Source organism: Perca fluviatilis, chromosome 4 (assembly GCF_010015445.1).
Source record: "Perca fluviatilis chromosome 4, GENO_Pfluv_1.0, whole genome shotgun sequence".
In the NCBI taxonomy this organism is placed as follows: domain Eukaryota; kingdom Metazoa; phylum Chordata; class Actinopteri; order Perciformes; family Percidae; genus Perca; species Perca fluviatilis.
This window is the reverse complement of record NC_053115.1, coordinates 43,114,786-43,186,874: the sequence shown is the minus strand read 5'-3', so window position 1 is coordinate 43,186,874 and position 72,089 is coordinate 43,114,786. Positions and strand designations below refer to the sequence as shown.

Genomic DNA, 72,089 nt, shown 5'->3' with positions numbered 1-72,089 from the left:
AGGGCTGTGGGACCATATTGCTGTGTGACCATTGGGCTGTGGGACCATTGGGTTGTGGGAACATAGGGCTGTGGGACCATATTGCTGTGTGACCATTGGGCTGTGGGACCATTGGGTTGTGGGAACATAGGGCTGTTTTAGTCCAGTTTTTAACAAGCTGCCACTATAAGTATCAAAAGCCGCCGCAGACTGTGTGTGTACTGGGTCCGTACACCACAGGACACCCCGACCCGTCTCAAATGAAAGCTATTTTGCTTCATCGACTTATCAACACCCGCCGAAGTCGTCCTATCAGAGCAGCAGTTTATCCGTCTTGTAGATTGATTGAGTACAGTGCCGAGTTTTCCTATCACATGCTCATCAGACTATCTGACACACTCTGAATACCTGCCATTCAATAATCAATTTACTTGCTATCTTTCAAATTACACTGTCAAACTCTCCCTTCTTTCTCTCCCTAAACCCCTGCCGTTCAGTAACTACTTACTGCCTACACTTTTTCAAATTATTACACATTTAAAAACCCATCTTCCCTCCCTCTCCCCATCTCTCCCTTTCCCTGAGAGACAATTACAATATTTAAAATATAATAAGGCTTTATTGGCAACACATTTTCCCAGAAAGAAGTGGGGAACTCTCATTAGAAAAGTGAGTGGAAGATGAGAGGAGAGAGACGGAGAGTGGTGGTGATGGTGTGCAGAGAGCAAATAGGATTTGAAGCCTAGCAAAACAGGAAGGCTCTCCGGGAGAAGGGAGTTGTCACTTTTCATTAGATACAGTCGCACGGATGGCCCCAGCTCGTCTGACGCCTCCCCTCATTCACAGTCGGAGAGAAGGGCTGTACCGCTGCACAGATTTACCGTCGTTCTCCCTCAACGTGTGCAGCATGTGTATGTCTCTCCATCTGTCACGTCCTACCTCTGTCCCCGGGGTTTGTGTGTCTTCAGTTTCTCTTGGGAGCGTGCCTATGTTCCCGCATTTCTAAGAATTTTTTTTTTCACTGAAAATTAGGCCCTATGTTCCCACATTTCCTTTTTCATGAATTTGAATCTGATTTTATCCCCCTTTCTCCCAATTTGGTAGCCAATTACACCCAACCTATTATCCCCTAACCCTAACTCCCTAACCCTAATCCTGTGGGACCATAGGGCTGTGGGACCATTGGGCTGTGGGACCATAGGGCTGACTGCCTTCTCTTTGTACTTTAATGTACAACCTGCATCTTTCTGTACAGTAGGGTTGCACAATATATAATTTTTTTTTTTATTGTCATAACGATATCTACCGGCGCAGTAAACACATCGCTCAAGGCAGCAACACATTGCCAAAGACAGTCAGAGACTTTCTTTTTTTTAGTGTTGTTTTAATATTTTTTTATATTTTCCGTAACGTAAGACACCCTGCTTCCTGTTTACAGAGTGGTCATGTGATATATGTTGTCAGACGTGTTAATATGGACGCAGATTAGTTATGCTACTGGAGATAAAACTGTTGTGTGGACGAAGATCGCTTCAGTCTCAAAATGCTGTTTAAAAATGAAACCGTTTGGATGTAGCCTGAGTCTCTTTGTGTTGTATCATCGTCGACGGCAAAAGCCCCTCTGGACGGACATTGGTTCTGCTACATAATTATCGCGTTCATTTCAACAGATCTAATAGTGCAGCGTATTCTTGTCTTCTCTCTCTCTCTCGCTCTCTATTAATATTTTTTTTAGCAGGTCATACAGTGTAAGTATCATATCTTCTTCCTCAGACTCTCCATTTTCTAGCTTGCACACTTTCTCGGTCTTTGTCAGACTCAATATCACTTCCACCTCTTCCCTCCCCCTGTCCCTCCCTCTGTGGCTCTCCTGTCTCCCTCCCACGGTGTTTGGTTTACGCTTCTGTCATGTACCGCCATGAATATTGAAACACTGCCCTCCTCGGTAAAGCCCGGCCTGTCTAAAGATGTTAGAGCGATGAATCCCTCCTCTAGCAGCTCGTCTTCGCTTTGCGCTACGATGTTTGATGCCGCTCTGAACACAAATATTCTGCTCGTCCTTTATGTCAGGTACAGTCCTAGTTCACCTTCAGTGTCATCTCCTGTGATGCCTGTGAGCAGCAGTGAGAAGTCAGAAAAATATGTTTGATCTTCAGACTTTATTACAGAATATTGATTCATTTCATCCGCTTTTTTTGCATTTGGCAACTCATGTATCAACATTTTGAAGGCAGGCACAATGTTGTCTGCCCAGTTTATAAAACCAATCCCTTAAAGCCGCCCTCCCCTTGTCCTACAAAAAACCTGCTTCTGGGCTTTTGTTTTCTTCTCCAAAAATTGGGGATGAGGTGTTTCGATTGTCCAATTTTGTCTTTTATCCGGTTGTGACATTTAACAATACATTTTCAATTATCTGACTCACCCCGGGAGTCATGGAACATTTTTTTTTCTTTCTACACAATAGGGACAATGTCTGCTGTCAGTTACAATAACACTCTCAAAGATGGCCTAGTTTTGGGACAAAACACCAACCATTTTCAAGATATGTTTCACCCCTCTTTGCCTCTCAATCCCTCTCTCAACCATCACTCCACGTCTGTTCAACGGACGCTTTAATGGCACGACAGAGATTCTTCACACTGTGAAAGCTAACTACATTTCTTCCTTCTCTACTTGTTTCCAAAAAGATCCGCTCTACATGTGTCTCACTACTTGGCTCTTTCATTTATTTCCGTTTCTGTAACACCCAGAAGTAGCTATTAATTAGCCTCCCGGTACAGTAAATAGAGAAAGCGAAATACTCCATATGGACCAGTCTCTCAGAAGATCTAGGTCGCTCAGGAGAAATGGGTATCGGGCAGCAAAAGTGAAACAAGCCACAGACTCAAGGGGTTTGTTCAGTTCTCCAGGGACGCTGTCAAGGAAAAACTCAGGAGCAGCACAACTCATTGCACATACATGAAGAAGGTTCGGGAGACTTATGACTTACACAGAAGCATTTAATGAACACTCAATCGAGGAGACAATTAAGCAGGTAGTACAGTTTAACCACGATGTGTTATAGTGCAGTGCCATCCCAACTTCTGAAGTTCAAGTCGTCCTGAAGGTGTATTTAAACTCATGATGGAGGCGTTACGTTTAGCTGAACCTTTAAGGTAAACAAAGCTATTGCAGTCGCCCTAAAACACAGATGCTAAATCCTAGTTCAGCCTCTCTCTCTCTGGGAAGTATCAGATGCTAAAGCCTAGTTTATTGCATTTCAGTCTTTCATGTTGTCTCTGTTCATACTACTCTCTACTGTTGTCTCTCTACATAATACTCTCTACTGTTGTCTCTCTTCATACTACTCTCTACTGTTGTATCTCTACATACTACTCTCTACCGTTGTATCTCTACATACTACTCTCTACCGTTGTATCTCTACATACTACTCTCTACCGTTGTCTCTACACACTCACTACTGTTCTCTACATACTTACTATTCTCTACTGTTGTCTCTACTACATCTACTCTACTGTTGTCTCTCTACAGACTACTCTCTACTGTTGTCTCTCTACTGAAGACTACTCTCTACTGTTGTCTCTCTACATACTACTCTCTACTGTTGTCTCTCTACATACTACTCTCTACCGTTGTCTCTCTACAGACTACTCTCTACTGTTGTCTCTCTACATACTACTCTCTACTGTTGTCTCTCTACATACTACTCTCTACCGTTGTCTCTCTACATACTATTCTCTACTGTTGTCTCTCTACATACTACTCTCTACCATTGTCTCTCTACGTACTACTCTCTACGTACTACTCTCTACCGTTGTCCTCTACGTACTACTCTCTACCGTTGTCTCTCTACTGTTGTCTCTACATACTACTTCAATCTTACAGTGCTGTGGTCAAGCTGCTACTCTGCCCGCTGCTTTCACTACAGACACTAAAGGGTGATTGTTTGCGTCGTATCTGACGCTGAGAGCCACTGCCCAAGCGTCCGTATTTGAGGAGTTGGTAGTGAGATCGGATTTTGATCTTTCAATGTTCCCAACATGCGGTTTGGGTTGAACCTTTCGCCAGGATTGTGCCTGTGTCTCTCTACTTGGCTCTTTCATTACTGATGATTCACAGAAACACATTCAGCTCTCATCCTTACACTTCTGTTTGTTTGATCTAAGAAGACTTAACTGTCAATCAAACGAATGAAACAAATGTAATGAGTTTCACATTTTACTCATTCCAAATTGAGACATATAATACATAAAGGTGACACCTACCCTCGTCTCGTACAAACGATTTGATGACAGAAGAAAGCTGAATCAAAGACTGTCTGCCACTTAACGTCTATGGCTGCCACAGGACATCTCTGCTGAAGAAAAAGAAAATCATTTTTTAAAGTGGTGATAGAATGATTATATAGGGTATTTCACACTGTTCCTTATGGTGTCCTAATGGGGTATGTAACATTGGTTGGGCTGAAAATGGCCTGGTTGATATTTTATTGGCCCTTATGCATCCCTGTGTTTTGGCCCTATTTGTAACAAGAGCTTTTCTTCCAAATATGGTATGCTCATGAATATTTAGATGAGCTGCGCGCTGATTGGTTGAGCGAATTGCCATACACACACATTAGAGACGCGCGCTGATTGGTTGAGCGAATCCCCAATACATACACACATTAGAGACCCGACAGAATCTCATATTTCAGACACTGCAATGTTTCGTTACCAAATTCCCTTCTGAGACTTTTTTATGCGAGAAATCAACCATATAAAGCTCAAATATGGGCCGTTTTACGAAAATGGATGGCTAATTGCAAATTTGGTAAGACTGTGTGTCGGAGTTCAGCGGCCGGTGCTGCTTGTGTTGCTGCCACCCCGGCCTGCTGTGAGCTCAATTGAGCTCCGTTACGGCTGGCAGCCCACAGCACCTCATACCCGCGCAAAGTCACCGTTTTTTGGCTAATGGACTGACACAGCTCCAGGGCCTGCAACTCCCCTCTTCCTACTAGCTAAATGGCCCGTGTGTGAGAGTGAGAGCGCGGTCAGCAAGCTTGTTACACCAGCAATCTCTTCCCACATGTTACACACATGTCACACCGCTTATACAACATCTACCTAAATGTCTTATAAAGCTAACAACCATGTCCGATTTCAAGTTAATGAATATTTGTGAAGATTAGCTAGGGGTTTCATCAGCTGCAACTGTCCCTTCAATCCTAGCTATGTGTAGCTACAAATCAGGGATAGTTAGCTTCATTTTCGGCGTAATTCGAGTATATTTACAGTTTGAATTTCGCCACACCACTTATACAACATCTACCTAAATGTCTTATAAAGCTAACAACGGTGTCCGATTTCAAGTTAATGAATATTTGTGAAGATTAGCTAGGGGTTTCGTCAGCTGCAACTGTCCCTTCAATCCTAACTGTGTAGCTACAAATCATAGATAGTTAGCTTCTTTTTCGGCGTAATTCGAGTATATTTATAGTTTGAATTTTGCCACGCCACTTATACAACATCTAGCTAAAGGTCTTATACAGCTAACAACGGTGTCCTATTTCAAGTTAATGAATTTTTGTGAATTTCAGAGGAATTCTAAGAGGAGGCCAGCTAGCTCTCATTGATAGAGCTACGTCCAGCCGCAGGCTCTATCAATGAGACTCGCGGACAACAGGCGTGTATTTCACCGATCGTTTGTTTAAATAACTCAACACATTATAATTACACACATTATAAGATTAACTGGAACCTGTGGTAAGAGATTGCTGGTGTAACAAGCTCGCTGACCGCGCTCTCACTCACACACACCTGGCATTAGGAAGAGGGGAACTGCAGGCCCTGGAGCTCTGTCAGGGCAGCAGCGTTTAGTAGTCCATTAGCCCACAAAGCGGTGACTTTGCGTGGATATGGAGTGCTGTGGGCTGCCAGCCGTAATGGAGATCAATCGAGCTCACAGCATGCCGGGGTCTGTGAAGGAAGGCAGGCCGGGCGGCGAGACAGTAACCCAGGCAGCACCGGCCGCTGAAGTCCGACACAGTCGGACAAAATTTGCAATTAGACATACATTTTTGTAAAACATCGTTGATTTCTCACATAAAAAAGTTTCAGAAGTGAATTTTAGTAATGGAGTGGCAGAGATCTGCATGACCTAGATTCAGAAGACTACCTGATCTCAGGTCAGTTGTGTAGCCTATGTAAATGTTGGGGCGTGACCGTTCTCTTAATACACCCATGGGCGTGACAAAGGTATAGGTCTTGAGATGCTTACGTAAGCTTTCAGCTTTGTTGAGATTCGGCCGTTTTCAGCGGCAGTTTCAAAATATGAGATTTTCATAGTAAAGGGGTGTCAATGGGGTTTTGAGCTTACCCACCAAACTGTCGTTATTCAACTATGAAAGGGTAAAATCGGTTTTGCATTCTATCACCCAGACAGACAGAGAGATGTTTTCTATTCCAGAGCTTGGTTTGATTCCCAGCTTCTTTTGAAGGGTTACTTCCGGGGGGCGGGGGTTTCAACCCGGACCCTATTTTCCCATGTTTTTGTGTCTAAGCGACTGATGGGAACAACAATCTTTGAAATTGGTTCAGTTGTAAGCAAGAAACAAGCTGCAATGTAACGTTAAAGGTGCAGTAAGAGGAACAACAGAATCCCTATGGCTGTGCTCTGTTCCAACACACCAACTGGTAGGCTGATCGGGGCATTGGGTCTAGAGACCTTCTGCGAGGATTTGTCAACTAAACAATGCTTTCCAGTCCCTTAACGTGTTCCAAAGAGCTCGTACCCTGGCGGGAAGGATGTGAAGGATTGTCTGATGAAATGGTTTGTGGAGGAAAAGGTGGTATTCTTCCCTGCCATCAGTTCAAGGACTTGAGGGGCAGCAACAAGGTGTGGTGGAATTTCAGGGACTTCGTCCAGCTGCACCCTGCGGACCAACTCCCATCCCAGCTGTCAAGGGTTGCTGCCCTGACCTTAAGTGTTTGCACAGAGACGGTCTCTTGCATATTCAAGGACCATGGAAAAGTACCGCGACCATGGGATGCAATGGATGCGAGCCAACCTTTCTCGCCTGCCACCTGCAATCAAGGGGATGCTGAGAGTCAAGGTGGTGACTTTTGTCAGCTCAATAGGAATGATCATCAACGGTGATTTCATTCAGTACAATCACCTGCTCACATTCCTGAAAGAGATTAGCCCTGTAGCCAGCCAGGCTACCTGCCGAAGCTGAACATCCTGTTGAAGTTCACTCTGCCCAAGGTATACAATATGGTGCTCTTTAAGCTATACGCCAACATCCCCTTTCGCATCCTTCAGACACCAAGTGTTGGGAAAGCTTCCAAAAAAGCAGACCCTTCTGTGGATGACCAGGATGGAATCCAGCCAATGGTTCTTTCGTCTGCAATGTGCCTGCCAGCAAACACGCGTAAAGCCTGGTCCGAGTTGGATTTGTCATTCGTGGGCAAGAATGTCAACCTCCAAAAGGCTTACAGCATGTATATCAAGAAGTGTCAGGAGGCGAAGATTCCCACAAGAACTATGGGAGCTTACAAACAAAAGTCTTCAGAAGTAGAGGGTTAGGGTTAGGGTTTTGTAATTGTTGTTATCAAGGTTAGGTTAAGGTTAGGCTAATGTTAAGGTTAGGTTAAGGTTAGGTTCAGGTAATGTTAAGGTTAAGGTTAGGTAAAGAGCTTAACAAACACCAGAGGGTTTCTGGGACTTGCACCCTATAGTAGTGCAAGCTGTGGTGAAGGTCCTCCCCCACTACATCACTAGACTCACAACGAGCTCCAGAGGGACTGGATAGAGCGCCTTTTACCTCTATGGTCAACCGCCAGTCACAGGGGTAGCACTGATTAGAGTGCTACTAGGGGACATCATGGCGATTTTTGGCAGCCAGCCTTCCAAAAGAAAGCACAATGAAATGAAATGTTAACCGATCATTAACCATTGACCGACAAGCAGGAAACGCAGTCTCAGTTCACCGTGTCCGTGGACAGCTGTAGGCTTGTACCGGTGTTAATGTTCTGTGCATTGTCGGACACATGCAGCCACTTCCCTGAAACCGCTTGCGGGACCGACACAAGTCTGCAGCGGCCCGTGGCGTGTATGACTGAGCCCGTCTCCAGCACCTCCACGTGCAGGTTGTCAGCTGTGTGTCTGCCTGACAGAAAATTACTTTTGATACTTAAAGGTCCTATGACATGCTGCTTTTTGGATGCTATTATATAGACTTTAGTGGTCCCCTAATACTGTATCTGAAGTCTCTTTTATATAGGCCTTAGTGGTCCCCTAATATTGTATCAGAAGTCTCTTTTATATAGGCCTTAGTGGTCCCCTAATACTGTATCTGAAGTCTCTTTTATATAGACCTTAGTGGTCCCCTAATACTGTATCTGAAGTCTCTTTTATATAGACCTTAGTGGTCCCCTAATACTGTATCTGAAGTCTCTTTTATATAGACCTTAGTGGTCCCCTAATACTGTATCTGAAGTCTCTTTCCCAAAATTCAGCCTTGGTGCAGAATTACAGCCACTATGAGCCAGTGCCACAATGAGCTTTCCTTAGGATGTGCCATTTCTGTGTCTGTAGCGTTAAATGCTATTGAAGAGGAGAGAGGGGGGGCAAGGTGGAGGGTGGGGGTGTGGCATTGACCAACTGCCATGCTTCACTCGTTGATGTCTCTCTCTCTCTCATGGGCGAGCCAAATTATCTGGACGGACAAAGCAGAGAAAGGGGAGGTAACCTTTCCCCTTATGACCTCATAAGGAGAAGATTCCAGATCGGCCCATCTGAGTTTTCATTTTCTCAAAGGCAGAGCAGGATACCCAGGGCTCGGTTTACACTTATCACCATTTCTAGCCACTGGGGGACCATAGGCAGGCTGGGGGAACGCATATAAAGTGAAATTTTCATGCCATGGGACCTTTAATTACAGTAAATATCAGATACTTTAAGACTTTTACTCAAGTAGTATTCTAAAAGGAAACGTTTACTTCTACCAAAGTCATTTTCTGGGAAGATACTTGTACTTTTACTCAAGTATTACTTTCAAGTACTTTATACAAGACTGGAAATTATCACATCACATTTCAAAAAACCAATCATGGCTTCAAAACAGCAATCCGCAAACCAATGGGTGACATCATTGATGCTACATCGGTTTGTTTTTTTAAAGTCTCAGCTGAGATTTGGACCCGTGACGGTCCAGTCAAAGCTCTGCTTTTTTAATAGTGCCTTCAGCAGGGCTGGGGCTCACAATTCTTGGCAAAACGTACAAAATCAAAATGTGTTTTCTAGTGCTTGTGGCAACCAGAATTAAGTGTCAAGTACTGTACTTAAGTACCAAATGTTGAGGTACTTGTACTTTACTTGAGTCTTTTCTTTTCATGCCACTTTCTACTTCTACTCTGCTATATTTCAGAGAGAAATATTGTACTTTGGTGTACCTGGGACATGTATGCAATTATTTAAAAAAGCGACAAAAACATAAAAAAAAATGTATCAGAAAAAACTTGAAAAAAGCGACAAAAACATCAAAAGAATTGATCATAAAAAACTTGAAAAAGGTGACAAAAACCTTATAAAGGAAGAAAAACTTGATGATACTCACAGGGCCCTATTTTAACGATCTGAAATGCAAGTATCAAACGTGAAACACAAGTACCTTTGTGGGCGGATCTCGGCCGCTGTTGCTATGATACCGGCGGGATAAATGAGTCTTGCGCCCGACGCAAATCTAAAATGGGTTGGTCTGAAGTAGCTAGGTGTGGTTTGGGCGTAACGTGAAAATAACCAATCAGAGCGTCATCTCACATTCCCTTTAAGAGCAGCCGCTTGTTCCATGGCGGATTGCTATTATGACGGCGGATTTGCCTGGCGCACGCCAGTGGGAGCTGTCCGGGATGCGGCAAAGTAATATATGCCCGTCTTGACTGGGTGGCGATGTTGCTACGGCCTCTCGGGCGCATCTCCTCAAGTCTGGAGAGGATTGCTGCAGCCATGGAGCGTTGGCCTCCAAACGCACCACCTGCACCTGTTGTGCCCCTTCCTCCTCCCCCCACTCCATCTCCGTCCACCCGCTCCACCAGGAGCGCATCGAGTGTCCAATCCCGCCGTAGTTCAACATCACATCTCCTTAAGTCCTCTAATATTTCCTCATTTATGTCATCAACACATCCATGATTCATGGAAATGTTGTGTAAAACATAACAAGCCACAAAGAATGCTGCGACTTTTTGAGGACTGTACTGTAAAGTGCCTCCTGATCTATCCAAAGACCTGAAGCGCATTTTCAGTCATATTTTTCTTTTTCACGCTACATTATGGCCAAGCATGCACCCCTAAAATAGCATCTGAATAACGCGCTACTGACTTTAGACTAGCACCACTGACTTTAGACCAGGTTTTTCCTGGTCAGTGGTGGAATTGTTTTCTGAAACTGCAAAATAGCACCAGGGAACTTTTGCGCCGGAACACGCCTCTTTTCGCTGAACCGCCTCTTTTTGCTGAACGGCCCCCGGGAGCGCAAATACATTCCCTAATTTACCGACGTGCGTCTGTGGAGAGAAAAATCCGCTGTGCGTCGGGTGCAAAATAGGAATGATACATGCGTCGGTGTACAAAGGCAATTGCGCTGAGTGAAAGATAGGGCCCACAGACTTTTACTGAAGTAACATTTTTACTGCAGGACTTTTACTTGTAACAGAGTATTTTTACAGTGTGGTATTAGTACTTTTACTGCAGGAAAGGATCTGAATACTTCTTTCAGCGCCGCACTTCAGTGTTTCGGGGTCAACGTGATCCCTGTCTCACACAGAAAGCCATTACGAGAGAAAAAACACAAGGCTTTTACCGCGGACGGAGAATGATTTTATGAATTCATAGAACACTTAGTTGAGCTTTTATATCCAATCAAGCCTCATTTTCGCGTAGCGCTAAAATGCACGAGCACATCTAAAACCACTCCAGGTGCTGCCGCAGTGTCCATAAAGTCATATGAGCAAAGACACGCTCCGATAAATCCAGCTTCTACTTCACAGAGACACACATTGGAGGGCTTGTTTTCTTTCTGTAACACAAAAAGCAACTTGGTTACAGAGGTATTCATATTTGAGAAAAAGTTGGCAAAAATATGAGCTCAATCACTATGATAATCAAATTTGGGATCAGTTCAATACTTTCTTTGAATTGTGGGTGTTTTATTAAATTTTTATAGCACTTGAAAAAACTATGAAATCTCTCGCTTTCTAAACAGTACCCTGACTAAACTGTGACTGTCTGTGATCATCCACTAAATTGTAACTATTTGTATAAATAGTTCATAATTTCAGATTTTTTGAACTAAAAAATGAGTTATAATTTCATATAAATGAGGTTTATTGAAAATTAATTCCAAAAAAAAGTGTAAAACTAGAGGTAATAAGTTGATGTTAGTGGTGAAAAAAGCGTAAAATCTTGAAAAAAAACATTGCCAGACATAAAAAAAAACATCTAAAAAGGGTTCATTTTCATTTTCTTATGTTTGTTTACCTCCCTGTTGTCCTTGGGTCAAATCTGACCTGTTTACCAAAACTTTTTTATAAACGCTGAAAAAAGTGACCAAACAAATTTGAAAAAATGAAGAAGAAAAACCCCCATCAAAACATCGCTAAAGGTGACAAAACATTTTTTTTTTAAATTGACAAAAACATCATTAAAAAACACCCACAATGTGAGAAAAAAATTTGAATAAAATTGACAAAAATGTCGAGAAAAGTGTAGAAAAAGTCGAAATTTCGACCCAGAAAAACACAAAGTTGCAGGCTCAAAGGGAAGACAACACAAGGGAAAAATCCCAAATGTTACGGTATTCACGATGAGGGCATGCAGCGGTGCGAATCAATCTAACTTGAGCTTGTTTAGTTGTTGCACCAAAAGACATTTCTGAGTTCTCTTGCCATGAAAGGAGAGGAGAGCCCACACCTCTTCACTGCAATGCCCAGATATTGATATAGACAAAAAGCTGCATGATGATCATCATTCACAGGCTGGATCAATGGCATCATCATAACTCCATCGGTGGAGGTGTTTAGGAGACATATTGATTTATTTGCTCATGATTAGGGTGCATGCTTTTAGAGACACAATGAGTCTGAAGATGCTGCAGAAAGAGAGGAGTTGTGATGGGTGGGGTGGCGTGAAGAGAGAAAGAGACAGAGGGAATGATGATCATAACAGAATGGTTTCAAATTCTAAAGGACGAGAACAAAAACACCTAAAAATAAACCAAGGCTAAAAGTGGACAAGCCTGGGTGTAACATTCTGTCTCCATCTTTAAGAAAAGTTAGAAGGAAAAATTGCGTGCCCTGTTAATATTAGGCCTCCTGTTGTCCTCCGGTCAAATCTGACCCATTTTCAAAAAGTTTCTACATCACAAATTTGGGTTTCTTTCAACCAAATTGTCAAAGAAAATAACGTGGATGCTTCCATACAACATTCTTCACAAGTAAAATAAAGGATCAGTTCACTACTTTCATTGAATTTGGGTGTTTTATTCAATTTTATAGCATTTAAAAAAAAAAAAAAGACAAAAGAACGTTGAAAAAAGTGACAAAAATTCCGTGAAAAGCTTCAGAAACGCAGCAAAAAACATCAACAAAAACATCAATAAAGCGGTGGAAAAAATCTACAAAAACGTCGTAAAAAGTGACAAAAAAAATTAAAAAAAGACGACAAACAGGCCAAGAAAAGTGACATAAGTCGAAAAAGAACAACTAAAATTTTGACCCAGGAAAACAAAAAGTTGCATGGCCGACAGGAAGACAACACAAGGGTTAAGCCTTGACCCCCCCTCCCCCCCTAACTTTGTCAAATATTTTCATACATTTTTGAGCCCACCTTTATCCCCAAAGAGGGGATATCACATGTGCAGTGATGAATAAAATGTTAACACTGAATGAGTATTCTTGTGTTTATTGTGTATCTTTGGTCTTTTGTAGAACCAAACCTACTGTATGTAACACTTGTGCTTAATATATTTGGTACCCCTAAAAATCCCACGTGTCCTGGCCTAAATTGGTTCATAAGTCCCATTTTGGCCCATATACAGTACACCCACTACAATACATTAGACTACACCACTGGGGGGCTATCATTCATGTGCAGTGATAAATAAAATGTATGTTAACACTGAATGAGTATTCTTGTGTTTATTGTGTATCTTTGGTCTTTTGTAGAACCAAACCTACTGTATGTAACACTTGTGCTTAATACAGTACATTTGGTAGCCTACCCCTAAAATCCCATGTGTCCTGGCCTGGCCCTAATCATCTTCCTTAGAGACGACAGAGCAAATAATGAATGAAGGGAAAAGAGGTAGAAGGATTGGAAAAGGGGGAGAGAGTGGAGGCAGTTTGGGTTTTGGGGGTGGAGTAAATTCAGAGAATGCAAGCCACTGCCCTCTCTCTCTCTCTCTCTCTCTCTCTCTCTCTCTCCCACTCGCCCTCTCTCTCTCTCTCTCTCTCTCTCTCTCTCTCTCTCTCTCCGCTCCTCCTCCGGGTGGGTATTCATCCTTCAGGCTCGGTAGCGGACATTTGTGCAGAGGACCCCGGGAGTACGGGACGTGTTTTAGCCCAGACGTGGAGGCTCAATGTCCGGCAGCAGAAATCTCTCCAGCCCGGGTTAATAACGCTTCACCGCTACAGAAAATAATGTGATTTCCCTTTTTTCTTGTTCAATTTTTTTTTTTTATATATATAAATTCTTACCACTCAAAATAATCTTCCGCTACATTCTTTTTGTAGCCTACACATCATTTATTTTCCCAGTTCCACTTCGGGATTTTTTCTTTTCTTTTCCATTACTGGAGGATTTAACTTCACGCCACAAAACCAGCCAGTGCAAGTATTTCATTTTTAAATTGTGAATCGGCTTTTTCCAGCTTCCGCAGCGGCTCTAACTTTGGAGACTGCCCGTCGCCAGCCGGGGAGGAGGAAGGGGTTAGCGGCAGAGATTTGACACCGAGGAGCCAGCCTTATATGTGTCCGCTGGACTCTGTGTGAAAAAGGGGGAAAGCAGGAGAACCAAGCTCCGGCGCCAGCCAGCCAGCCAGCCTCCCTTTCGGGAGAACAGAAGAAGAAGCAGCGGCGGGAGAAAGGAGCGCAGAGGAGAGGATTTAGCGTGGATAACGGGGAGGGATATAGCCTAGCCTACGCCTGGAGGAGATTTGACGGTCAGTTTCTTTTTCAAATCACGTCTCTACATTGCATATTGTGTCAGTTGCTTCTGTGTGAATCAGTTCGCCGAGTATGCGGCATTAAACCTTCTTCTGAGGAACCTTTTTTTGTCGGATTGTATGGCTATGGCAGCCTGAAATAACGTTGTCCCTCCGCCGCCGCGGCTCTGTTGCTGGACAGAGAAAGTGCTTGTTCAGTCATTCAAGTGGCTAAGAACCCAACTCTCTTCTAGTCTGTATGTTTTTTTCTTTTTTTTCTTTCTGTTGAATATTATTGGGAACACACGCAGCAGAACAGCGTGAAATGCATTGCGTTTGATAGGCTGACACATCCGGGTTCCCTCCGCAGGGTTTTGGAGTGTCCGCGCGGTGATTTGAGGCAGCAACGGTCGGGGATATTTTTAGGCAATCGCGGTGTTATTAGCTGGCTCGCTTGGGCTACTTATCCCATAGAACTATAGACCTCTCTCTCTCTCTCTCTCTCTCTCTCTCTCTCTCTCTCTCTCTCTCTCTCTCTCTCTCTCTCTCTCTCTCTCTCTCCGCCCTGCTCCCTTCCTTCCTCCGTCCCTCGCTTCCTTCCCTCGTTTCCTATTTTACCGTTTTGGACAGCTGAAGCTGCCCACCATTGCTCATTCCTCTGGCTTCAAACCCGGAACAGGTGCATTTTAAATCCGGCCGGCAAAGTCCCGAGAGGGCTGGGAGAGAAGTAGCCTAAAGGGGCCTCATTATAATTTGGACTGACTGTATTTTCATGCACTTGGTCTCAAGGGCGTAACTTTGGGTTCAACATTGGGGGAGTTGAAAACTCCACCTTTGAAAATTTAGATCATTATCTGCATTCTGGTGAATTTTTCTGCAAGAATTTATTACATTTTCAAATGTCTTTATTTATGCAAAGGAACTTATGTGTGTGTGTGTGTGTTGCCTCTGGGGTTATTGTTGGCATCCGAGACTTGAAATCCAGCAGACGTTCCTGTCTGTAACGTGCACTAGAGCTGCAAAGATGAAGCTACTACTAACTATTTTGAGCAAGGGCGTAGGTTTTGTATTCATCATTGGGAGGGGGGACACATTATAGCTTGTGGGGGTTTTCCCTCAAAATTTTGAGCGTCAAACACTTAATTTCCTGCATTCTGCAATGCATTTTATGTAACAACTTATGGTGCAATGTTCTTTTATTTATAAGTGTCTTTTATTCATGTAAAGGAAATACTTCTTGTTCTTTCTGCATGTTCAAAACATCGCACGTGTTTCGGGGATGTTATTTTTTTAGGAGCCGTGTACATCTCAACAACTAATCTGTTAGAGAATGAGACCGTGTTAAAGCCAGAAGCTCTAAAGTTTAACATCACAACAACATTCTACATCTATCTTCATTTTTCTCTTCCGGTTGTCTTCTTTAACCCTAAAGCAGACACAGTTCTTCTTTTGAGGCCCCTGAACGGTTATGTTTACCTCTTTTAAGGATTCAGTTTTTCATATTTTGTGAGGTGGAGAAATCTCTTGTAAATATTGGACATATATCCTGCATTCCCCTGAAATCTACATCTATGATTTTGAGTAGTAGTGAGAAGTAATAATGCTCGGACGTCAGCTTGTTAAATGTGAATATTGTTCTAGTTTCTTCTCTCCTCTGGGACAGGAAACTGATTATCTTTGAGTTGTGGACAAAACATTTGAGGACGTATCATTAAAGTCCAGTCTTCTCTCTCTTGTGTCCATCACTAGGTCTCCGAGAAGTCTTTCAGCTACAAACAGGGAAAACCCTGAAATATATTTCTATTCATAGTAATATCTTGTGTTACGGTTAAAAATTAGAAGTAAGGGTACTCATGTTGACAAGTGCCGGCCAATTTCAGAGTGTATCAGGCTGGGCAGGAAACGTGTCGGGTGACATGGACACAAAATCAAACCCTAATTATGAGCATTAGAGCCCGGTAATGAGCGCCCAGAGCGTTCTGTAGGAGGAGAAGCAGTGCTGCGGTTCTCTGCTGCAGAGCAGAAACTGCCCCGGCAACGCTAACCTCCCTTTTAGAGGTGAAGTACGCGTGCGAGCGCCGGAGGGTGTTTCTCTCGCCCACCTTGTCGTGATTCCTCTCACGTCTGCTTTGCCATGGAGACGTTTGACAGCCTGCCGCGGTCTGGGTATGTCTCCTGTGACCGAGGGATGAGACAAAAAGAGAGAGATTGAGAGAGGGAGAGAGAAAACGAGAGCATGAAGTCTCAGAAAGAAGCTGAGTCCGGCTGGTTGTTGAGTTATTGGAGGGAAAGCGGTGGCTGACTATAGGTCCTTAATTCTGTCTCCAGAGATATGAATGACATGTCTTTTTATATTTGATGACGTGTTAATGTGTCCGTGTCCTATATTGAGTTTAGGGCTGCACAATATATTTTTATATCCATATCAACTGGCGCAATGAACCCATCGGGAAAGGCTGCGACATAACGCCAAAGACACCCTGAGATTTTTTTTGTTGTTAGTTGAAATAAACATCAGTAAAGAAAACTGCACTTCAACAAAAAAATGGCATGGAAATTAACACTGTTTTTTGACGTTTGTGTCGTTTGTTTCCAGATGCTTTTGAGACCTTTTTGCAACACTAACACCACCTAGTTACCACGAGTACCGTACAGTCACTTATTCTTGGAATTTATGGTCAACAAACCTCATTTATATGAAATTATACCTAATTTTTTAGTTAAAAAAGCAGAAATTATAAATTAGTTTGACTAATGGTTAAGATCAGAAGATGTTGAGTGGATCACAGACTAGTATATATGTCAAAGTTTAGCCAGGATATTGTTTTGAAACCATTAAAACATTTTATTTCAAACGCTACAAAATGTCCCTGTCACAAACCGACTCAATGCATGTGACAAAAGAGGGGAGACCAAACAGGTTAAAATGCCAAGTGTTATTGCAACATAAAGAAACTACTATTAACAAAAGAATCAAAACAGATGTGGAATCAGTGTTATCAGTAGTGTAAGCGGTGAAATAAATATATGATGAAAACACGAAACCAAACAAACCAAGAGAAACGAGAAGGTGTGGAACCTAGGAGCAGGAGAATGAAGAGCCAGAACAATCAAACATGACTTGTATAAATAGTCTTGGTTGAGGCCTACCCAGGTGTCCACCAATCAAGTAACGAGCCCTCCCAAACTGCCAGCTCAGCCAATCAAGCCAAAGAAGCCAACAGCAGGCAGAAAAGGGAGGGTTCGTAATATCGTCCTCCATAAGAACGGGGTTCCTCTAAGAACCACGTCAATCGTAAACACTAAGCCTAACTCCTATACGGTCTTTACACAATAATCATCCATACACTTTGGTTATGTTTGAAGACAAATTAACTAAAAAAGGTCAATACATTATCCATAGTCCCATGTAAATACTCCTTCTGGTTACTTCCCCCAAAACAGTCCATCTGTCTCCAAGATCCAGCAACCCTGGATACTACAGGAGCAATTTAAGGCAAAGAAAAACAGAGGAAATAGGGGATAACTCAGAAAATAGAACAATTACGAACATGAAACTAAGGATCTAGGGGTGCGCGAGACAGCGCGCCTGCGATGACATTGGTCAAACCCTTTTATATGACCAATATCCAAATCATACGGCTGCAAAAACGACCGCCTCAGTCTCTGGTTGGGATATTACCCAAATTTATCGAAATCGCAATATGGACTAGTGCAATATCCAAATTGCAGGGGGGCGCAAAATATGTAGTCAAATCTGAATGAAGTAGTGTGGTGCTGCTGAGATGTCCCGGCCTACAAATCCTATGCTCTTCAGTAAGAGCGTGCGCCTGATGTAGAGTCCTTTCCAGCGGCCCAGGTTAGAATCTGACCTGCGGCCCTTTGCTGTGTGTCATTCTCTCTCTCTCTCTCTCTCTCTCTCTCTCTCTCTCTCTCTCTCTCCCCCCTTTCCTGTCTATCCACTGTCACCCCAAAAATGATCTTAAAAAAATTAAATCAGGTACAGATCCTCGCCAAAGATCACACTATAATCATTTTCATTATAATATTTTTCAGTGAAAATGAGAATAATGAGACAAAAATTATCATTCCCTCCAATATTGTGAATTAAATCAGTCAAAATAATCGCATTTACATATTTTCCTCATATCGTGCAGCCCTAATTTGCAGCATAAATTGATGCAGTAGCCGTACTACTTCCCCCATCATGGTTTCACTGGACCCAGTTTGATTTCTTGTGTAGGCGTGTTTTCCTACATCAGAGGGGCCGAGGCTTAATGTCTGGCCCGACTACAAAGTGTTTTTTTTAGACGGTTGGCTGTTGCAGTCTGACCTTTTGAGGGTCTTGGTAGCGATTGGATTTATGTCTGGCTGCTATACTGTGCAGAGCCGGTTTACACGTGAAATTCCCCTTCTTTTAACCCTCATGTTGTCCTCGGGTCAAATTTGACCTGTTTTCAAAGTTTCAATATCACAAATTTGGGTTTCTTTCAACCAAATTGCCCAAACATAACATGGATGGTTCCATAAGACGCTCTTCACAAAGGAAATTAAGGATCAGATCTCTATTTTCATAGAATTTGGGGTGTTTTATTCAATTGTATAGCATTATCTTGCTAAACGTTGACAGAGCTGTGATTATCCATTACCTTCATCCCTCTGATCTTAACCATTAGTCCAAATCATTCATAATTTCTGCTTTTTTCTTACACAAAAATTTGAAAATGTCATATAAATGAGGTTTATTGACCATTTATTCCAAAAATAAGTGTAAAAGTAGTGCAAATGAATAGGTTTAGTGGTGAATATACTGGTGGTAATGGAAAAATAAGTGCCAAAAACGTTGTGGGGAAAAAGCAATCTTAAAAAATCCATCTTTCCCCCTAAAAAATGTCCAGCTATTTCTGTTTAAATGTCATTTTATTGTTCGGAAATTCTTGGCGGCTCTATCCTCACAGGGCCCTAAATAAATTAGAGGACTCGACTGCTCAGTAATGGGCAATTTGGAGGCTTTTGAGTGGTCCCATGGGTGTCATTACTCTCTGCCTAAAGCCAACAGAGGAGGCCTGCAGGCCCACCTATTTTCCTGCGAACCCCCAAGGGACAAATATATTAGGGCTGCAACTAACGGTCAATTCCATCGATTAATTGCCTGGTCTATAAAATGGTGAAAAATGTCAATCCTAGTTTCTCAAAGTCCAAGTTAATGTCTTTTAAATGTCTTGTTTTGTCAGTCCTAAACCCACAGATAGTCAGTCTGTTTAATATATAAAAGAGCAGGACATCTTACTTCAACACTTAATCCATTATCAAAATAGTTGGGATCCTATTTGTTTGAAATGAAACCGCTCTAAAAATCCCCATCGCCAAACCTACCAGACTCCATGTAAATAATTAGGACTTTTATCATCGTAAAACACACTTCATTCAAAGTGGACAGAAACTAAATATAACTACCAAAAGCCATCTTGGGTTGTCTTTCCACTGTTCCAACAATCACCACTCTGGTTTGGTGGAAATAAACCCTTAATTCACCCATTTACATGGGGAGATATGCTGGCTCTATACACGGTAAAAGTCCTGATTATTTACATGGAGTCTGGTGGAGATATGCTGGCTCTATACACGCTAAAAGTCCTGATTATTTACATGGAGTCTGGTGGAGATATGCTGGCTCTATACACGCTAAAAGTCCTGATTATTTACATGGAGTCTGGTGGAGATATTCTGGCTCTATACACGCTAAAAGTCCTGATTATTTACATGGAGTCTGGTGGAGATATTCTGGCTCTATACACGCTAAAAGTCCTGATTATTTACATGGAGTTTGGTTATGGTGATTTCGGGGCTGTTTCATGTTAAACTAAAAGGATCTTACTCTTTAACTAAAAGGTCTATCTCTGTAGGGATCCATCCCATAATTTTGTCAGACACTTAGAATAATAGTTGGCGAAACTTTGTTCTATCATCGACTGAATGTTTTGCAGGATGCAAAAGATCCTGGTCGGCAGCTGAACACACTGTGTGTGTGTGTGTGTGTGTGTGTGTGTGTGTGTGTGTGTGTGTGTGTGTGTGTGTGTGTGTGTGTGTGTGTGTGTGTGTGTGTGTGTGTGTGTGTGTGTGTGTGTGAACAGGCGTCCTGTTGATAGGACCTGTGTGTTTTGTAGACAAGCTGTCTTTAATCCTCTACACAGAGAAGCGTGTTTGTTTCCCTCAGAGCAGCAGGAACCGCCTCCACTGATGCTGATGATATGCGCCGGCGTGTGTGTGTGTGTGTGTTTGTTTTCGACGCCGTGCTGTGAATTTGTTCACTTAGGTGTGTGTCCTACGTGTGTTCACCACATGGTGTGTGTGTGTGTGTGTGTGTGTGTGTGTGTGTGTGTGTGTGTGTGTGTTCTCCTCACTCAAATGTAAAAGTGGGTGCATATGAAGCTTGGTCTTGGCTGGAAAAAGGGCAAAGATGTTCACTTGACTTTCCCCCGGATAAAAATAGAAGGAATAAAAAGCAGATTAGTGTCCCAGGCAGTTGCAGTAAATAACCTCATCTTGTCCTTTTTACTGATGAGGACACACACACACACCACACACACACACACACACACACACACACACACACACACACCCTCATCTATTTGTGTGTTTGACTGTAACAACACAAAGAGGTGAGAAATTTTCCTTTGCAATGAAAAGTTGTCCAGTTGTTTTTACACTGTAAAAACGAAAATGTTGTGAAAACTCAAAATTTCAAGGCAACTTACTGCACTAGATTTTTGAGTTTTGAGGCCAACTCAAACTCCTACGTTTTGAAAATAGTTCAGCCAACTAATAATGTTTTGTTCAAATAATTAACTTTCATATGCTGTGCCAACTAATAATGTTTTGTTTAAATAATTTATCTTTCATAGATGTAAAAACTTAAAATCTTAAGTTTCACATACTAAATAATTCAAAAAACAGTCATGTCAACTAATTATCTTTTGTTCAGATAATTAACTTTTGTGTGTAAAAACTAAGTTTCGACTTCTAAAAAGCCCCCGCTGCAAAATAGGGGCCCATCTAAAGCTGCTGATCTTGCATCACTTGACATAAAAGGGCCACTAGTGATGGACGACCGCAGAATACTGGCTGAAGGAAGCCTATTACTGCTCAAAGTCTAACACTGCAAAACTCCAGCTCTTCTTATCAAACGTAACAGTCACTTACCTCATGGTTACAAATGTAAACCAGCACAATGACAATTACCAGGCAACAAAACACTACATTCTAAGCAGACACGTTTAATAAACGGAATTCATAAAGTTACATTTGTATTTCGAACAAACTGCAAACTTTTCAGCAAAGTTTGACACAACCATTTACTGCCTTGCATCATGGGAATTGACCAGCCAATGAACCACCTGACTGCAGTACGCATATCAGAGTTCAAAGCATAGAGCAGGCCGAAAAGGTAGGCAACTGAAAACCCCTGCAGAACTGCCCAGGAAACCCTGTTTTAGCGTGGAGCATGAAAAGAGTAATTGACCTGGCCTCAATTTGAGTCTAACTACAATTTCAAAGTGGCGCCACCATACATTTTGAAGTGAGACCAACTTATCACAATAAACTTAATACAGTGAGTTGAAGTAACTACTTTAACAAAGTTTATAATGCAATTATGTGTTTTTTGTTCTGTTTAATTGAAAATCAAAGTAAGATGAGCAATTTCAAGTTCTCGTTTTTACAGTGTACACAAGAGATCTCTGTGCCTTAAGGGGTGTGTGTGTGTGTGTGTGTGTGTGTGTGTGTGTGTGTGTGTGTGTGTGTGTGTGTGTGTGTGTGTGTGTGTGTGTGTGTGTGTGTGTGTGTGTGTGTGTGTGTGTGTGTGAGAGAGAAAGGGTCAACACCAGCAGAGCTCGCCTCTGAAGGGAGCCTCAGTCTGAAGGAAAAATGTGTTCTTCTATGCTTAAAGGATTACTTCGTGGTTGTTTTCTTTTTCAACCTGGACCCTATTTTCCCATGCATTGGTGTCTAAGGGTCAGATGGGAACAACAATCTTTCTTTGAAGGATCCCTACAGAGATAGAGCTTTTAGTTAAAGAGTAAGATCCTTTTAGTTTAACATGAAACAGCCCCAAAATCCCCATCACCAAACTACACCAGACTCCATGTAAATAATCAGGACTTTTATCACTGTAAAAAAACACCTCATTCAAAGTGGACAGAAACTAAATCAAACTACCAAAAGCCGTCTTGGTTCATCTTTCCACTGTTCCAACAATCACCACTCTGGTTTGGTTGAAATAAACCCTTAATTTACCCATTTACATGTGGAGATATGCTGGCTCTATACACGCTAAAAGTCCTGATTATTTACATGGAGTCTGGTGGAGATATGCTGGCTCTATACACGCTAAAAGTCCTGATTATTTACATGGAGTCTGGTGGAGATATGCTGGCTCTATACACGCTAAAAGTCCTGATTATTTACATGGAGTTTGGTTATGGTGATTTCGGGGCTGTTTCATGTTAAACTTAAAGGATCTTACTCTTTAACTAAAAGGTCTATCTCTGTAGGGATCCATCCCATAATGTTGTCAGACACTTAGAAAAATAATCTGAGTCTGTCAGCGGCAACAACAGAACTTTTAGTGGACGCTAACTGACGCTGAACAGAAGGAATCCGAGCTGTCTCTGCAACCATCTTTTTCAAGATGATGATCAGCTTAATGGGTACGAACACGAGTATGTAACACACACACACACACACACACACACACACACACACACACACACACACACACACACACACACACACACACACTTTGGATTCGGCCTGCTGTGTGTGTTGGAGGAGAAAAACAAAGTCTGTGGGTCTGTTTTTGTGGTTTTGGAAGGAAACCCTGGACCTCTGCTTTGGGTTTCATTTTTTGTCTGCTCTGCTTTTTTCCCCCACTTGAAGCTTACATAATCTTTAATGTGCTGAGTAACTTCTGACCTGAAATAACCCAGAGAAGCCCTGTGTTGACTTTTAAAGAAATGCATGTCATTTAAGGAGACTCATTCTTGTTACTTCTAACTCCTAAGTACACAGTTTGCAAATAAATTAGAAATTTTCCAGTTTGACAATGTTAGAAACGCACATTTTTCATTGAAGGATAACTACCGTTTTTTTCAACCTGGACCCTATTTTTTCCTATGTTTGTGTGTGTAAGTGACTGATGGGAACAATCTTTGAAACTGGTCCAGTGTTGAGCATGAACGCTGTAACTGGCAGCCGTGAACCGGGCTGTAACGTAACCCTACAGGAGAGATGTTCAGTGTCAGTTAGTGTCCACTAAAAGTTCTGTTGTTGCCGCTGACAGACTCAGATTATTATTCTAAGTGTCTGACAACATTATGGAAAGGATTCCTACAGAGATAGACCTTTAAAACCTCTTTAAAACCTTTCTGTTTAACCAGAAAAAGTCGCTTGCTCTAAACCCACCAGACTCCATTTAAAAAAACCTGTACTTTTAGCGTGTATAGAGCCAACATATTTTCACATGTAAATCAGTAAACTATGTGTTTATTTCAACCAAAACTAGAGTAGTGATGGTTGGAAAAGTGGAAAGACGACCCAAAACGGCTTTTCATAGTTTGATTTTGTTTCTGTCCACTTTGAATGAAGTGTGTTTTACGATGCTAAAATGACTGTTTATTTACATGGAGTCTGGTGGGGTTTAGCAAACGCAATTTCACGGATGTTTTTATGATTAAAAAAAGGATATTATTCTTTAACAGAAAGGTCAACCTCCTTAGAAATCATTTCCATAATGTTGTCAGACACTTAAAATAATAATCTGAGCCTGTCTAGCACTAGCACTTTTGTGGCGTAAATAGAAGCTGCACAATTGCCCTATTAACTTACATTGTAGCTTGTTTCGCCGCTGCCGACTGCAGCGATCTTCTTAATACTGGACCAATGTCAGAGATTATTGTTCCCATCAGTCACTTGGACCAAAAAACATGAACGGTAGTTACCCTTTTAAGAGAGCCATTTAAAAAAGAAAAAGGAAAATCCAAGTAAATGTTTTTTCACGCCCCACAAACCTTTGTGCTATCAGGGCTGTTTGTCTTTCTTTTTTCCTCCAAAGAGTTCACTTCTCCGAAATACGTTGTTTGATTTTCCCCGACAGCAGCTTTGTGTTGCATCCCGTTTCCATCTCGGCAAACAAGATGTTGGTCCAAAAGGCAGATTGGAGTGAAACGTATTCCCCCAGACCCGCTCGGCGGGTGTCTCTTCTGTCTGCGTCTCAGCTATTCGCCATCTCCGCCAAATCAATATCACCCTGAGCAGGATATAGAGTCGCTGTGCGACGGAGCGCCTTGTGTATCCCCCGCACGCTTAGTCTAATCTCGGGCTCCCTGCTTTTCAAACTTTAGGTCCAAGTGGGAAGATGGATTCTCAGAGATCTTAGAGATCAGGAGTTTTTACTTTTCTATTTTGAAAGCTTTAGGGTAGGAAGTTAAAAAACCCCGACATGTGCATGTTGTGGAATAAGCCCACTTTATCACCCCGGGAGATGAGATTTAGATCCTTTAGTCTCTCTCTCTCTCTCTCTCTCTCTCTCTCTCTCTCTCTCTCTCTCTCTCTCTGTCTGCCTCTCTCTGTCTCCCTCTCCCTCTCTCTCTCTCTGTCTCCCTCTCTCTCTCTGTCTGTCTCTCTCTCTCTCTCCCTCTTTGTCTCTCTCCCTCTGTCTCTCTCTCCCTCTCTGTCTTTCTCTCTCTGTCTCTCTCTCGCTATCTCTCTTCCTCCCTCTCTTTAGACTATCTCTCTGTCTCTTTTTCAGTCTCTCTCTGTCTCTCTCTTTCTGTCAATTCAATTTGCTTTATTGGAATGAACAAAGAAAACATGTTGTTGCCAAAGCAGTTTACAGAAAATACATATAGTAAATATCACATATTAAATACATACAGTAGGTGTCACATATATTCTATACAGTGTCATAAACTTACAACATACTACATTACAAAACAATTACATAACACAATGTGTGAAACAGTTTTGTACAATCTTATAGTGGTGAGTTCCTCAGGTTGTGGCAGGCAGATCCATATTTAGCTGCCAGTGGAGCTGCTGTTCCTTCTCCTAGGACAACTACCAGCTTCTCTTCTCATGTTAACATTGGGAAATTTGATATTTTGTTGGCTATTTTTCCAAAGTGTAAGTCTCTTAGTGAAGAGAATTTTTTTTCAATTTCTGTCTCTCTCTCTCTCTCTCTCTCTCTCTCTCTCCCTCTCTCTTTCTGTCTCTGTCTCTCTCCATCTCTCTCTGTCTCTTTCTCTCTTTCCCATTTCAATTCTTTATTGACATGAAAGTTTCAGTAAGAATGTTGCCAAAGCATCAACATACAATGTGTCCAAATAATCGGACAAAACATTATGAACATTAACTCTCTGTCTCTCTCCCTATATCTGTATCTCTCTCTCTCTCTCTCTCTCTCTGTCCGTCCCACTCGTCCTCCCTCAGCCCTCCTGGGCTATAAACGGGGGATGAGTTATCCGCGGCGTTCCTCTGCCTCCAGTTGGAAACGTTTCTGTCGCTGTGAGTCATGCTCTCACCACGCCTGTAACTCCATGCTTCACTCCGTTAGTCACAAGTTGAAAATAAAACCCTTTTTTTAAAGAGCGTCGCAGGCTTTAAAAGGTGTGGGACGGGGCTCCTGCGTCCGCCACTATTCTTAGCCTGAGATAACAACAGGAAGAAGGACGTTCAGAGGAGGCTCTGAGAGCGAGGCTTCTCAAACGCATCACTCGAAGGGCCGCATAGCATTTTTATTTAAGGTCGGAGGTCCAGAACAATTGGCAAAAACATACATTCAAGTGTAATACGAAAAGAGCAGGAAATCTTCATATTTGAGAGGCTAAAAACAGCTTTTCCTGCCATTTCTGCATGAAAAATGTTCAATCTATTTAACGATTAGATCTTTACGTTATGTCGTTAATCGTTGCAGCTCTACATCACTCCCTCTCTGTAAGAAATCCCGTTTTAGTTTAAAAAAAATTCATTTAGAATTTGTAGCTAGACGGCCTCCACCGAGCTCTCACTCTTCTTTTAAGGTGTGTGTGTGTGTGTGTGTGTGTGTGTGTCTCTGTGTGTGTGAATCGCTTGGCACCGCAGTCATTAGTTCTGGGGCATTAACTGCTGATCAGTGGATACTTTTATTAGCCGCCTTGTTTTGACTGGTTAGCCTTCTGGACATGGAGCCAAACGGCGCTCTCCGTTGCCCGGTCAACCATGGAGGAATTTCAGTGCCACGCCAGAACTCTTAACGCTGCAAGAGTGGTGACCTCATTGGGATTCGACTTCATTACCAAAACGTAGCAGCAGCCACATGCTGGGAAATGGTGAACACTCAATCTGGGTTCAACGTGTATGTGTGTGTGTGTGTGTGTGTGTGTGTGTGTGTGTGTGTGTGTGTGTGTGTGTGTGTGTGTGTGTGTGTGTGTGTGTGTGTGTGTGTGTGTGTGTGTGTGTGTGTGTGTGAACATTACGTTCCCATGTAACTAAACTGCATTCTCAGTTTTTTGAGGGACATGTTTGTTGTCCTGGATTATGTTCGTGACATTTTTATTTCCCCCATGAGTAAGTTATGGAAACCAACCGCATAGGTAAAGCCTGTGTGCAGCTGAGTGCAGACTTTCCTTTCTCAAGTAGCCATGTAATGATGCAGACTGAGTTCTTTTGAAATCCCTGGAAACAGAGCCACATGTCGAGGCGTGTTGGTTGGTCATTCATGAAGGAATTCTGCTTCACGACAACAGCCAAGGAAAGCCTACCGCTGCTGTAACTATGGCGACTTGTCCGGTCTGCTGAGCTGAATTGGGGGTCAGTGCGGTCTTTTAACAAAGTATATTTTTAAAGTAGTTATGGTTCTTTCATTCAAAGTGCAGGCGTTCACAAATACGTGACTAATATTTGGTTTTACTTTCCTGGCGTGTGGTTTGAAGATGTTTTTAGATTGGGAGGCGCGTTTGGAAGAAAATGCTGAATGCTTGTTTTTGGCTTATCTGGCATGCGGCGTTAACACAGAGCGCGTCAGATCTTCTCTGACAGTTCGAGACAATTTGCATGCCTTGTTATTACAAATTGATAACTGCAGAGTAACTGAAAGAAGTGGAAGAGACTCGAGTGGCGAAGAAATGACACTTCAGAGGCCAACTCGAAGCAGAGCTTACATTATTCATGTGTGTGTGTGTGTGTGTGTGTGTGTGTGTGTGTGTGTGTGTGTGTGTGTGTGTGTACTAGACAAGCAGCTTGACCCTTCCACCTGGCCGGTAGCTTTTAAACGGTCAGTGGGAGACAAATACAGCCGGCCGAGGAAATGACTTGAGAGGACCTGACATGTAAAATGTCACAGTCAAACACCACTAGGTCCACTTCACACGTGTGTGTTTGTGTGTGTGTTACCTATTGACAGACACACACACAGCAGCAGGGTCATAGATGCACATCAGACGGTGCGTGTCCACACACTTACACACTCGTTTGACACAAGCCGGAGTGAAGGCTTCAGGTTACACACATTCTACAAGTTTGGACGAGTCGACAGGTTGTTGTTTGTTGTGTGCAAATAGCGAAGCATTCCAGGAAAAGATAGAGAAAAAACTATTTACCTTTTTTTTATGTAAAAACATGAAACTTGTGTGATGTCAGCTTGTTAAATGTGAATATTGTTATAGTTTCCTCTCTCCTCTGGGACAGGAAACTGAATATCTTTGAGTTGTGGACAAAACGAGACATTTGAGGACATCATCTTGGGAGTTTGTGGAAACACTGATCCACATTTTTCACCTTTTTCTGACATTTTAGAGACCAAACAACTCATCCAGAAAATAGTCAATTAGTTTCAGCCATAGAACCAGTGAATTTTAGCATTCTATTATTTTAAGATTAATCAGTAATCATTAATATTGAATGGCCTCATTTTTTCAAAGCATTGAAATAACTGGTGTGTCTCCCTGCATTGATTCTTTGGTTACAATTTACTTGAAGGTATCTACATAAGAGTGACATGACACTGTCATGAACGTGTCATAAACATTATAAACAAGTCATGAACGTTTATGCCATAACGCTTCTTTTAGTAAGTGTCATTCGGTTTTGGTTCGGGTTTGGGTTAGGGTTCATGTGTCCTGACAGTGTCATGTCACTCTTATGTAGATACCTTTTAAGTAAAGTTTTACCGATTTTAATTTTTTTGTGTATCCGAATAGATGAAATGAACCGAAACGCAGTTGTAACGCAGCAGATGTGCTCTGTGATGATACAAAGTAGTAAAACAACCTTTTTATTGTGAACGTATAGACCTTCCAGCAGACAGGCATCAGGTTCTCCATGCAGGCTGAGATAAAAACTATAACTTTTGTTCACTCTGTTTAAAATAACTTGTGAAATGACTTGTGCGGCGAATGGTTGACGCACCAGGAAGCAAACCCTCGGGGGAACGTGTCGCGGGGCGTGAACGCTCATTTCTGAACCTATTTGCAGATTTGTGTAACGGATCAGGATGTCATGAGTCACCCATTCACCCAGCCATTTATCCCCCTATTCACCCACCCATCCATCCACACTCATCCACCCATCAAACCATTTATCCCCCCCCGCACCCACCCATTCATCCATCAATCTATCTTTTATGGAGGGCAGTCATTCAAAGGGACGAGAGCTGTCGTCTCCCAATGTGCTCCGATGATTCATGTCAGAGAGAGAGAGAGAGAGAGAGAGAGAGAGCGAGAGAGAACTGCGGCGACAGAGGAGGAATTTGGGTGTGACAGGGGAAGTAGCCTAATGGGATGCCATGGAGACGGCAGAAATGCACAGAGAGTGGGAGAGAGAGTAAGAGTAAGAGGGGAGGTGGGGGAGATGGAAAGAGAAACGGGGTTAACGGAAAGCGAGGGAGAGATTGGGTGAATCTCACTTCCTCTTGAATTGTATCCACGTTTCCTTGACTTGCGTTCCCTTCCTCGCGTCTTAGTCCGTCCCACCGAGGAAGCGCGGGAGAGACGAGAGGAAGCGATGCGAGGAGAGAGGCAACGAGGAAATGTGATTAAGAGGGAGGAGACTTCTCACATGAATTCGTCAGCTGTGTGGGCGGAGTTAGCAATGGCTTTCAGCTGCACGGCTTCCAGGAAGGCTGCTCTCTGTATCCTCGCTCATAGCTCCTCAGAGATCCCTCCTTCATCCTCACTCATAGCTCCTCAGAGATCCCTCCTCCATCCTCGCTCATAGCTCCTCAGAGATCCCTCCTCCATCCTCGCTCATAGCTCCTCAGAGATCCATCCTCGCTCATAGCTTCTTCATAGGTTACTTCTGATATTTTATTGATGTTTTATTGACCATATTCCTGCAGTTTTCTGGTGTTAGACATTGTTGTAAATTTACTTATAAGAAAATTGTCTTTTGACTGGTCATTCGTAAATATATAAAGAGGCAAAAGCCTGAAAATAGAAAAAAAGTTAAGTTACACGAGGATTAGCCGGAAAACATACAAGATGTTAGCGTATACAAAAGGGAGCGAGAGTTTTGAAAACCTACCCTCAAAATAATACAGAAAATGAATGAATCATGACTCGTAATTTCTTTGAACCAGAGGATACCAATCTCCTCATTTCATTCTTGAGTTTTAACTTTCCTTCCAGTGAAAGTGTTTGGGCTGCAGCAGCCTTTTGGTGCCAGTGAAAACTTCTGTGAAGTTATTTTTAAAGCTGTCTAACTAATAATAAACCTCAGATGATTATCAGAAATAACAAACCGCTTTAAACTTTTGGAAACAGTCTTGAACTCCCCGTGAGCGACATCCGAGGCCTGTTGTGAGCAGCGTGGGTTTGGGTGTGTGCTCCGGCTGCGTCTCCGTCCATACGCCCTTGAAGATTATTGCTTTATTAAATTGTATTAAATGCTCTTTGAAGCGGCAACAATGTAAACAACACTCTGACCCGGAGAAACAAAAAAAAAAAAAAAAAAAAAAAAAAAAAAAAAAAAGTGTGTGAAAAAAAAAAAACAATTCATAGCTGCAAACGGAGGGAAAAAAAAAAAAAGAGGATTTGGGGGGGGTATGTACCATGATTTTTAACATATTAACAAATATTGATTGTTTTCCAAGGAATCTCAAGGATTATCTCAAAGAATACTGTAACTAATGATTCACCAATGTTTTTTTTTTAATACTTTATTGATCCCCAGTGGGGAAATTACACACTGTTAGAAATCACTACACACAGGCCTGAAATACACACAAACACACACACATGCTCAGAACCTATTGATGCACAAATGTCCGAGTGAGGGGGACTGCCTTGCTCAAGACCAGGAGGTGAACTGGCATCTCTCCAGCTACCAGTCCACACTCCGTACTTTGGTCCGTACGGGGACTTGAACCAGCGACCCTCCGGTTCCCAAACCAATGAGCTACTACCAGCGTACTACATCGTAGCGAAAGCAGAAAAAGCAGAAGGTCTCATGTTATGAAATAAACGTCAGACTGACTGACTGACATTTGGGGCTTTGTTTTAACGCACGCCGTGAAGCGCTTGGATCAGGTGTGTTTAGGGCGTGTCCAAATTAGGGCTTTGACTCCGAACTTCGTTATTCGAATATCATTCGAATATTAAAAAAATTAATGATATTCGAACAAATATTAGCCAGCCCTTAATATTCGAACCTGTTATGGGCATTATTTTTTGTAAATGGGTTTGCTTGTAAACGTTGTTTTCAGTTCAGATTCCGAGGCTTTTTCACGCATTTCAAAATGTAACTACACATCGCTTTCGTTAAATCGTTTTTTTTTCAATTCTCAAAGAAGGCTGGCTGGCCAAGGAGCACAGAGGGGGGGGGGGCTGCTCCTCAGTCACACAACAGAAGAGAGAGGGGACTGTTTTGGTGGCCACAGGAGAGAAATACATGGCGTGCTCGCTGGACAATACTGGCGACTCTTTTTTATTTTACAGAAAGTCGCTGTCTTTTCTACAGAAAGTCGCCAGATTTGTCGCTAGTCGCTTTTGTTAAAAAAAGTCGCTAAGTTGGCAACACCGCCCACACACACACACATACACACACACTGGCTCGACGCACACACCAGCACACGAGTATAAACATCAGACCACTTACGTAGGCTGCGGTGAAAGCTCCGAACTTCCTGTCGAAAGCATACGGTTTGTGTTTAATCCAGGGTCTGACTTTTATTTATTTTTTAAAACTGAAGGCATTTAATGGTCAAAATATTATTAATTAATATTCGAATATATTCGAATATTAATAAACAAACGAACTTCGAATATGTTTGTATTGTTATATGTTTTGTAATATATGTGCTGGACGGGAAACTGACAACTGAGACTAAGGGCGCTGACACACCAGGCCGATTATCGGCCGTGGGACAGTCTGGCGAGGTCAGTGACTCAAATCTGTTCGGTGCGTCCCGTGCCGTCGGGACTCACCCGGAAATGACGAGCGGGATGAGGTGACTAGAGTCTCTCAAAATCTGACGAAAATCTTCTAAACTGACCTTTGTTGAGCTGAAATGAAGACAGATTCAGCAACTGCACGGCCTATTTCTCGCTTAAAATGTTTTCAGAAACACGTTTCGGTGAACTATTTTAGTACAGTATGAGATCGTATTCTGAACGAGCCGCCATGACAGTCTGGCTTTGAATTTCCGGAGAAAGCAAACCCATGTGACGCGTTCGTCCAATCAGCTGCCGGTTTTCATTTCTTGGGCAACATTACAGATTAGCGCCGCCTGCTGTTATAGAGATGTATTACGTCTCGTCTCCTCTCGTCTCTTGGACCTCGGGGACACGACTGATCATATCGACGGGGTTTTCTGTCAACGGTCGGCCGTCGGTATATGTGTCTACACCTTAAGCAGACAATTTGAGTCCAACAGTGAAACCAGAGGAGAGACAGAAGGAGAAAGGGAGGTGTTAATCTGCTGGAGTTAATCTGCAGCGGCTGCAGAGGCAGAAACTGAGACGCTGAGGGACTCTCGCTGCATCCGGAGACTTCCTGCAGGCTGCGGGATAACAACGGTGTTCAGTTTCATGTAAACCAGTGAAGGCTGACACACAGACCTGCAGATACTCGTACAAAACACACACACACACACACACACACACACACACACACACACACACACACACACACGTCTTGAGGGACTGTAGGCGGCTGCTGTACAGCGCGATAGCTCCAGCGCTCTGTCTTCTCTACTCTCTCTGCCCTAATGACTTTCTCTCTGCCTCCTCTTTTTTTTTTTTTTTTTTTTTTTTTTTTTTTTTTTTTTTTTTTTTTTTTTTTTTTTTTTTTTTTTTCTCTCGGGTAAGTGGGTGACAGTCTTTTAAAGTGCAGTCCTGTACCGTCTGATAGCATGGAGCCAACAATGAATGTATTGGCCACGCCAGTGAGTCTGCTCGCGCCTCGGAATAACAACGAAGGCGGAGAGGGAGGATGCTACGGATGAATTAGCATACTTCAAAAGAAAGAGTTTAGCCGCCTTCGCCCTCCCTCTCCCTGTGAACTAACAAACCGAAAACAACACGGCAGAGCGGCTCGTCTATTGTCTTACAGAGACACTGATTTGTGTGTTTGCTGAGGATTTGCATGTATTAATTCACCTCTGTAAAGAGGGGCTTTGGATGAAAGAATCAGAAAGTAGTAGCGGAGACACAGAGTAACTTCCGGTCTCTGTGTCCCGGGTGTTTGTCCACTGCCACGTCTCGTTAGGGATTATTCCAACGGGAGAAGTGAACGTGAACACAGATTATGAGCCATTCTTTCGCCCCGTAGTCACCAAAGTACTGACCCTCAGAACTGTTGAGTACCCTAAGAATGCAACAAGAAAAGGCATTTTCTGATACAAGACTATGGTCATTACCATGACGAGTACAAACCTACTGTTTTCCGCAGCTAAAAGCTCACACTGGCGCCGTTCCGATGATGTCTTCGGTGTCTTTTGAGCCCTTACGGAAGATTTTTGTTATCCAGCCTGGAACTACTCTTGGATTCGGATACAAACTAAGTGTGATTGCAGATGTATTTTGGTGTCAGCAGCTGAGATCTCTTCCACTATGCAAACACATGTCGTGTCTTCTTCAGGAAGATAAACGGGACTGAACTGGGTCAGCCGTGGGCAGGTACACTTCAGATAATGTAGTCCATGTCTGCACCTACTGCAGTGACCTGATTCTGCAGAAACCCAACGGTACACTGTGCTGTGTGTGTGTGAGTCTCTGTGTGTGTGTGTGTCTGTGTGCGTGTCTGTGTGTCTGTGTGTCTGTGTGCGTGCGATGAGTTTTTGCAGATAGCCATCTCCTCCCCTCCCCTGGTGATGCATCTCCGTCCTCTCTGGTTCATACTAGAGATGTTCTGATACTGATACCAGTGTCAAAAAGCCTTCCGATTCTCTCTGAAAATGCTGCTATCGGTAGCGTAAAGTACTCGAGTAAATGCACCGATCTGATACCACTTAATTTAGCCTCGAAGTTTGACTTCTCCGTAACTTCCCTATCCTCTTACTGTGTTTGACAGAGTCTAAAGATAGTCGAGGTTATTTACCCTGAACAGACACACACACACACAACACACACACACACACACACACACACACACACACACACACACACACACACCCAGGACAGCCGGACACATTCACAGGGAACGGGACGGCACCTCGGAGGGAAAGTTCACGGATTGAAGCGCACCCTCGGATTAAAGGGGCGCAGATTAGCAAATCTGCAGCGCCGTGTGGAGAGGTAAGACGTTTGTGTGTGTGTGTGTGTGTGTGTGTGTGTGTGTGTGAGAGAGAGAGAGAGAGAGAGAGAGAGAGAGAGACAGCTGGGGACAGTTGCTAGAGTGACAGAAAGTGACAGCCGGGCAACAAGAGACCCTCTCCATGACACACACACACACGTGACCAGCTGTCTCCAGCTGTCACTGTATCTCAACTCTTAGCTGGTGGTCCCAGAAGGACCAGGTCACACACACATACACACATACTCTGGGTTTGGGAACTGCTCCTTGTCATTGGCGTTGATATCTTCTTTTTGGGTTATGATATTTACATTTTAATGTTCTTTTATTCAGCACTTTGGTCAGATTAATCTGTGTGTTTAAATGTGCTCCAGAAATGAACTTTACTTACTGAACGTTAACATAAACATTTTACAGACCGAGAGATATGTTTCCTATAATAATTAATCAGAAATCACAATCAAAACCATTTTATTTGTTTATTAATAATGTTTATTAAACAGACGATAGACTATAGATATAGACCAAGATGTAATAACAAGTTTATAACACTGACAACACTGCAAGATGCAACTATTATAAATGCATTAAAGACAATTCATATTCCTTCATATATAATATAAAACTTCACATAATCTTTAGATTTAAAATAAAACCTCTGGAACATATACAGACACACACATAAAGGTAAAATGATTGGTAATAAAACTCTTAGGGGACAGTAATGTTAAAAAGTGAATTCCCAATATGTTAAACTATTAAACCAATGTCCCCTAACAGAGCAGACCCTCTCCCTCCTGTGGGTCAGGGTGCGGCCCAAAGCAGTGATCCCTATAATCACACGCATCCACAACAACATCAAGAAAAGATCAACTAACTCAATATATATAAAATATAATATCATCTGTATATACACACAACATATTAATACAGACGATAAGGGAACATCTGCACCCTGTCAGGATCAAAGGGTCACTTCTAACATTCAAAATGTTATTATTTATATCAATGATGAAATGATCATATGCATATTAAGGGCGTTTTCACACCTGTAGTTCATTTGCTTTGGTCCGAATCAGTTTGGTTTGGTTTCACACCTGGGAAAAAGCCGCAAAATGTGGCATTACAAATCCCGCAAGAACGTCCTCTCCTCTTATTGGTCGGATGCTTCTGGGGGCGGGAGCAAGAAAGTAAATACAGGAAGAAGGTCCTGTGTTCTGGACTTGTTCTATTTCTGTGATAGAAACACTGCAAGCTGCTAGAGTTTGCTGCTCTGCTGCATCGCAGATTGCTAAACACACCTGACTACAGGAGACACTAGCTCAGACTTGCGGAGTGTATATATAGTTGGTGTGGTTCGAGTACGGATCACGTTCTCACCACAAATGAACCGCTGCAGAGTTCGATTGAAAGCGTACCGAGACCACCTCTTCAAGCAGGTGCTCTGTACGCTTGTTTGGTGCGCACCCGAGTGTGAATGCCACGTTCTCACCTGCCCTGATGAACCGCAACCGTGGGACAAACGAACTCTAGTGCGATTCAACCGAACTAGATGTGGCAGGTGTAAAAGCGACTTAAGTGTGTGCGTGATCTGAGAGCTGCGCTCCTCTCCGTGTCCTCAGGTTCACATCGACTACAGCAGCACAGAGCATCAGCAGCAGAACACTGAGCACTGAGCATCGCACTTTGAAGAAGGTGGAGTAAATCCCAAAGGGCTCCATGTACACTAACAGAGTTCTGCTGGTTGACAAACACCTTATCATATTGGTCATAAACTACACACCAGTACTCCCTTGCGTCTCCCACTGAGACATTAGAGATTACCAGGATACCTTTATCATAGTACCAGCTCACTCTGCTCATTCTTGGAGACCTTACATTAAAGATTCTTCCCTCTGTTCGGTTCGACTTGATGAACCAATTATTTGTATTACCCTTTTCCCAATCTGTGCATCTGAGAGTGACTACTTCTCCCTCTGAGAAGAGCTCTACAGCAGGGGGGCCAAATTTGGGGCACACCACCACAGTAGTACTGACCTGAGTGATTTAACATTAGAAAACACCAGTGAGTAGTTTTGGTCTACTGAAGGAACGGTCTGGTTTAGTTGTCCTATGTCAGTGATGGTGTTGATGGAGTGTTTTTTTTTATTTTATTTTTTTTATAAAAACCATCCAACGTGGGGGCTGTTCATCAGTGGAGTCCGTGATAGTGCACGGCAACACAGCGCTCTCTCCCACTGAGCGGTAGATTACCTCATATGGTGGGAACAACTCTGCAGCGTGACTTCTAACACACATTTGTACCGTGTAAGGTCTGTTGTTGTGACGTTAGAAACACGAAGAGCTGATGTGTCTGTCACCACTTGGTATCTTCCTCTAACATCGTATTGTTCCCAAAAACTCTGCTCCATGTTTCTTGCTCATATCTAGAGTCCTGTTTGAGCCACTGGATATCCAGATCATCAGCTGCTCCCTCACATGGCACGTCCACTGGTTCTCCAAAGATCGCTGTGATGACTCTCCACTTTATTGAATTGCAAACAGTAATAGTGATATTGTTGTCATGCGTCACGTTGCCCTCAGTCCAACACTCCTCTTGGTACGGGCCAGAGTCTGAATGGGTCAGGTGGAGGATGGTGTAAGAAGAAGTTTTCACCGAGCTGACAAGTCGTTATTTCAGGTCTTCAGGTACTGAGGAGTTGTTGGACCAGAGGTCAGAGGTGTTCGACAGGACAAGCTTCTCCTCACCAACAGATCTGGAGATCAGGCAGGAGTTGGTGTTCTCGGGGAGGTTGAAGGTGTAAGAGTCTCTTTCCTTTTGATTGATGATCTGTTCTTCTGCATGGATGTTGTTGATGAGAGCAAACAGCAGGAAGGAGAGCTCTGTGACTGCAGCCATTCTGCTCCAAGGTCAACAAACACTGACACCACTCAGCTCATATACGCTCTACACCAACCCTCATCAGCAGCTGCTCTTTATCTCATCATCAGAGGAAACTTTGCAGCATCAGCTCTCTATCCAGTAATCAATGTCCAAACCACAGAGGCTGACGTGTCTTTATACACACATTATTCAGAGAGGAGAGGAAACATCCAGAGATAAGAGGAGGGGGGGTGTTTGTGTGTGTGTGTGTGTGTGTGTGTATCTGTGTGTGCGTGGAATATGGATAAGTGAATATTGTGCTTGTGTCTGAAACATTTGGCTAAAGCTGAAAAGATTAACTGATAAGTTGTCGACAAAATGAATCGTCAATTATTTTGATAATCGATACAGTCCTTCCAGGATTTCGCAGCCTTTTTTTGAGATTGTTGCGGCCCAAAATGCCTGATTTTGCTGGAGCTTTTGTAAAAAATTGCGATTTAAAGTTGCGATGTCTTTAGTATTTTTGTTGCGTTGAATTTGCGAGAGACAGTGAAAGTTGCAAAAAAAAGTTGTGAATTTTGTCTCATCTCTTGTGTGTGTGTGTGTGTGTGTGTGTGTGTGTGTGTGTGTGTGTGTGTGTGTGTGTGTGTGTGTGTGTGTGTGTGTGTGTGTGAGAGACATACTGATACAAAGTCTGGCACGTGGGACTGCTGGGATTGGTTGAAGTCACGGGAAACTCCGGTTATTGGTCAAATTTGCGGTGATTGGTCAAAATTGAGAGTCGCACCGAATTCACGTGATTGGTTGAATTTGATTGAATTGTTGCGATCGCGACATTCCTGGAGGGACTGGTTAATCACTTTGAGTCATTGTTTAACGAGAAAAAGGTCAAACTTCTGTGATGTCAGCTTGAATGTAAACAATCGGTAGTTGCAGCCTAAGACACAGTTTGAGGACACACACACACAGACACACACACACAGAGCGGGAGTGAAAACACAACTTCAGCAGTCTAATTGGACTGAAATGTAATTACTCCTGCTACCTACACAATCTACAACAATAATTGTATTTCCTCCCCTCTTTCTTTCTTTCTTTCTTTCTTTCTTTCTTTCTGTCTCTGTGATTGTAATTCTTTCATGTTTCATTTTTTGCAGCCGTTGCAGTGTTATAATTAGCCTACTGAGATGCGCAAAACATCGCAGCACTTTCCCCTTATGAGCTGTTAGCCCACACACACACACACAGACACACACACTCGCACACTCTATAAGCGAGCAGCGAAAGCGCTGATGCTTCGCCATTCCCAAATTCAACTTTAATCAAAGTGGACGTGTGTTTGGCTGCGTTCGCAGAAGAACCGCAACTCCCATGATTCTGCCTCGCTGGCTTCATTTTTATTCAGTTGGTTTTTTTTTGCGAGTGCTTCGACTCAAATTAAAATCTCATTTCGAGGAACTTACACACTGAGCCCTGAGAGGTGGGGGGGAGGGAAACTAAAACCTACACGTTAATATGAACAATATTTTCAAACGGCAGGAAAGTTTCTCGGATTCTTTCATCTCGGGGAAAGTTCACAAATTGGTTTATTTCTTTTCTAGTATCACAACAAAGAAGAGGAGATTTTTTTAGCGTTCGGGATTCTTTTTTCTGGTAAAACAATCTTGTTTTTCGATGATAGGATTGTTTGCTAGATAAGGATCTTTGTTTTGGGAGATAATAAACGCCGCGGGTTGAAATACATTCCCCGAGTGTTTTTGGATCGTGTGTGTGTGTGTGTGTGTGTGTGTGTGTGTGTGTGTGTGTGTGTGTGTAAGTAACAGCTGGGAGGGTTGGAAAAGTCGCCCCAACCTTCATAACATCAGCTCCCAGTTTCCCTGCTGTCTCTTTGCACATCTGGAGTTCAACGTAGCAGCCACGCCTAAATGATTTCTCTTCTTTTGTTTCTTCTGCAGATATTCTGGGTTATTTTATGGATCGGATAGATTAGGATACAGGCCAAAAACAATCCTTGGCTTTCAGCCTACGTCCCATTTCTGTTGTTGATTGTGTGATTTATATTGTGACTGGTTTAATACGCGTAAAATAAGATTTTTGCCGATTGCACATTCACGCAAATTGTCATGCTTTCTTCATTATAACGTAAACGTATAACGCAAATTCTGTAAAATAATAGTGAAATCTTGGTGTGCAGGTGTGTCTTAGAGCGGATGCTCAGCCCGACATGGTGTGTTAGTTTTAGGCTAGGTCATGTTTACAGCCGAGCCCCGGTACAGGTTCACATCTGCTTCTGACTGTCCGCTGCTGCCGGAACTTTCCAGCGGGAGTCGTTTGACCTGTCCTTGGCACAGACTGTAAAAAGATAATAATGGACAAAAGTTTTCCGGGTCTGAAAAATGAAGTCAATGCTGAAGTTCCTTAAAGCAGTATCTCATTTCCAGCAGGAAAAACGTCAAGGAAAAGTGACAAAAAGTGATGAAAAAGGCGACCAGAAAGTGACTAAAACATAAAAAAAAACGTCCAAAAAAGGTTGCATTCTTTGTGATTGCCATCAGGGGGGCGACTCCACTGGCTAGATTATGTGTCCAACCGAGCCCCGCCCTGGAGCCCGGTGTGCGGTCCTGTTTTTCCACAACTCTGTGTGTGTGTGTGTGTGTGTGTGTGTGTGTGTGTGTGTGTGTGTGTGTGTGTGTGTGTGTGTGTGTTTTCGGAGACAGGTTCACATCTGCGTCTGACTGTCTTGTCACGTCTCCGAAAAGCTCAGCTGCTGCGTTCAGGGAGCGGCCGGAACTTTCCAGCGGGAGTCGTTTTGATCTGTCGGCTGGATTTGGAGATGATGATGTTCTTGGGAATCTGTTTTTATCTCACAATTAGTTAGTTGTTTCCTCTGAGAGTCTAAAGACTCTCTCTGCTCTCCTGCTGGGCTCTAATCTGTCCTCCAAGATACCTGTTACATCGTGACTTATAGTCATATTTCTTTACTTTTTGTTATTAATCTGTCTTTAAAACTGTTTGGATCAGTGAGGGAATCTTTTTCTCAGTATACAAAGTTGAGGAAGTTCCACGTAACATGGAACTATTTCTTTAGTATTTTGTAGTGTCTTCTGTTTTGACAAAAATGTCACAAAAACAGCCGACACGTTGAAAGCATAAAAAAAAAAGCCAAGTGTGAAAAACGTTGGAAAAATGCATCAATTGTTAAAAGCTTTGGGAAAAACATCCAAAAGTATTGCAAACATTTCAAAAACGTTGAATTTTCTTTTGCAAAAGTGTAGAAAAAAGTCTCCTCTCCTCGTCCCCTCTCCTCCTTGTCTCCTCTCCTAGTCCCTTCTCCTCCTAGTCTCCTCTCCTAGTGCCCTCTCCTCTTTGTCTCCTCTCCTTGTCTCCTCTTCTCCTTGTCCCCTCTCCTCTCCTTGTCTCCTCTCCTTGTCTCCTCTCCTCTACTTGTCTCCTCTCCTCTTTTTGTCTCCTCTTCTTGTCTCCTCTCCTCTCCTTGTCTCCTCTCCTCTTCTTGTGTCCTCTCCTCCTTGTCTCCTCTCCGGTTTCTACCTCCCTGGGTGGTTGGGAGTGTTTCAGCTGCTTCAGCGTCAGATGACACGCGGCTCTTTCCCCACCGTCTGTTCACACGCACACACGCACACACACAAACAGAGACACACAACAAGAACAATGCTAAATGACATGTTTTATCCTCAAACACCGGACTCATAATCTCTCTTCTCTCTCTCTCTCTCTCTCTCTCTCTCTCTCTGGATCAGAGGCAGCTAAACACCTAAAACGCCTCTAATCTCCACGCTAAATATCTAAATCTTTCTGTGAAGGTAAACCGAGACGTAATCCGGAGTTTGATCCACAATCTGCAGGAAAACCCCTTCCACTGTTCATAATGCAGAGACACTGCCTTTGTGTAAATACTAGGTTGTGTATGGTGAACTTAATGAGGATACAAAGACGTATTGGGGGGGGGATAACATTTTTGCCGCTGACAGGCTCAGATTATTATTCTAAGTGTCTGACAGCATTATGGAAAGGATTTCTAAGGAGGTCGACCTTTCTGTTAAAGAGTAAGATCCTTTTTTTAATCATTAAAACATCTGTGAAATTGCGTTCGCTAAACCCACCAGACTCCATGTAAATAAACATTTTCATTTCCCAAAACATAAACATTTCCCAGTTTTGGTTGAAATAAACACATAGTTTACAGATTTAGATGTGAGAATATGTTGGCTCTATACACGCTAAAAGTACAGTTCTTTTTAAATGGAGTCTGGTGGGTTTAGAGCTAGAGACTTCAGAGCTTTTTTCTGGTTGAACAGAAAGGTCTCAGAGAGGTTTTAAAGCATGTGAATGTGCCAGCCAGTAGTTATCTGTCTGTGAAGGGGGGTCTGAAGGGGGGGGTCTGAAGGGGGTTGTGCTTGTTTGGCAGTTGAGTTCAAATATCAACAATCTTTGCGCATAATCACTTTCTGCAGCTTTAACTCTCAGAATATCTTCTTGAAAATGTGTTATTTTTTTTTATTTCAGAGAATATATTGAGTTTTTTCTCGTACATTTACCAGTAGAATCTTTAGGGAATGTCCGACTTTATTTTTATCCGACTAAATATGACAAATTGAACACTATTTGTGTGTATAATAGTTGTGATATTTGCGTCCTGCATGGCGTCAGTGTCACCTGTCAGTCTGGCGGTATCCTTTAGGAATGTGACCGATTTAGAAACCCTCTCCCCCCCGGTTCTGGTCCCGTCTGGGTTAATAATAGAGGCATCAGCTGAGACTTTGCGGGAGGGATTGGAAGACAGAGCAAAGAAAGCGAGAACAGAGGAGTGGACACCGAGGTGCCAATGTTTTCGTCCTTGATGAGATGTCTCTGGTTGGCTCCTGTGTGGAGATTCCTGTCCTGTGATTGGCTGCTGAGTGGCGTTTGAGGATGTCCTCTCTGTGTCTGTCCGTCCTCGGCACAGACAGTTAAAAAATAAAGGACAAAGTTTCCGGATCTGTGAAATGAAGCCAACGCTGAAGGTCTTTAACGCTCCTGTTGTCCCCGGGTCAAATTTGACCCGTTAACAAAAACTTTCTTTTTCAGAACAATGACAAAAGAACGTTGAAAAAGTGACACATTTTGCAAAAAGCGACAAAAAATAAAAAAAAAGTGACAAAAACCCCCCATCAAAAACATCGTCAAAGGTGACAAAAACTTGTTACAAAAAGTGACAAAGAAATTGGAAAAAACATTGAAAAAAAAAAAAAAAAGGTTAAAAAATTGACAAAAACATAATAAAAAAGTGACAAAAAAATTGGGGAAAAAAATGACAAAAATGAGTAGGAAAAGGGTAACAAAATGTTGAAATTTCGACACAAGAAAAGCCTAAAGTTGCGTGGTCGACGGGAAGACAACACGAGGGTTAAAGGTGGTTCCACTTGGGAAATTCCCCGTGTTCTTGACTCGTCACATGCAAAGCCAAGTCTTCATATCTCGCGCCCTCATCCTCTCCTGACCACACCGCCCCCAAAATGTGATCAACATGTGGGAAAGTCTTCGGGACAATCGTCCCTCTGAACACCATAAATCTCAGCGCTCTCAGCTTGAAGTCACTACAGGGCGGCGAGAGGCTTCGGCCAATAGGAAGAGAGAGTCACACAGACATCCTTAAAGTGCTTGTTCGGAACAAAGGTGTCACCATGGCACCCAGTGAACTAGTTTCAGCCGACACACACACACACACACCTACATCTCTCTCCCTGTCTGTCTCTCTCTGTCTCTCCATCTTTTGTCTCCCTCATTCTCTGTGTTGGCAGCGCCTCTTTACCCGGCAGCGTGGCCGGCTCGGCGTGCTCTTCCCCCCCCCCCGCCATCATCAGCCCTATTGTTACCAGATGAATAGACGAGCTGTGTTCTGAAGGTTTTACAGAGTTGAGAGAGAAGGTGTGGCGTCAAAACCTGTGGAAGACGGCGAGGAAAAGACAAAAGAGACAAACTAAAAGACAGAAAGAAGCAATGAAAGAAAGAGAAACGGATGACAGACGCAACAACAGGGGCAAAGCAATGAGGGGAAATGGGAAGGACTTTATCCCATTACTTTTGAAAGGGCTTGTTGAAACTGTAGATTAATGGCTGGTTGTCCTGGATGAATGGATGAGTAGTTCTGTCTCTAAAATGTGGATCAGTGTTTCCCCAAAAAGTCCAAAAATGACGTCCTCAAATGTCTCGTTTAGTCCACAACTCAAAGATCTTCAGTTTCCTGTCCCAGAGGAGAGAAGACTCTAGAACAATATTCACATTTAACACGCTGACGTCACAGAAGTTAAAAATCAAAGAAAGTGTCAAAAGCATTTTTTTAAGAAGAGTCTAAAAAGTGAACAACAGTTAACCTTTTTAAGGGGACTTTTTTTTACATTTTTGTCGCCTTTTTTGGGTGGGGGTTTTGGCAATTATTTCAGAGGGTTTTTTGGACACTTCAACGTCTTTGTTGTCATTTATTGGAGTTATTTTTTTTTTTAGCTTTTTGACATTTTTGACAAACCAAGGCTCGGTCTGAAGGGGCTTGTACCAGGAGGCTCGCACTCGGGGCACGGTTACCTGTTGTTGTTGTTGTTGGCGAGGGGGGGGGGGATACCTTGCCATGATTTCACTTTCAATCAGGGAATCTGCACCGGGGGCCGAATGGAGTCACAGCAGGGCTCACTTTCACCTCTCTCTTTCTTTCTTCTTTTCTTCTGCTTTCTGTCTATCTCTTTCTCTTCAAAGAAAACCCGCAGGGGAAATCATTATACACACACACACACACACACACACACACACACAAACACACAAAATCGTTGGGAAAAGCGACAGAAACGGCAAAAGCGTTTGACAAACACGCACACACACACCCACACACACACACACTCACTCACTCGCACAGGAGGGGATCCTCTCCTCCATGAAAGAGCTGCATGAATAACAAACCCCTGAGTTCAGTCCTTCACACTGACAATGGACACACACACACGCACACACACTCAGTTTGACCCTTCTCACAATAGAGAAGGCATGCATTCATTAGCGTTTCCGAGAAAGCTTTGACTGGTTCGCTAAGCCAAAGTCCCACCGTATATCACTTTCCTCTCTCTCTCTCTCTCTCTCTCTCTCTCTCTCTCTCTCTCACAAAACTCCGATCCACATTTTTGAGACCCGACTATTCATCCATTCATCCAGGACAGTCTTAGATGTGTGAGAGAGAGAGAGAGAGAGAGAGAGAGAGAGAGAGAGAGAGAGGTTGTAAGAACTAATCAGATTACTCCACAGTATTGATAATCTTACCCCTCCTAACACCCCCCCCCCCGATGATGGATTTCTATCGACAATGAGATTTGCGTGGCAGGAATCCGTTTAAAGAGACGGGGATTGACTTTTGATGCAGTGCCAGGCACTTTTAGAGACTGAGGATCGAGTGTTTAGCAGCGCTGGAATGTAACTAAGTACATTTACTCCACTACTGTACTTAAGTACCAAAATGTTGAGGTACTTGTACTTTACTTGAGTCTTTTCTCTTCATGCCACTTTCTACTTCTACTCTGCTACATTTCAGAGAGAAATATTGTACTTTTTACTCCACTACATTCATCTGTTCCAGCTTTAGTTACTAGTTACTTTAGTTACTCCACTACATTCATCTGTTCCAGCTTTAGTTACTAGTTACTTTAGTTACTCCACTACATCCATCTGTTCCAGCTTTAGTTACTAGTTACTTTAGTTACTCCACTACATTCATCTGTTCCAGCTTTAGTTACTAGTTACTTTAGTTACTCCACTACATTCATCTGTTCAGCTTTAGTTACTAGTTACTTTAGTTACTCCTCTACATTCATCTGTTCCAGCTTTAGTTACTAGTTACTTTAGTTACTCCACTACATCCATCTGTTCCAGCTTTAGTTACTAGTTACTTTAGTTACTCCACTACATTCATCTGTTCCAGCTTTAGTTACTAGTTACTTTAGTTACTCCACTACATTCATCTGTTCCAGCTTTAGTTACTAGTTACTTTACACATTAAGATTCCTACACGCACACACACACAGACTCACCCACACACACACATTTTCCTGATGATACTTACAGACTTTTACTGAAGTCACATTTTCAAGGCAGGACTATAACTCTTAACCGAGTAGGTTTACTTTGTGGTATTAGTACTTTTTACTGCAGTAAAGGATCTGGATACTTCTTCTAGCGCTGCTGTTGAGAAGCTGGATGTTTTCCTCCGCTCCGTAACTAACCACGCCGTTCGTTTGTCTTTTGTCTCCTTACAGATCTCAAAGGTGCTCGGCACACAATGGGACTCCAAAACCTCTGAGGGGGTGAGGACAAAAGGCCGAGGGGGGGGGGAGAAGAGGAAGAATAAAGCCTAAAAAGCGAGGCGGGAGAAGAGGACAAAAGAGAAGGAGGAACAGAAGAAGGAGGGAAGATTCTAGCCCGGCGCCAAGGAAAGAAGGACACGGAGGGAGGGAGATTTAAAAAGGAGGGATTTGCTCAGGATTTGTCGGGGGTGCATGCTCCCTCCTAAGTCCCCCCCACCCCTCCCACTTGGACATACTTCCTTTTTTTATTTTATTTCCTGCGTCATTGACGGGCCGACAGAAGGGGAAAAAGAATGCACGGTAAACTGAGTTTGGGCAGCGGCGCCGGGGCGAGCAGGGCCCTGGACGTGAGACTCCCCAGGACTAGAGGCTTGCTGCTCGGCCTGCTCGTGGCCGTGGCGTGCTGTTCGTGGCCGTCGGTACGCGCCGACGTGGAGATTGACGTCCTGAGCGATGCAGGTGGCGGGGAAAGAAGGAGCGAGCTGGAGGCCTCCATGCACTCGTCGCTGCTTCAGGACTTCCAGGAAGTGACGGAGAGGATCCGCGCACTGGAGGCCGGCGAAAGCGCCGCCACGGCGACTCAGCAGAACACGGCCGCCGCACCCACCGCCTTCCCAGACTCCTCGGCGGTAGTGGGTCGGATCTTCCAGATGACGGTGCCAAACAAGATGGAGGATGTTTACCTGGGGGACATTGTCAAGGTGAGTCCCAGCACCACTCTCTCTTTTCTTTCTTTCTCAGTTCATTTGTCTGTCCATAGCTTCCACATTAACTCAACAGTGTCGCTCTGGAATAGGGCTGGGCAATATATGGATATTATATCGATATCGTGATATGAGACTAGATATCTTCTTAGATTTTGGATATCGTGATATGACATAAGCGTTGTCTTTTCCTGGTTTTAAAGGCTGCATTACAGTAAAGTGATGTACTTTTCTGAACTTACCAGACTGTTCTAGCTGTTCTATTATTCACCTTTTCCCCATTTAGACATTATGTCCACATTACTGATGATTATTTATCTAAAATCAAAAGTGTGAAGATATTTTGTTAAAGCACCAATTGTCAACCCTAGAATATCGCCGCAATATAGATCTCGAGGTATTTGGTAGGGCTGCTCGATTATGGGAAAAAATATAATCACGATTATTTCGGTCAATATTGAAATCACAATAATTTAACACGATTACTCGTTGACTTCTGGAAAGATGTTGCAATTATTATACTTACAACAGTGGAAAAAGTTAAATAAATCAACAGTAAAAAAACACATACAACTATGAGCTTTGCCTTAATACTTTTCATATTTAAACTTAATTTTTTCATTCAGAACACAAGAGAAAATAAGAGTTTACTCGCAAAACGTAATGAGCTAAATAAGTTTTTCTCGATTGTTCTGTTTTTGTGATCATTGGGAGCCGTAATCATGATTAAATTTCCATTAATTGCACAGCCCTAGTATTTGCTCAAGAATATCGTGATATCTGATTTTCTCCCTATCGCCGAGCCCCACTCTGGAAGTAAAAAGGCTATTGATGTTCTCCAGAAGGATTCTGATTATCAGCCATAAAGTCTAAACCATCCGAGGTAGACTGACCCCCCAAGCTGTGAGGTTGTGGAATTAAAGTTTCTGCTCCTTCAGAAGTTAGAAGTCTCTATGCTATCAATCTGGTTTAAAGAAAAACCCATTTTATTCACGATCTTATGGAGAAGTACTACACTACCCACAATCCTAAGCCTAACAACGACGTCTCTGATTGTTCCGACTCGCTGTTACAATTGAAACATATCCCGTACCTGGGAACCCGCGAAGCTAGAGCGAGCTTCTACCATTGAAGTCTACGTTAGTTTCTGTACACTGTCTTGTATCTTTGGCTTTTTTGCCGTTTTCAAAAATGTTTTTTTTGTGCAGAATCAAATGTTTTATGGTGACGATTCATCTTGTAGCTGGTCGGCTCGGTTCCTACTTTCATGGAAGAAAAAGAACGTTGAAAAAAGTGTCAAAAATTTCAGAAAAAGCTTCAGAAAATCTACAAAAACATCGCAAAAAGTGAAAAAACAACTTGAAAAAAACAAACGGCAAAAAGGCCGGGAAAAGTGACAAATGTCGTAAAAGAACAACTAAAATGTTGACCCAGAAAAACAAAAAGTTGCATGGTCGACAGGAAGCCAACACAAGGGTTAAGTTTCAGACACAGGAAGCTTCGTCCATTATCTTTACAGTCTATGCTGATGACACATTTATAAACATGTACGTGCAGTCACAGGTAGATGAACGAGTGTTTGGGGGGGGGGTTGGGGTCGGGGTACAGTTACTTCAGCCTCAGTGAGTGTGTTGACTCCAGATGAACTCTGAGAACAATCATAAAGGAGCCATTTCCCTAAAAATATGTCCCTGGTGTGCCATTGCTCAGAAGCTGCCCCGAGGCAATGCACACATTTGAAGCCATTCGGAGCAATATGCCCTTTTTTTTAATTGCGCTGCATTTTCCACGATGGCCAATTTCCTCTAATATATGGAGCCTCATATCTGAATTGGAGGCTTTAGTAGCATTACCCTCCCTCTCCTCTAACTCTCTCTCTTTGCTTCTACTGTTTCTTCTCGCTCTCTCTCTCTCTCTTGACTACTCATCCTTATCCTCCCTTCTCTTCCTTTACTGGCAGTGATCTTCCTCTCCTCCCTTTAAAACTCTCAGACTTTACCTCCAGCTACAACAATTTAACTCCTCCTTCTCCACCTCTTTCCCTCCACCCCTCCTTTTGCTCCAGACACACTTTCCTTCTCTCTCCTTCAGGCTAAACCTTTAATATTGTACACTCCCTCTCTTCCTTCCTTTCTTCCTGTCCCTCGTCTTCATTGCATCCTCTCCATCTCTAACCATTCATCTCTCTTACCTTGCTGTCTATCCATCCCCTCTTTCTTCTCCTTTTGTCTTCATTACACCGTTAATTTCATTGTTTTTTTTAACCTGGACCCTATCATCCCATGTATCGATGTCTAAGCGGCTAATGTGAAAAACAATCTTTGAAACTGGTCCAGTGTTGAGCGTGAACGCTGTAACCCTACAGGACAAACGTTCAGCGTCCACTAAAAGGTCTGTTTTTTGCCGCTGACAGACTCAGATTATTATTCTAAGTGTCTGACAACATTATGGGATGGATCCCTACAGAGATAGACCTTTTAGTTAAAGAGTAAGATCCTTTTAGTTTAACATGAAACAGCCCCAAAATCACCGTCACAAAACTACACCAGACTCCATGTAAAAAATCTTGTTAAACAAGAAGGATCTTACTCTTTAACAAATTAGTTTTGGTCTTGCTTCATGCTGGACCAATATCAAAAGATTGTTGTTCCCATCAGTCACTTAGACACAAAAAAAACATGGGCAAATAGGGTCCAGGTTGATTAAAATATATAAATAAAGTTACCCTTTAATCCCGTCTTCTCTCCCTTCCTCCATCCTTCAGTTCCCTTTTTAAACCCCCTATCGTCTCTCCTCCCCCTTTATCTCCGTCCATCACATTCCAGCCTTTCATATCCTATCGCACACTTCCCCCCCCTCCCCCCTCTTTCCTCCATCCTTTGCTTTTAAGTCCTATCTCTCCCTCCACACCCATCCTTCGCTTGCTCCTTTCTTTCGCTCCTGTCAAATCACATCAGATCATATCAATCAAGTTCCCCCGGCGGAGAGCAGCATGAAAATATACTCGCACCACCCCCGAATAAAACCTGCACACACGCGTGGCGGCTTGGCTCTGTTGCAGAAATACATGTTTGAAAAGGAACGGAGGGAAAGGATTCAAAGAGGTCTTAATACTTTAGTTTTAGTTGGTGCATTTCCAAACAGTAGATTTAATTCTGGGTATGAATTTTTCATTAGTCTTAATGTTTTTTATGCAGTTTACAGTTGACTGAACAGGGCTGTTTGCAGACGCTCGGCTGACTTGACGCGGCTTGCGGCGGCGCCCTACAGGCGCCTTGTGTGTTCTGTCGGGGAAAATTAAAAGGGATATGATGCATATTTCTTCTGACAGTTGATCCCCGGCCCAACGGGTCAGCTGCCTGGCTTATCCCCGCTTGTGGAGATTGAAATAAAACACGGTTGCGTTCAGGGCTTTAAATTCACAGTTAAAGTTTGTAAAGTAACTAGCCAACATGGTGATGATGACTGTAAAGAACGCAATCGGGCCGGCTGCAGAAACGATGCTACAAGTCAAGAAATTTGGGCGGTCTTGTGTGTGTTTGGCTTGGAAACGTAATCCGGCAACACTACTTGCTTAATAAATATATCTAAACAGTGTGCTCCATACATAAACTGTGTTGGAAACCGTTCCCTATCACGGAAATAGTTCCCTATATAGTATGTTTGCCATTTTGTAGTGGTGTTCCAATTCGCCGCTGTTAGTTTCATTCACTATATGGTCCACTATAAGATACCCACAATGCACTGCTAATTTGAGTGTACATACGATGTAGCCTACATTTTACTCCTGTATACCGTGGTGCTACCGCGGTCGAGAAGAAGAAGCCGAAGGACCTGCGGAAACTAAAAAGTAAAAATGGAGCGGACTTTAGTTTCTAAACAGTGGAAATGTAACATATATATAATATACAACCTTTAATATTATCCTGAGTGCTCGGTTTGTTTCAGGGATGTATTAGAAGTATTTTAGTTTCAGTTTGTTTACACAATGCCTCCGTCACACAAATAACCGGATCATCTACTGACGCTACGATATTTTCAGTTTAGTGTCCGAAATCTGGTTTGTCTGTTCCCTATATAGTTCACTATTTAATAAACACTAATATAGAAAACGGTGAGTGAGTGAACGGTTTGGAACACAGCTACAGTTCTGTGGAACTGTACTAAGGAAAGCCTCGACACCTCCTTCCTTCCTCCTCCTTCCTCCTCTGCTCCTGGACTGTCAGCTCCGTATCTACAACTTCACAGTGTGTTTACTTCCTCTCCGTTTCTAATTCCCCTTCCCCTGCACTCCTGCTCTTTCCTCCAGTACAAATTTCAACCGTTTCCCCTTGCATCCGCCGTCCTTCCCCTCCTCTTTAGATTTGATGTAAGTCCCCCCCCACCCGTCAGGTATTTATAAGGTCTGCGCTCAAGGTTGTGGAGCGAAAGGCCAAATCAATTTCTGTGCTTGGCGTTGCACTCATACTAATGGCCTTTTCTTATGAAAATTGGCCAGAGTTTGAGAGGGCTCCAGCTCCGTGACAGCCTGCCCGTTCACCTTTCGCTGAGCGGCCTGAATACACCAACACCCCCGATTATCCATTCAGACGGGGTAGAGCTGAGGGGGGGGGACATCAGCCTCAGAGGAGGAGAGGGAGGCTTAACCCTTGTGTTGTCCTTGGGTTCAATTTGACCCATTTTCAAAGTTTGTATATTAAAAAATATGGATTTCTTTCTGGACATTTGGATGTTTGAATAGTTGGACGTTTGGGTGGTTGGACGTTTGGATGGTTGGACGTTTGGATAGTTGGACGTTTGGATGGTTGGACGTTTGGATGGTTGGACGTTTGGGTGGTTGGACGTTTGCGTGGTTGGACGTTTGGGTGGTTGGACGTTTGGGTGGTTGGACGTTTGGATGGTTGGACGTTTGGATGGTTGGATGTTTGGGTGGTTGGACGTTTGCGTGGTTGGACGTTTGGATGGTTGGACGTTTGGATGGTTGGACGTTTGGATGGTTGGACGTTTGGATAGTTGGACGGTTGGATGGTTGGACGTTTGGATGGTTGGACGTTTGGATGGTTGGACGTTTGGATGGTTGGACGTTTGGATGGTTGGACGTTTGGATGGTTGGACGGTTGGATGGTTGGACGTTTGGATGGTTGGACGTTTGGATGGTTGGACGTTTGGATGGTTGGATGTTTGGATGGTTGGATGTTTGGATGGTTGGATGGTTGGACGTTTGGATGGTTGGACGGTTGGATAGTTGGACGTTTGGATGGTTGGATGTTTGGGTGGTTGGACGTTTGGATGGTTGGATAGTTGGACGTTTGGGTGGTTGGATGGTTGGACGTTTGGATGGTTGGACGTTTGGATGGTTGGACGTTTGGATGGTTGGACGGTTGGATAATTGGACGGTTGGATTGTTGGACGTTTGGATGGTTGGACGGTTGGATAGTTGGACGGTTGGATTGTTGGATGGTTGGACGTTTGGATGGTTGGACGGTTGGATAGTTGGATGGTTGAACGTTTGGATGGTTGGACGGTTGGATAGTTGGATGGTTGGACAGTTGGACGGTTGGATAGTTGGATGGTTGGACGGTTGGATAGTTGGAGTTGAAGTGATGTGTTGTTGTAGCTGATGACCGTTAGTTAAAGATGACGTTGACTGTTCAGATGCATAAAAACATAACTGCTAGCGTGTGAATGTCACATTGTGTTTAAACACCGTTAAGGTTTGTGCATGTGCTCCTTTTTCTAAGGCGGTTTAGGCAAATAATTTCCTATTCTCTTTGATCCAGACAAGTTTTGTAATTGGATTTCTGGTGCATTTTCCTCTCGGAGGAGACGTGCGCCCCGTTCACCTTGTTAGAGGAAATGATTTTAAACTTTTTAGCCGTGGAATAAATGACAAGGTTCAGAGGCTGTTGCTCCAACTATCAAATACCTGCTGAGCTGCAAAGTGTTTTAGATTTGACTTCAGAAGCCCAGTCCTCTCCGGGGCAGCGCTGGAATGTAACTAAGTACATGTACTCCAGTACTGTACTTAAGTACCAAAATGTTGAGGTACTTGTACTTTACTTGAGTCTTTTCTTTTCATGCCACTTTCTACTTCTACTCCGCTACATTTCAGAGAGAAATATTGTACTTTTTACTCCACTACATTCATCTGTTCCAGCTTTAGTTACTAGTTACTTTAGTTACTCCACTACATCCATCTGTTACAGCTTTAGTTACTAGTTACTTTAGTTACTCCACTACATTCATCTGTTCCAGCTTTAGTTACTAGTTACTTTACACATTAAGATTACTACACACAGAACACATGTAGTTTCTAAAATCTGATGTTTGATTCTAAAGTAAACTAGCCGACTATATAACGGCTACAAGTCAGCTGAGATCATGAGACCATTAAACACACAGCTGGTTGGATCCTTTACACACACTACAGAATACTTTAACTACATTTTCCTGATGATACCTACAGACTTTCACTGAAGGAACATTTTTACTGCAGTACTATAACTTGTAACGGAGTATGTTTCCAGTGTGGTATTAGTACTTTTACTGCCGTAAAGGGTCTGGATACTTCTTCCGACAGCGGCGTGATATTTCAGCGCGGCGTGTGTGCAGGTGCTGCAGTGCGGTGTTTGTATCGCCGACTGTTATTAATGGAAGTGGTCGCAACAACGGGGGCTTCTGGGCAACAGATGAGTACTCTCCGTTGCCTCATTACCGCAATTACCACCGTAATTAGCTGATTGGCCGATGGGCTGGCTGGCAGGCGGGCTCCATTTCTTTTCTTTTTTTTTTTCCTCCTCTCTTTTTCATTCCAGGAAAACAACCAACGTTGACAAATTCTGTTGTACTTTTGGTTCAGAGTCCAGCTGTGTGTGTGTGTGTGTGTGTGTGTGTGTGTGTGTGTGTGTGTGTGTGTGTGTATGTGACAGTCTGAGAACAAATAATGAGGATATTCCTCTGCTGTTGTTGTTGTTTTTTTTGCATGTTTGCCCAAAAGCATATGTTGCATATGCCTTTATGATTATTTTGATTGTGTATTAGCATGCAGATTAAAAAGAGAGATACTCACAGCTAATTACTCTGCGTACACCCCCCCCACACACACACACACACACACACACACACACACACACCCACACCCACTCCACTCTCTGCTGTGGCTTTGTCTGTATCCATGTAAATTCGCCCTAAAGCTCCATGCTGGATAACAAACAGTTTATTTGGTCTGCCTGAGATCACACAGAGAGGACATGGCTTGTGTGTGTGTGTGTGTGTGTGTGTGTGTGTGTGTGTGTGTGTGTGTGTGTGTGTGTGTGTGTGTGTGTGTGTGTGTGTGTGTGACTAGCTGTTTGAGTCGTTCCCTGTTGATGAATGGAGACAGTAGCTTGCTGTTGTAAAGGGCCGTTTCCCCCCCCCCTTCCCGGGGGGGCATTTTGGTGGGAAAACTAACTTTCTCTCCTCCTCCCCGCTGAGTCCTTTCCTCTCCTCTCAATCCATTATCGCCTCCTCCTCTGCTTTCTTCTGTCTCTCTCTCTCTCTCTCTCCCATCTTTCACCGTAGTTTCTTACTTTCTCTTCCACATCAGCACTCTCTCTCTCTCTCTCTCTCGTTCTCTCTCTCTCTCTCTCCCTCCTTTAACGGCACATGAGCTTGCAACACAAGCATTTTTTTCTGCACATGCAACAATTATTCCCCCCCCCCTTTTATCTTCCATATTTTCTTTTTGACGGGCTTTAAAACCCACAGCCATCACTGTGTTCTTTATTCACTTTCATTAGCCATAGAAACAGCTTAGTGTCTCAGTACAGCTTATTGTCTTTTTCTTCTTCTCTCTCTCTCTCTCTCGCTCTCTCTCTCTCTCTCTCCCTCTCTCCCTCCTTTAACTGCAGATAAGCTTGCAACACAAGCATTGTTTCTGCACGTGCAACAATTATTTCCCCCCCTTTATCTTCTGCACTTTCTTTTTGACGGGCTTTAAACCCACAGCCATCACTGTGTTCTTTCTCTCGTTCCATTTGCTCTGCAGCAGGGTTCAAAATCAACATCCACCAGCCACATTCACTAAAATGGCTAGTGAATGTTCAAATCTTACTCAGCCACTCAATAGATTAGCATTGTTTTTTTTGTTGTTTTTTTTGGGGGGGGGGGTGAGTGAAGCAAATCTCCCAGCCACGTGCATATTTTTTACCAGCATTTTGGCTGGCGGGTGGTGCTTATTTTTGGACCCTGCTCTGCAGTCTAGCTGGTATGTATTTTAATTCTGATTCTCTCAGCTGTTCTCTTTAATAAAAGTGTCTGTTTTTTCAACTGCCTCTCTCTGCCTTCCTGCTTTTGAGAGAGAGAGAGAGAGAGAGAGAGAGAGAGAGAGAGAGAGACTCCATCGCTGTTAGCTGGCAGGGCAGCAGTGGAAAACTGGTATTAAGAGATCGCACACACACACCAGAACATATGAGTCACCGTAGCTGTACGCTAGCATGCCGCGATGGGTTTCCTGGCACCGGGTCGGCGGTGGCCATGTTGCTATGTAATTAAACATGCAGCAGGCAAGGCTTTTGGATTCATCCGTCCCAAATTATACGCTTCCATAAAATCCATTCATAATGTGGCCTTTTCTCAGCTCCTAGCTCCTGAAACTGTCTGTCCATGTACACGGCTTATCCTGCTGGACCGTAACTAAGTCCATGTACTCCTGTTTACTCTCTTACACACTTTTACTTCAGTAACATTTTCTATGCAGGACTTTAACTTGTAACAGAGTATGTTTACAGTGTAGTATTAGTACTTTTACTGCAGTAAAGGATCGGAAAATACTTCTTCCCCCACTGGTGTTCGGTCACCGTGATGCTTCCATGTCAGGGTTGGATTTCAGGGCGTCATTTCCATTTGACCTTTAGCACACATAATTACTGCCAAACAGCCACTGTTGGACACACAGAGAGAGAGAGAGAGAGAGAGAGAGAGAGAGAGAGAGAGAGAGACGCACACACACACACACACACACAGAGACACACAGACACACACACACACACACAATTTTTTGGCATGTGTTCACCGTTGTACAGAAAAGCATCCTGATGTTGTTAGGCTGTGTTCTGTTGTTGCCGAGCAACCATAGGATTTTTGGACGGGCCAGTATCCTCCACGTGTCAAACTCAAGGCCTGAGGGCCAAATCCCGGCCCCTCGCAAATTTAGATCTGGCCCGCATATCAATTAAGGTTCACAATAAAATTTTGGCCCGCCAGTTTCCGTTGCTTTTTTTCCCAACGTTTTTGTGCATTTGTTTCCGATGCTTTAGGTTCTTTTTTAAAGTTTTTGACACTTTTTTTTGCATGAATACAGTTAACCTATCGATCTGATCCAGCATACTTGGTTACCACCCAAAAGGGGGAAGTGGAGTTGCAGCGTGGCGTTTCATTGGTTTCCCCGGCGCTGAGAGCCGAGCCATATTTGGCGTGTGAAGGTTACAGTAGCAGATTATATTTAGACGCTGCACGCTGTGATTACAGATCACACACACACAGACACAGAGACACACAGACACACACACACACACACACACACACACTGCCTATTAGGGCAGTTTGACACAGAGCAGTTAGTTATTCATCGCTGCTGTAAAGAGGAAACCATGCACTAGACCTGCTCCAACTAGAACGGGTCCTGACATAACTTCTCCTATAAATAATCACTATTAGAGATTAGAGAGACCATTTATTACTGCCCAATACCGAGTACTGATCTGACACCTGTGTGTGTGTGTGTGTGTGTGTGTGTGTGTGTGTGTGTGTGTGTGTGTGTGTGTGTGTGTGTGTGTGTGTGTGTGTGTGTGTGTGTGTGTCTCTCTCTGTGGGCTTGTTTTACTATATTCGTGGGGTCCAAAAACCTGGGAATACAGTATACTTGTGGGGTCCCGACAGCTTTGTGGGGCCCAAAATTCTGGACCCCACAAGTTTAAGGGTTAAGACTTGGTTTTAGGATTAGGGATAGAATTAGGTTATGGTTAGGGTGAGGGTAAGGGTTAAGGTTAGGCATTTAGTGGTGATGGTTAAGGTTAGGGTAAGGGTTAAGGTTAGGCATTTAGTGGTGATGGTTAAGGTTAGGGTAAGGGTTAAGGTTAGGCATTTAGTTGTGATAGTTAAGGTTAGGGTAAGGGTTAAGGTTAGGCATTTAGTTGTGATGGTTAAGGTTAGGTAAGGGGCTAGGGAATGACGGGACCCCACAAAGATAGTGCCACAAACCTGTGTGTGTGTGTGTGTGTGTGTGTGTGTGTGTGTGTGTGTGTGTGTGTGTGTGTGTGTGTGTGTGTGTGTGTGTTGTGTGTTGTGTTTTAACAGCTGTTATACGATCCCTGTATGGGTGTGATATGATTTATCTCTTTGTGAAAACATGAACAAACCCAAACAATGAACTTTCTTTTATTATCCAGTTTGAACGTCAGTCATAACGGAAAAATAACATAAATAAACGACTTTATAGTCGATTTTCTTGGGAGCTAAATAACATATGGGATCGGTGCATAAACTCCAGTACTCTCTGATACCGATACCACTATTTTAGGCTTTTTGTGACACTTTCAACATGTTTTTGGTGCTTTTTTATGCTTCGGTTGCTCTCTTTCTTTCTTTGTATTTTGGACAATGTTATGGACAGTTTAGTTACCTGATGGAGTCCTTTCTTTCTTTCCTTCTTTCTTTTAGCACTTTTTTTTGACAGAGACAGAGATGTTTCCACCTTATATTATACCAAAATAGCAAAAAAAAAAAAAAAACAGAAGACCAATCACTCCTCTCTGTGTTTGGGAGAGGACAGATTGGAACAGAGATGCATCACTTGGAGAAATTAGCACCGTGTCTTTATTCTTAAGAAAAGAGATTGTGTTTGTGTCGGCACACAATGGTAGTCAGGATGAGAATCTCCTCCACAGCAAACATGTAGGGTGTGTGTGTGTGTGTGTGTGTGTGTGTGTGTGTGTGTGTGTGTGTGTGTGTGTGTGTGTGTGTGTGTGTGTGTGTGTGTGTGTGTGTGTGTGTGTGTGTGTGTGTGTGTGTGTGTGTGTGTGTGTGTGTGTGTGTGGCTGCAGCATTAGTCAGAGCTGAAGCTGAGGGGGAGTCTGCGGCAGAAAAACGTACCACACGCTGAGACGGAGATAACACACACTCACTCACACACACACTCAGTGTTTTTGTTCCAAGCAATGTTAAAAGAGCTACAAAAACATCAAACAAGGCAAAAACCTACAAAACTGTTTAGAAAAGTGACAACAAAGCAGCTTTTTCTCGGGTCGTTCAAATATACACGTGTGTGTGTGTGTGTGTGTGTGTGTGTGTGTGTGTGTGTGTGTGTGTGTGTGTGTGTGTGTGTGTGTGTGTGTGTGTGTGTGTGTGTGTGTGTGTGTCGTGTGTGTGTCTTTTGACACCCCCCGGCGTGCAGCGTAGCGCGGTAGCCAGTGAGGTAGCGTTGTGTTTGCCGAGCCAACACTGCTCCTGGGCCGACTGCTGCAGAGGCCTTCTGGTGTCCTTGTCATAACAACACACACGCACACACCTTTCTCTTCTCACACACACACACACACACACACACACACACACAGACACCTTTCTCTTCTCACACACACACACACACACATACAAAGACACACAGAAAACTTTCTCTTCACACACACACAGAGAGACACACATACAGACACACACACAGAAACCTTTCTCTTCACACACACAGACACACACTTTTCTCTTCACACACACAATTCCACCAGTGAAGCGTCGATGTGTACAGCACGTAGTCCCATATCCCTTGTCCTATCAGATATGTGTAATATTGTCTCTATCATAAGCACATGAGAACTATGAGGGCGGGTGTGATTCTGTAGTTAGGGTGAGCGGAGCCTTTAATTGGAGCGCTGACGGCGTGCCGGTTTTAAAGGAATGTTGTAGTGTAGTTGTGTTGTGTGTAATTGTTGGGCAGTGTGGCTGACGCTGCAGAGTTCATGTGCATTTACATGAATCAAAAACTCATTTCCAAAATCTGCAAAGTTTTCCATTTTTTAAAACGCCCGGTTGTTTGTTTGACTCTCCGGAGCCGGCTCATGTGTCTGCCGTTGCCGTTCCTAGATTGCACCGTTAAGGAGTGTGGATGTGGCTGCTGTGGCCCGGGGCCACGGATGAATTTTTAACGAGAGAAAATGGGCTTCAAGATGGATTTCCCCCTCGTAAACATCCGCCTGCCTGTTGGCCACCCAACGGCTCCCCACACCCTCTCTTCCATCCATCCCTCCATCCTCCTAAACACATATTTTCCACTGGAAACACGGACCGTGCCAGTGATTCCCTCTCTCTCTCTCTCTCTCTCTCTCTCTTTCTTTCTCTCTCTCGGCATGTAACCTTAGCGGCCTGATTCGATTCCACACTCCAAATTTGAATATACGGTTTGAGTTGAACAGCCCTACCCTCCGTGCTCCCTCTGTTTTCCTTCTTCCCATTCTTTCACCACGACTAAAGTCATCCTATCACAGCGGCCCGGGCTCCTCCTTCAAAATAAGAGTCTTATCTGTCGAGCTGTCAGCCGTCTCCCCGGTAACAACACTCTCCTTTCTCCGTCTTCTCCTCTTTCCGCAACAATGAGCAGCTTTCTTTCCCGGCACGCCTCCTCGTAATATCTCTACGTTTAGGCAGTCTCTCGCTTGACCTCTCTCTCTCTCTCTCTCTCTCTCTCTCTCTCCGTCTCTACTTCTGTCCTACCCCCTATCTGACTGTCTTTCTCTCCTCAGAGGAGCTCTGTGATTGCACGTCTCTAGGGATAATAACGATGTGTGTGTTTGTGGAGGTGTACATAGTAAAGTGCTGTATGACTAAGTCCTGATGAGTGCATGACAGACAGGCATACAGATAGACAGATAGACAGACAGAGAGACAGACATGCAGACAGACAGAGAGACAGAGAGACGCAATTTGTAATTTGGCGCAATTTAGAGCTGCAACGATTAGCCCATTCATCGATTAGGAAAATAATCTCCTAACTATTTTCCTAATCGATTGATCGTTAAAGTAATTTTTTCATGCAAAAATGGCAGAAAATTCTGTTTTTCCGAATTTCAAAGAGCGTAGATTTCCTGCTCTCTTTCTCTTTTGTATCATATTAAACTGAACACCTTTGTGTTTCGGACAAAACAAGACGTTTAAAGACATGAACTATGAAATCGACTATGAAAAGTAATTGTTAGTTGCAGCTCCACCTGAAGGTAATTAACATGTGTTATATGGTTTTGGTTGAGATCCTAAACCATATAGATTGTTGTTCCCATCAGTCGAAAATAGGGTCCAAAAAACCAACAACCTGAAATTAAACAGTTCTTAGCAATTTGGTTCTGTGTTTCTTTGTTGCTTTCCTTTCCCTTGTGGTGCGGGCCAAAGTGTCGTCTTCAAACCTCTCTGCCGGAGGACTGTAATCTGAGCAGAACAGCTGAGGAGGCAGAGGCAGCGAGAGCAGCGATGCAGAGTGAAATAAGCATGATGCCGGGTGATGTGCGATAACGTCCGCCAGTGTTTCGTGCCCGTCGCTCATACTCCAGACTTCAAATACCCGGCGTTTGTTGCAGCACGGCGCCCAATCGCTGGAGCTTACGGCACGGATAGTCACGGCGGCTTTGCGGCTGACGCGTGTCAGTGAGAGAGAAAAAGATGATCAAACAAGCCCCTTGACTTTGATGAGATTATCATTGACTTGGCTTTAATTAACAGTCTTTTAAGTCGGGCAGAGTTGAAGGGGGCAAAAGGGACTCACACTGTACTTTTAGTGTATAGAGCCAGACTCCATGTAAATAATCAGGACTTTTAGCGTGTATAGAGCCAGCATATCTCCACCAGACTCCATGTAAATAATCAGGACTTTTAGCGTGTATAGAGCCAGCATATCTCCACCAGACTCCATGTAAATAATCAGGACTTTTAGCGTGTATAGAGCCAGCATATCTCCACATGTAAATGGGTGAATTAAGGGTTTATTTCAACCAAACCAGAGTGGTGATTGTTGGAACAGTGGAAAGATGAAGCAAGACAGCTTTTGGTAGTTTTATTTAGTTTCTGTCCACTTTGAATGAAGTGTGTTTTACGATGCTAAAAGTCCTGATTATTTACATGGAGTCTGGTGGAAATATGCTGGCTGTATACACGGTAAAAGTCCTGATTATTTACATGGAGACTGGTGGAGATATGCTGGCTCTATACACGCTAAAAGTCCTGATTATTTACATGGAGTCTGGTGGAGTTTGGTGATGGTGATTTTGGGGCTGTTTCATGTTAAACTAAAATGATCTTCCTCTTCTTAGGTCTATCTCTAGGGATCCTTTCAAGAAATGAAATCACAATAAGCAAAAATACCAATGTAGGCACTGCAGAGCAGTTGTTGCTTCTATATGTTGTGTCTGCGCCCTAAGTTGCCCTTGCCACCACCTTTTTTAAAAGCTTCCCTTTGTGCTTCTCCACATCTCTCCAATCTTCCAAAACGCAGAATTCTCCGTGGCTGTTTTGAGCAGGGCTTACTCTCTAACCTTGCCAGTGGTGTGTGTGTTGTTGTTTTTTTTGGGGGGGGGGGGGGGGGGGGGGGTGAGGCGTCTGCAAGAGCACACCATCACCTTTAGGGCCAAACATCAAGCTCTCTCGCTCTGAAGCCTTGTGCCAGGGAAAAGATACGACATATGTTTCTTGACATTTTGGAGGATTTAGATATATTTTTCATGTTCTTTTAGGGAGGCAGGCAGCTACACACTCTCTGCTGCGTTCACGGAGGAGTTTGAAAGGCACTTTGTGTTTTTTGGTTTGAACACAGTGACTTGGAGAAAACATTGCTTTTTTGGTCTGTAGCTTTTGGGGGATTTACTGACCCGTCACAGTCGCCGTGTTCAGTTCAGGATATGGGAGAAGACTCGGTGTAAACCTGCAAAGATTTATCCATTACTTGTCAACTATTCAATTAACCGCCAACTATTTTGATTACTATTTTGAGTCATTTTTTATGAAAGAATGTCAAACTTGTGTGATGTCAGCTTGTTAAATGTGAATATTGTTCTAGTTTCTTCTCTCCTCTGGGACAGTAAGCTGAAGATCTTTGAGTTGTGGACTAAACAAGACATTTGAGGACATCCTCTTGGGAGTTTTTGGGGAAACACTGATCCACAATTTTTCACCATTTTAGAGACCAAGCAACTGATCCATTCATCCAGGAAATAATCCACACATTAATCCACGATGTAAAATAATTGTTAGTTGCAGCTAACACACACACACACACACACACACACACACACACACACACACACACACACACACACACACACACACTCATAAGCAGTGCTCTGAATTGTAATTTAAACACGACTAAAATTAAAATAACTTAGCCAATTATAGGAGTGGGGCCGTCCCCGTGGCAGGAGGCTGATGGAGAGAAATGGATCACAGGGGAGTGAAGATGCATGCGCACACACAACTCCAAAAACAAGACCAAATACATCCTGCGCTCCTCAGCCCCGACCAGTTAATTCTGCATCTAATAAATCCTGCTTGATAAATTATGTAGAGGCAGTGTTCCCTAGACACATCATTAATGCTCTAACCAGCACACAGGCAGCACTGGGGGGGGGGACAATACACGCACGCACGCACGCACACACACACACACACACACAAAGCACAAACGCACACACACACACCAAGCGCACACACAGACAAGCACACACACAAACACACAGAAACGCACACACGCTCGACGCACGCACGCGCACACGCACACACACACACACACACAGACGCACACACGACGCACAAACACACACAGAAGCACACACACTTTTTAGAAAAAGGCTACACAGAACCGCCACTGCCCTTTAGTAACTAGACGATCAACGATCAGTCGACCAATAGTCGATAGACGCGAAAAAACTATTTTGACTATCGATTAGACGTATGAAGGAAGTTTTTACTATGCCAATAACAGCAGAAAAGGCTGTTTACAGCCTCTCAAATATGGAGGTCTCCTGCACTTTTCTGTTTTATTATCATATTAAACCGAAAAGCTTTGGGTTTTGGACTGCCAAGACATTTAAAGACTTCATCTTGGACTTTGAGAAACTGGGATGGACATTTTTCACCACTTTCTGACGTTTTATAGAGCAACGGATTAATCGAGAAAATAATCAGCCAATTAATCGACAATGAAAGTTGTTAGTTGCGGCTCTAGAAATGAGCTATTTCGGTGATTTTTATTCTCCTGCGTTTCTTTTGTGCCTCTTGTTGTCATGTTTAATCATCCCTCTCTCCTTCCTTCACCCCGTCTTTTCTTCTGACACCTCGCCCTCCTCTGTGTCCCCGCTTCTCTTTTCTGCTGTCATTATTTCAAAATGTCATTATCTAAATCTGACACTCCTTTTCATTTGGTAGATAAAAGCTAATTTCTGAGGCGGTCGTGTGGGAAGATGTCATGATTCTTGGCAGAGATTATGAAAACCAAACTTGAAAAACTTATCACAGAAAGAAACGCAAACATTATTACAATCCACCTAGGTAAAGGTAGATGGCAGGGGAAAAAACAGGAATTTCAGCATAACGCTAAAGTGCTGATGATATAAATGTAAAATGAAAACAACTTGTTGTCCTTCTAGGTCAAAATGGAAAATGAGTGCGGCCGGTTAGCTCGGTTGGTAGAGCGGGCGCACATATGTAGAGGTTTATTCCTCGACGCAGAAGGTCAAGGGTTGGAGTCCGACCTGTGACTGCAAAAAAAATTGAAAATGAAAATGAGGGACGCCTGCATAGCTCACCTGGTAGAGCGTGCACCCCCTGTACAAAGGCTCAGTCCTTGTCGCATGCAGCCGCAGGTTCGACTCCGACCTGCGGCCTTTTCGTGTATGTCGTTCCCCCCCTCTCTCTCTCTCTCCTTTCACATCTTCAGCTGTCCTATATAATAAAGGCCTAAAATGCCCCAAAAAAATAATTTAAAAAAATTGAAAATGAACTTTCTTTTTGGCACTTTGTTCCCAACATTTTTGGCACTTTTGTCAATGCGTTTTTTTTAATTCACGGTCAATAAACCTTATTTATATGACATTATACTTAATTTTTGAGTTGAAATAAGCAGATATTATGAATGATTTTGACTAATAGTTAAGATCAGAGGATGTTCCCAGACTAGTTTATGTCAAAGTTTAGTCAGGAGACTGTTTTGGAAACTTTTTTTTACAAATGCTCTAAAATTGAATATAGCACCCAAAATTTAATGGAAGTAATCATTCATTTTACCTGCGAAGAACGTTGTATCCATATAACGTACACCCATGCATCCATGTAATTTTTGGGGCAATTTGGTTGAAAGAAACCCTTATTTCTGATATAAAAAACTTTAAAAACGGGTCAAATTTCACCCGAGGACAACACAAAAGTTAGAGGTATGCTCCTCGAGCAATGTTGGATTTAATTTGTCGCAGAGTTGCACCACCTCCAAACTTCAAACCCATCGCCTCTCGACATGACATCGCAAATTAAATCACAAAGACACGGTGAAGGACAAGTGAGTCGCCGGGCAGAAATCTCATAATAACTGTCATAATTGCACTGTAAAAATTACTAAAATTGGATGATCGCTTCCTTATCTGCTGCTAATTAAATATGGGAAATGGGGAGCAAAAAAAAAAGTCATATAGGTGACACCTTATTTCATTTTTTAGGTACTTTTGGTCAGAACGTGAAAATATCACAAGATGCACTGAACTAGGCCTGCAACAAACTTTTGATTTCTTTGATTTAACCTTTATTTATACAGGTAATCTCATTGAGACACAGGGTCTCATTCTCAAGAGGGACTTGTTTGGGACAATACACAGCATATAGTTCTAGTTCTAGTTTGTCCTGGGTACTTCGGAAAGCTTTCTGTGTGTGAGGCCCTTAATTTCCCTTTTTGTCATTCACTTTTTTCTTTCTTTAAACGATTTCCTTGTCGATCAGACAGAATGAGCATTATTTTTTTAAATGTTTCATATAGATAGATAGATCTTTATTGTCATTGTATGCGGTACAACGAAATTCTGTTGGAGCCATCTTCTCCAAATAGCAGCAGAGTTAAAAAAAATATATATATATACACACACACACACACACACACACACACACACATTCATTCCATATCAATATTCATGTGTTAAGTCATCAAATCAAATAACCCCCCTTTGTGATTATCTTGATCATTGGTGATCTCCCAGGATGTATATTGAAAATTCTTTCCTTCCCGGTACCGATACTGATACCTGGCTTGACTATCGGCCGATACGAGCACAGACCGAATGCCGGTGTTAAAAAAAGAAATATATATATTTATAATATTTACAGCTACTATCCCTGTATGGATGTGATATAATTGCTATCATTGTTGTACGTTCTGGCTCAGGTTAAACTTTTTGTGAAACATGAACAAATACAGAGAATAAATGCCAGATAACTCTTTTTGTATCTACTTTGACAGTCAGTCTCAACAGATAAAGAACCTAAATACACTCATTTTAAGGTAGATTGTTTTTCAGGGCTAAATTATTTGGTGTCAGATCTGTGCATAGATTCACAAACTCGCCGATACCAGCATTCTAGGCAGTATCGGAGGCCTTTCCGATACTGGTATCGGAACAGTTTTAATTGAAACATCTGTTTTGTTTGTCCTTCAGATCACAGAGATGGGTAAGGATTCGCTCCCCGCCTGGCTGCACTGGGACGCCAGCAGCCGAGTCCTGCAGGGTCTACCTCTGGAGGAGGACAAAGGTGTCCATTACATCTCGGCATCCATCTCCAACCACACAAAGTCCTCGTCTTCCTCGGAGGTGTTTTCCATCGAGGTTCACCCTGAAGATCATCTGGATGCAGACTCGGCCCAGCTCGCATCCAACCAAGCCTCGGCGGATGACGACGCCCAGCCGTTCGCCTGTAGCAACGAGGAACCCGTCACGGTGCTGACGGTGATCCTGGACGCCGATTTGACCAAGATGAGTTCAGAACAGAGAGTGGCGCTCCTGGATGACATGCAGAGCTTCTCCAGGGTCGGGCTCCAGCACATGAAGATCCTCCCGGTGGTCAACAACCGGCTGTTCGACATGTCTGCGTTCATGGCCGGGCCGGGGAACGCCAAAAAGGTAAAGATTGTGTGCAAATGATAAATTAGAATCAGTGCTGTATAAAGTACATGAAAGCGTTACTTGAGTAAAAGTATAAGTATCTTACCAAATTACTTGGGTGGAAGTTAAAGTCACCTTTTAGAAAGAATGAATGTAGGAAAACACAATAGATGTTTGGCGTTACTTTTGGTATTTCTGGCGGGGGTTCACGGCCTGTACAATTATAGGAGAAACTGGAGTGAGTTAATGAAGAGCCCATTTGTATGTGGCTTAAGTAAATATTTGCTCGTCCGTGAATAATTCAACATATATAAGTAGATGGAAAATTCAATTAACAATTCCTCAATGTCTCCCCAGGTGGTGGAGAATGGCGCTCTGTTGTCCTGGAAGCTCGGCTGCTCACTGGACCAGAGCACAGTTCCAAATATCAACAGTGTCCAGGGTCCTGCAAAAGAAGGCACGATGTCAGCCAAGCTGGGCTACCCTGTGGTGGGATGGCACATCGCCAACAAGAAACCCCACGTCCCAAAGCGGGTGAGGCGCCAATTAAACAACACCCCAACACCTGTTCTGGCAGTGCTTCCTCCAACAACCGTAGTGGAGCCTCCGGTGAGGATTATTCCAACCCTCTCCTCTCCCTCTATTGCTGCACCAACTGAAAGCTCTGCTCCCCCTGTAAGAGGCCCCGTTCCCCTCCCAGGCAAGCCTACAATTAGAGTTCGTGACCCCATTGCCCATACCCCAACCCTGGGACCCCCTCAACCAACAAGGGTAATGGAAACCACCAGCACCGTTCCAATCCAGCCAACCATGACCAGGCCGACTTTTGTGGAAGCCACTGCTACACCACCTGCACCTACGAGAAGACCTACCAAGAAACCCAAGAGACCCAAAACCACACCAGTGCCAAGAGAGACAAAGACCTCCACAGCCAAGCCGTCCAGGCGCACAACACCATCCCCGGCCGTCGTCCCGGACCCGTACAACGAGAAACCTGTCCTGCGTAACCCAATCGACCAGGTCAATGCATTGGTGGGCACCTATTTCGAAGTAAAGATCCCATCGGATACATTCTTTGATAAAGAGGACGGGACAACTGACAAGCTGCGACTAACTTTGAGACAAAACCACAATGAAGTGGTTGGAGAGGGCTCGTGGATCCAGTTCAACACCACCAGCCAACTTCTCTACGGCCTGCCCGATGCCCAGCATGTGGGAAAACACGAATACTTCATGCAGGCAACCGACAAAGGCGGCCTGAATGCGATTGACGCTTTTGAGGTCCGCGTGAACCGCTGGCCCTCCAATGACAAGACCCCTGTGATCTTTACGGCACGATTTGAAGGGGAGCCGCGTTCAATTACAAACGACATCCACAAGAAGATCCTTCTGGTGAAGAAGCTGGCATACGCACTTGGGGACCGCAACAGCAGTACAGTCAGTCTACGAAACATCACCAAAGGGTCGATTGTGGTGGAGTGGACTAACACTAGCCTCCCACATCACCCTTGTCCAAAGGAACAGCTCGCAGCGATGAGCAGTATGCTCGCCAGTGCTGATGGAAAACCCTCGCAGACCTTGAGGTACTCAATGGAGCCTGAATTCAGACCGTTGGATGTCAAGATCAAGGGAAAGGCAAGCTGCAGAACGTATTCCTTCATCCCGCCTGGAGAGATTGAAATACCAGAACCTCCAGCAGTCACTCCAGCTCTAGGAACCGGCCGGCAGAGCACAGATGATGTCTATCTCCACACGGTCATTCCTGCCGTGGTAGTGGCGGCGATCTTGTTGATAGCGGGCATCATTGCGATGATCTGCTACAGGAAGAAACGAAAGGGCAAGCTGACCATCGAGGACCAGGCTACCTTCATCAAAAAAGGTGTGCCGATCATCTTCGCCGATGAGCTTGATGACTCTAAGCCGCCTCCATCTTCTAGTATGCCCTTGATTCTGCAGGAAGAGAAGCCCCCACTTCCGCCGCCTGAGTACCCCAACATGGCCACGCCAGAGACCACGCCCCTGAATCAGGAGCTGCTCGGGGAGTATACAGCTCTGCGGGACGAGGATCCCAACGCGCCTCCCTACCAGCCACCGCCTCCCTTCACCACTCCCATGGAGGGCAAGGGTTCCCGTCCCAAGAACATGACCCCCTACAGATCGCCACCCCCCTATGTGCCACCTTAAGACTTGTTTAACCCTCCTCTGATCGGGTGGAGGGAACGGATGCTTGAGGAACAGTGACGGTTTCCATTCTGGTGTTTGTCTGTCTGGACATTTACAGGGAGAGATGACAAGAGGTGCTAAAGTACAAAACAGCTACAGGGGACTTTGGTTTTGGGGGGGGTGGGGGGTGGGGGGGGCGCAGGTGTAATGAGTCAAGTTTTTTTTTTTTTTTACAGTAAACGGATGGGATGATTGGTTGAAACAGCTGGGAGGAACTACTGTTTTAGTGGTAGCCCAGCTACTACAGTGGCCTAAGACAAACAATTTGTCGTCACATTGGCTTTTTGGAACGACCAGTTGGTCAGAAGCGACGATGGAGATTGGGAGACATGCTCTCCTTTCCTAGCCTTTCATTTGTTTCTCTGTTCTTTTAAAATACAGTTTTTCTTTTGTTTTTTTCATCATTATCCCATTATAAGTCTTTCTTTTCTGGACTGAATCGTTTGCCTAACAACTCGTCTTTTTGTCTTGCTTTTTAAATAAAACGCGAGAAGACAGTGAACTGCCATCAGAGCACTGCAGGCGACAACTTTCGTTGTTTTTAAATAACGAGAGGGAGATTCTCTGAATATGAAAAAAGCTCTCACAAGGATCTCAGATCAACCCTGCAGACAACACGAGAGAATGGGAGGCCGAGGTGTGTGCGTGTGAATGAGTGTGTGTGTGTGTGTGTGTGTGTGTGTGTTTATTCAGATTCAATACGGTTTGCCTTTTAACACTAGTTGTCTGTTTCTATCCTTATTCACAATGTCTATTAAAGATGAATGAATAACAAGGTAGCCTAAAAAAAGATTTAGAGATGAATAATAATAAGTAATTTGTTTTGTTTTATTGGTTTTAAAATTCACTGTATATCTGGAAGATGTTCTGATAGATTGTGTTATATTTTCTTGGTGGTGGGAGAAAGGGACTGCTTGGCTAAAATAACCTGCAGAGTTCTTTTATTCCTGTTTTTGGTAGAACGGTTACAGTCCATTTAGATGAAAATCTAACCTTCCTCTCGGTTTCCCTCGTCCCCTCGGCGGATCTAACTTCCGCTGTAAGAAAGCTGGGTGGGATGAGGTTAATGTGAGAAAACATGAACTACTGTTTTTGTCACGAAAGAGATTATCTAATTAACTTGTAAATGCAGAGTTTTGATGTGGATTTGGATGCAAATGTAATTTGACGTCAGTTTGGCGACCGTGTTACCCGAGGTTAACAAAACTCCAGTAAAAGTGAAACGCCATGTCTAGAGCTGCAAAGATTTATCAATTAGTTGTCGACCATTACATTAAATCGCCAACTATTTTAATAACCGTTGAATCAGTTTGAGTCATTTTTTATGAAACAAAAGTCAAACTTCTCAGATGTCACGTCCCAAAGGGCCAACCCAGTTTTAAGTGCACATCGCTCACCGTGTGTTGCCTATATTATGTCTGATCGGACAAATAGGACATGCGGAGTTCCCCAAGGCTCCATTCTGGGGCCTCTACTGTTTAATTGGTTTGAGTCATTTTTAAATACTTTGATGTCAGCTTGTTAAATGTGAATATTTTCTAGTTTCTCTACTTCTCCTCTGTGACCGTAAACTGAATATCTTTGAGTTGTGGACAAAACAAGACATTTGAGGACGTCATCTTGGGCTTTGGGAAACACTGATCCAGGTGTTTTTTCCCCCACCATTGACATTTTATAAACCAAACCATTTTATAAACCAAACAACTAATCCAATAATCCAGAAAATAATCAACAAGATTAATCGAGAATGAACATAATCGTTAGTTGCAGCTCTAGACATGTCTAACCTTTTCTTCATTCATACAGTACCTTTACAAACAGGAAAAGGACCCCTTCAGTTTATTTTGGACCAGGGATAATTATTTTTTTATGTAATGAGGCAGTTCTTCTCGCCCCTGTCAGAGGAGAAACTTTGCGTGCCATGGAGACCATCCCAGATGGGATTGTACAGACACATTTTAGAGATGATTGAGATTCAGAAGGAAGAAAGAACCTTGAATTTCCACAATTTTGCTCACTGAAAAAAAAAAAAAGGTCGACAAAAAATCTCCTAATTTTTTTACCAAGTTTTTGATACAGCCTCAAATTGTTTGATTTATTAAAAAGAAAAAAACATGATTAATAATGATTAATCTTCTGTGATTTGTAAAATCTTAGCCTAGAAGTTCGACTATGATTCAATTATGTACACGTTCTGTTTTTCTTTTTCTTTTGTGTCACGGGTCACATATTTCAAGTGTTTTATTTCATTGTGTGTGTGTGTGTGTGTGTCTGTGTGTGTGTGTGTTTGCATATCGAAATGTATCTCCCCTATACAAAGATGGAATGACCCATATTTTATGTAATCACAAAATTTATTTTTATGTCCTTTTGTTTGCTAATGAGTTTCAACTGAAAGTGACCCTTTGCAATAATAATGTAAGGCGCAGTCCACTCAGCGACTGGCCGATGCAGGCTCGAGCGACTGACTGGTATTGTCATAATATTGTTGGTTTTTGCAGAATGCCAAGGCTTTTTTGCTTATCAAGTGTGCATTGTATAATAAAACCAACTGGTACGATAAAAACAAACCCACCTTATTCATTCATTCATCTGATTGAACTTATCTTTTTGCTGGTTCTGTTGGGAGTTTTTTTTAAAGATTTTTATATATATATATATATATTAGAGATGTTCCGATAACATTTTTTGCTTCCTGATACCGACTACTGATCTGATGCCAGAGTGTCATATGTTTAACTGAAAAAGAACAAATAAACTACTTTAAAGTAGATTTTCTTTGGGGCTAAATAACGTATCGGATCGGTACATAAACTCCAGTACTTTACGACACAGATACCAGCATTCTAGGTAGAAACGGAGGCTTTTCTGATACCGGTATCAGTAAAAAAAGATGCAATTTTGGACCATTGTTATTACTATATATTACCATATATATATATATATAAACGTTTAATAATATTGGTATTATATATATATATATATATATATATATAAACATATATATATATATATAAATATATACCAATATTATTAAACGTTGGAAAAGCTTGAGGAGATAATGAATAAATAACACTCAGAAAGCTTAAAGACAAAACTGTGGACCAGCTACAATCATCTCAGTCTCTGCTGATTTGCCTGAGAGAAAACAGACGTCTAATCCTGTTGCAAACCGTTCCAAGGAAACCTGTCGATCAACCCGGAAACCATGCACAGCAAAATGGTGCACACAACAGTTCAGTTTAGGCACCAAAACCACTAGTTAAGTTTAGGAAAAAGATCGTGGTTTTGGATTAAAACACTCAAGATACAAACACGTTTCTTGGGTGAAAGTATAAGGGCCCTATTTTAAGGATCTAAGCGCACAGTGTGAAGCGCCTGGCGCAGGTGCATTTAGAGCGTGTCCAAATCCACTTTTGCTAGTTTGACGGCGAAAAAAAGGGTCCGTGCGCCGGGCACATGGTTCTAAAGGGTTGTACTTATGGTGCTTTTCCATTACATGGTACCTGCTCGACTCTACTCGCCTCGACGCGCTGTGCGTCCGTTTTCCATTGCAGATTTTAGTACCGCCTCAGCGTGGCTGGTCGTCATAGCGACTGCCGTGGGCGTGGCTTAGTAGCGTTGCTTTAATGGCTTTTCCCCGACTCATTTCCTGGTTCTCCGTCTCCGTAAACAACATGATATCAAAGAGATAGTTAACTTTTACTGCTCCAGATTTCCCACCGTGGTCAGAAAGAACAGGGGACCACTTTGTTTCTCTCCCAATATATGACTCTAGAGTCGCTACTCGCTGCAGAGATACTCGCCGTCACTCTCTCACTTCTCCCTGCTCACCAGCTACACACACACACACACGCACACACCAGCGCACAAGTATAAACATCAGGCCACTTGTATGCTACGGAGAAAGCTCTGTGTGGAGCCTCCGGCAGCAAAAAAACACCGCTGGCTGAACTATTTAAAAATGCCGTCTCTCGCTAGCAATGCAGTGATCAGTGACGATTCTTACCGACCAATCAGCAGCCTGCAGGTTTTCACGTCACCTTTTCGGCTCGCCTCAGCTCGCTTGGAACCTCGACTGAGGTGGTACTAAAAAAAGTATCTGTTAGCAGGTACCAGGTACTTTTTTTCGTAATGGAAAACCAAAAAAGGCGAGTAGAGTCGAGGCGAGTCTAGCAGGTACCATGTCATGGAAAAGCGCCATTAGTGTCTTCATTAATCAGAGGTGTGTTTTTGGCGTGGACCGCCGTAGGGATTGAGCAGAGGCTGCACAGTTTGACCAGCGGCCTGGGCAGCAGCCGCACACCAGGCAGCACACCAGGCAGCACACCAGGCCGCCTCACAGTCTTGAAACACTACCAGCCCACCAGGAAAAGTCTTGACTCTCCAGATTGCCACTCCGCTACTGCTGTATATATAAAAACTCACCAGGTATACCAGGTATATATTAATGGTTTTACCCTAGTATCTACACATATATATCTATGGTTTTATCCTAGTATCTACACATACATATATCTATGGTTTTACTCTAGTATCTACAGATACATATATCTATGGTTTTACTCTAGTATCTACACATATATATCTATGGTTTAATCCTAGTATCTACACATATATATCTATGGTTTAATCCTAGTATCTACACATACACATATCTATGGTTTTACCCTAGTATCTACACATATATCTATGGTTTTATCCTAGTATCTATATATATATATATATATCTATGGTTTAATCCTAGTATCTACACATATATATATCTATGGTTTTACCCTAGTATCTACACATATATATCTATGGTTTAATCCTACTATCTACACATACATATATCTATGGTTTTATCCTACTCTCTACACATATATATCTATGGTTTTATCCTACTATCTA

General features: G+C 43.1%; 1 protein-coding gene across 1 annotated transcript; it reads left to right on the top strand.

Moving 5' to 3' along the window:
- The first annotated feature begins 13,526 nt into the window (after positions 1-13,526).
- dag1 (dystroglycan 1) lies at positions 13,527-68,493 on the top strand. The gene is made up of 4 exons (XM_039797943.1): positions 13,527-14,176; positions 45,077-45,825; positions 64,530-64,991; positions 65,331-68,493. Exons 2-4 carry the CDS (start codon positions 45,418-45,420, stop codon positions 67,155-67,157), a joined length of 2,697 nt encoding a protein of 898 aa, XP_039653877.1. The 5' UTR covers positions 13,527-14,176; positions 45,077-45,417; the 3' UTR covers positions 67,158-68,493.
- Positions 68,494-72,089: the final 3,596 nt, after the last annotated feature.

Coding starts and splice junctions, on each gene's coding strand:
- dag1 (XM_039797943.1), top strand. CDS start 45,418: ATGCACGGTAAACTGAGTTTGGGCAGCGGCGCCGGGGCGAGCAGGGCC. Junction 45,826..64,529: donor ACCTGGGGGACATTGTCAAG/GTGAGTCCCAGC, acceptor TTTGTCCTTCAG/ATCACAGAGATGGGTAAGGA. Junction 64,992..65,330: donor GGCCGGGGAACGCCAAAAAG/GTAAAGATTGTG, acceptor ATGTCTCCCCAG/GTGGTGGAGAATGGCGCTCT.